Source organism: Haliotis rubra, unplaced genomic scaffold (assembly GCF_003918875.1).
Source record: "Haliotis rubra isolate DU_JTF1 unplaced genomic scaffold, ASM391887v1 Scf643, whole genome shotgun sequence".
Classification (NCBI taxonomy): domain Eukaryota; kingdom Metazoa; phylum Mollusca; class Gastropoda; order Lepetellida; family Haliotidae; genus Haliotis; species Haliotis rubra.
The window spans coordinates 506,996-579,084 of record NW_025767350.1 but is presented as its reverse complement, the minus strand read 5'-3'; the positions used below and the strand labels follow the sequence as shown (position 1 = coordinate 579,084).

The 72,089-nt window shown below is 41.7% G+C and overlaps 3 protein-coding genes and 1 long non-coding RNA gene across 6 annotated transcripts; 2 read left to right on the top strand and 2 right to left on the bottom strand.

Annotated features, from left to right (window-relative positions):
* Nucleotides 1–7,273: 7,273 nt before the first annotated feature.
* On the top strand, nt 7,274–11,265 carry LOC124256910 (toll-like receptor 4). Its single transcript, XM_046690883.1, has 2 exons — nt 7,274–7,528; nt 9,364–11,265. The coding sequence occupies exon 2, from the start codon at nt 9,364–9,366 to the stop codon at nt 11,110–11,112; it is 1,749 nt and encodes a 582-aa protein (XP_046546839.1). The 5' UTR covers nt 7,274–7,528; the 3' UTR covers nt 11,113–11,265.
* An 8,092-nt stretch (nt 11,266–19,357) lies between these two features.
* Nucleotides 19,358–34,223, bottom strand: LOC124256909 (solute carrier family 23 member 2-like). Of its 3 annotated transcripts, XM_046690882.1 has the most exons (12): nt 34,091–34,223; nt 33,797–34,024; nt 33,102–33,259; nt 30,486–30,565; nt 30,111–30,172; nt 28,740–28,921; nt 27,617–27,737; nt 27,102–27,258; nt 26,226–26,479; nt 22,958–23,231; nt 20,170–20,265; nt 19,358–19,828 (listed from the first exon to the last, which is right to left on the bottom strand). In XM_046690882.1, exons 2-12 carry the CDS (start codon nt 33,995–33,997, stop codon nt 19,551–19,553), a joined length of 1,863 nt encoding a protein of 620 aa, XP_046546838.1. In that variant the 5' UTR covers nt 33,998–34,024; nt 34,091–34,223; the 3' UTR covers nt 19,358–19,550. The 3 variants fall into 3 exon arrangements, with proteins under 3 accessions (XP_046546838.1, XP_046546836.1, XP_046546837.1); XM_046690880.1 differs by having other exon boundaries at nt 33,797–34,223; XM_046690881.1 differs by having other exon boundaries at nt 33,102–33,256; nt 33,797–34,223.
* Nucleotides 34,224–34,308: 85 nt separating this feature from the next.
* On the bottom strand, nt 34,309–49,460 carry LOC124256912. The gene is made up of 3 exons (XR_006893126.1): nt 49,186–49,460; nt 43,138–43,221; nt 34,309–34,390 (listed from the first exon to the last, which is right to left on the bottom strand). It is a non-coding gene; the product is annotated as an uncharacterized LOC124256912 (long non-coding RNA).
* LOC124256911 lies at nt 46,562–48,424 on the top strand. Its single transcript, XM_046690884.1, has 2 exons — nt 46,562–46,916; nt 47,157–48,424. The coding sequence occupies exon 2, from the start codon at nt 47,294–47,296 to the stop codon at nt 47,966–47,968; it is 675 nt and encodes a 224-aa protein (XP_046546840.1). The 5' UTR covers nt 46,562–46,916; nt 47,157–47,293; the 3' UTR covers nt 47,969–48,424.
* Nucleotides 49,461–72,089: the final 22,629 nt, after the last annotated feature.

The window sequence follows — 72,089 nt, the reverse complement described above, 5'->3', positions numbered from 1 at the left end:
CGTAGTGAAAAGGGCAAATCTGAAGTCAACACCAAGGGTAGACATTCATAATGCAGAAGCTAAAACAGGCACAGGTCTTCGTGGTCAGAGAGTCGCTGCAAGGCGCGATCTTCATAATGGTTGACCCGTCACAAATATTGATATTCATAATCATCTGTTCTGTCATAAACTCGAGAGTAGGGCAATGAACGTTCACGCCAAAAATTAAACATGTGGGTGAAAGGTTCCAACTACAATAATATCTCCCAGTCTAACTGAAACATGAATATTCTCATTTTACTTGGGGTTTTGTATAAAAGATAAATATGTATTTACCCTTACGGAATATTGGAGAAGGTCCATGACAAGAAGTGACCATTCCAAAACCAGTTCTGAGGAGATGTTTTTGAAACAAACGTAGCCGTCGTTAAAGTTTAAACTTCAACATACGTTTTATTATAATACGTTTCTTCAAACACTTGCATCGAAATGTTTTCCCGACATTTAAAGTTTCTTTATAAATTATTATTATTACACCGAGAAATTGATTTTAAATTGATGCTGCACATTGGGCTTTTGTTGAGTGGTTAGTCCTTACAGTATAGTATATCTCCTGTAGGTGGCCAGCCGAGCTGTGTTCGTGACGGCTGCCTTCCTCGCCATCCTGATGGGCGTTATTGGCAAGTTCGGAGCGGTCTTTTCTCTTATTCCCGACCCTGTGATTGGTGGATTTGGTTTGGTGACAATGAGCATGGTAATTGCTGTGGGCGTGTCCATGTTCCGATTGGTGAATCTCTCATCCTCCCGGAATCTGATGATCATAGGCTTCTCCTTGGCTCTGGGCCTGCTGCTGCCGGACTGGGTGACCAAGAACGACAACTCCATCAATACAGGTACACGCCAGAAAACTTCCAGTTGAGTGAGTGAGTTTAGTTTTACTCCGCACTCCGCAATATTCTAGCTATATTGTGGCGGTCTGTAAATAATAGAGTCTGGACCAGACAATCCAGTGATCAACAACATGAGCATCGATCTGCGCAATTGGGAACCGATGACATGTGTCAACCAAGCCAGCGAGCCTGATCACCCGATCCCGTTAGTCGCCTCTTACGACAAGCATGGGTTACTGGAGATCAATATTCTAACCCGGACCTTCACGGGTATCGAAGCAAAGCGACTCGATCTACATGATAAATGGATTTAAAGAACATTACCAAGTGATCTTAAGTCACTTTTATTTATATTTTTCGGAAATAAATTCGCCATCCTGCTCTCTTGCTGGCCGAGGTTAAGGAGATTAGAAACACATAAAAATACGTTCTATACTGGTTTGTTTCACTAAAGTTGTAAAGGTCAAATACTCACATCACGTTGGTCTTCTATCCAGCTGCAAATGACACACTCTCGTAGTACGAAAACTTGTTCAAAGCGGAAAACCTGACTCACTCATCCACACATTTGTCACTATGATGAAAGTCTACACTTTCCGCTCCAGGAAGTAAGGAATTTGACCAAGTCATCGTCATTCTGCTGTCCACCCCTATGTTTGTGTCCAGTTTTGTTGGCTGCGCCCTTGATAATCTAGCTCCAGGTAAGACCCTGTTTTACTATCTTGCGGTTGTTTCTATTTTATTTTGAAAGGAAACTTGCAGGCCCGGTAGCTTGTGTCATCGTAACCTGACGGCGTGGGTTCTTGCTCATAACATCAATCGCTGGATATAGCTGGAATAATTCTGAGAGTGGGGAAATCGGAGTTAGCGGAGGAAAAGCCATTTACCTTTATTTCTGACAAAATGCCTTTGTACCACAACCTTAAGATATATGAGAATGCTGGTCCAATGCTGAATAATGTGAAAGTGTAATGAGAAGTCATTATACAAACTTTCATAAATGTTTTTAAAAAAATATTTTTTGTGACTTAGTTTTTTGTGACAAAGAACCCCCCCAAAAAACAAAAAACAAAACAACAACAACAAACAAAACGAAACCCCCGACCCCCCCAAAACAACACCCCAACAAAACAACAACAACAAAGAAAACAAACAAACAAACAAAGAACAACAAAGCACCCCAACAGTTCGTTGTAACCGTCAGTTCGTTATGAACGCAGTTTACTGTAAGTATTAATACATGTGTTCCGCCCATTGTATCAAACCACACTAGCTTCAGGACCATCAGAGCTGCAGGGCATATGCTGAAATATGTAAAAAATACCGCAATGATCTTCTCAAAAGGACATTGTCAACTATTTTCGGTTCTTTATAAACATACATCGTTATACGCATGTCGATTGAAATATACACAGCAAATGTCCGGGGACAAAAATACAGTTCGATATTAGCGAGTTCGTCACATACGTAGTTACTCTACCTTATTGTATTTCAGGTACACCAGAAGAACGAGGCCTCTCAAGAAAGCAAGACAAGTCATCAAGTCAAGATGTATGTACAGATGACCCCTACAAGCTGCCATACATTTCATCGCTCCTCAGCAGAGTCCGCTGTTGTGTTTTCCTCCCGATATCGCCCGCATATGACCCTGACATCTCGTGTAGACAATGTCAGAGGAGGAAACGGAATCCCTCCCAGTTTGCAGCTGACAACCCCGTGGTGTTGACTGGCTTGGATACGGGTACCGAGGACCGAGTGTTATAGGAGGAACAGAGTACACGACTTACGAGTCTATAACGAACTCAAATAAAGGGACCACTAATTTTTGTTCGTTATATTAATTTTCAATGTGATATTCTGCAAGTGGCTTGAAAAAATAACAAAAGTACGTTATATCTATCAGTTCGTCATAACCGTATTCGTTATAAAAATGGTTTTCTGTTGGAACATCAGTTGGATATATTATACTATAAACACAATGCACGACGGTTGTGGACATTATGATTCCGTGGTACTTACATTTCCGTGGTATTTTCTAATGACATAATTTCTCACGAGCCACTAGCCAAATCGCGCTACTTATCGATTGTTTACGTTCATCAGTTGATAGGCACAGGTCTGAATAAAAATTTCAGATTTTCATCGATTTGCCTACATACAGTCATCTACTATTAAAAGAACTAATGCAATTTTATATCTAGCACGTAATGCATTTTTTGCGCGATCTTTGCAAACATTTTCTATAAACTTACTCAGCTTCAAAGTTTTCCAAACATCGCTCGTCTGCTAGCTGATGTCATCAATAAAAATAATCACGTGACCTAACTATAGAAGCCCGATAGGGTCATCTCTTTAGTTGTTTTTTCACTTTCATTTCACGTATCCCGTATCAACTCTACATATTTTATGAACTGGAAATGTATGCTGAAGAAATGTGACTATTGTGTAATTTCTACAAAATCGTTTACTGTATTACAATTTATCAACTTCGATATTACTGTAAACCTACATTGACACTCCCGGATTGGCTGTTGACAACGTGTGAGATTGTGACATGTGCTGTGCGCCCATAATTTGATCTGAAGGAAATACCACGGAAACATATGACGTCACCAGAGTTTGTGCACAATGGCCACCTGTCGTCCGATACGGACAACAATGAACTTCAGAATGACAAAAGTGTTTTATTGACATTAAATGATACAAAGGTATGTCGTCTAACTCTATATTATGTTCATATGACTTGGCAATATGAGCGATCATATTCATAGTCGTAAATTTCTTAATACCACGGAAACCCATGACGCGAGGGTATATGTGTAACACACATGATGGCTATTCTTCATAAGAATTGAATGATGTGGTTGTACAATATAATTATGTTAGCACAATGCACGTTGGTTGGACAGCAGTATGTTGAGGTAAGCGTTTTACCTTGTGTAAACAGATATTATATCTTTGAATGATATGCTGAAGCAATATGGAAACTGTTTGTAAACAGCCTGGTCTGTGTAATCAGCATTTGCGATGTGGAACCGGAGTGCAGTGAGAATCGGTTTGTCTGGACCTGTACTGTCGCAGTACCCGTCTGGCGTGGATCATTGTACATGCTTTCATTCACTGACATGGTCCACATTCTATTATTGTTAAAAATATGGTACTTGTTGTTCCCTGCCTGGCGCTCGGCATTAATGGGTACAACAAGGACTGGTCGGCTCGGAGTCAGTATAATGTGTCTGAGTGGGGTATTCATGCTTTATTGCAGCATGGTATCTCAGTAAACAAGCATTATAAACCCAGCTTAAGTCTGGGCTAGTACAAGCAGTCACACATACACACGCATGCACGTCGTCATATGAGCGAAATATACTTAAGTACTACGTTAAACCCTATTTCACCTCACCTCCATTATTGTTCCCTGTCTGGCGCTCGGCATTAATGGGTACAACAAGGACTGGTCGGCTCGGAGTCAGTATACTGTGTCTGAGTGGGGTATTCATGCTTCACTGCGGCATGATATCTCAGTGAGCTAGCACTATAAAACCAGCTTAAGTCTGGGCTAGTACAAGCAGCCGCACATACACATACACACGCATGCACGTCGTCATATGAGCGAAATATTCTCAAGCACGACGTTAAACCCAATTTCACCTCACCTCACCTCCATTATTGTCGCCATGGGGTAACGGATACAAGGTACCCTGGCTGTGTGTGTGCATGTCTCTATCTAATACTGATCACGGTTGTACACCACATGTCACCTCGCCATGGGGTAACGGATACAAGGTACCCTGGCTGCCTTTGTGTATGTCTCTATCTAATACTGATCCCGATTGTCACATGGGGTACATGATCACCTCGCCATGTCTCTATCTAATATGGGGTAACGGATACAAGGTACCCTGGCTGCCTTTGTGTATGTCTCTATCTAATACTGATCCCGATTGTACATGACATGTCACCTCGCCATGGGGTAACGGATACAAGGTACCCTGGCTGCCTTTGTGTATGTCTCTATCTAATACTGATCCCGATTGTACATCACATGTCACCTCGCCATGGGGTAACGGATACAAGGTACCCTGGCTGCCTGTGTGCATGTCTCTATCTAATACTGATCACGGTTGTACACCACATGTCACCTCGCCATGGGGTAACAGATACAAGGTACCCTGGCTGCCTTTGTGTATGTCTCTATCTAATACTGATCCCGATTGTACATGACATGTCACCTCGCCATGGGGTAACGGATACAAGGTACCCTGGCTGCCGGTGTGCATGTCTCTACATAATACTGATGCCGATTTACATCACATGTCACCTCGCCATGGGATAACGGATACAAGGTACCCTGGCTGCCTGTGTGCATGTCTCTACATAATACTGATGCCGATCGTACATCACATGGTACCTCGCCATGGGGTAACGGATACAAGGTACCCTGGCTGCGTGTGTGCATGTCTCTACATAATACTGATCCCGATTGTATACCACATGGTACCTCGCCAGGACGTAACGGATACAAGGTACCCTGGCTAAGTGTATGCATGTCTCTATCTAATACTGATCCCGATTGTACATCACATGTCACCTCGCCATTGGGTAACGGATACAAGGTACCCTGAGTTTTACAGTGAATCTAGTGGCTATTGTTTTTCAATTTTAGGAGGGAGATTGTGAGGGCAGATCCTTATTAAGTTAGATATAGGAGACGCTTCTTAGATTCACCTCAGAAGTTGCAGCGGAGGGCAGAAATGCGAGCAACTGCGGCTCCACATTATCAATACATTTACATACTTTCTATATGTATATAATTTATTTTATAATGTATATATATAGCGCCGAGTTCCTGATTGGCTGATCACAGGTGTTTTGTTTTTCCCTCGATCATTGGATGTCAATCTCAACGGCACATCGTATTTTCAATCTCAAATCCCTGGGGACCATACAATTCGTGCAGTCACTAGGCGCACCAACTTTATGTGACTTTCCCATCCTTCTGAGGAACCCATTCACAGCTGGGTGGACTGGGACACACAGTCACAGTACTTTGTCCAAGTTTACTGCACGTTGATGTACCCGCAACTAGGTGTTTGCACGTATTCATGTGGCCACCATCTGTTCATTTACCAAGGGATTCGTGGGTTCTTTTAAGTGCACAGGGTTGTGTACTGTACACTAGGGGTTCTGACAACACTGAAACAGTCTGCACACAAAGTTGACTCCAAGGTTTTTACGCCCGGTCACAGGTGGGCTTGATACCGACACCTCAAGCTCATAATCTGGTGCATATCCAGATTGAAACAATATGAATGTTACTTTGAGTAGATTCTTACTATAGTGAGCTGGGTGTGTCACAGCCGTGTATACAAAACCACATTCCCTGTACATGCGAAACGGAAATATCAAAATGGAATAATGCAGAAACCATGGTAATTAACTTTAGAAATGACATTTTTTCTATATCTGTAAGTAAACAACCCATTGCCTCCACAACAAACACATAACCAACATAAAATATATCCGCTATTCATAGAGTCTCATACACCAGCCAAAAGAGGATGCCATAATTCTAGCCTAGTTTGGCAAGGGTTGAAACTGGACTTTTATATCCAGTTATCTCCCTTACCCTGGGAGGATTCGAATTGCTTAGACGACTGATCTGCCCGTGCCAGTAAATCCTCAGAAGGGTTATCGCCGGATCATGTAGCACAGATACAATCAACCGATGTGATAAACTTTGCGATAACTGCGATATATTGTGATGACTGATTGATTTTCATCGCACGTAGATGACGTCATAATAGTTTCATGTTTCATGTATGCTGCATTGCTTTGCTCTCTCAACTAGGCTAGTCACAAGTGTGTCGGGTCTTTGGTCTGACGAGCGAACGCTTTCACCACTAGTCTACCCCACTGCCCCTGAAAATGCTAATTGATACCATTCTCCAACCTGGAACAAGCTGTGAAGAACAACTCTGGCGTTCCCCGACGTAAAGTTGCTTGAGTATTGGAAAAAAATGGCTTAAAACCATTTCCTATAGGCGATCAGATCACTTCGCCACATTAGTGAGTGGGTTTAGTTTTGCACCGATTTTAGCAATATTCCAGCAATATTACGGCGGGGAATGGGCTTCACACATTGTACCCAAGTGGGGAATCGAACCCGTGTGACGAGTAAACGCTTTTTACCACTAGGCTACCCCACCGCCCCTCGCCACACTAATATTACAGAAGCACAACAGCAGTCACCATATAATTGATTGACATGAACCTCGATAAAGACATTTTTGATATGGCGGCAAGCAGTTCAACCCCACCACACCCTCAACTCTCCCTACTCAGCCCACGCCCATTTTGTTATCTTTTAACTACATGCAATGGTTTGTGGGGAAATCCATTCTTGATTTTATCTTCATAGTCTACTGCACGGCGACTATGAGGTCCATCTTTGAGTATTATTCACGACAAATGGACTCACATAGCTTTGTAGTCAGGAAACACATTCAATCTACAACACAGGTCTTCGACACAAAGTAGAACAATAGTACTGGGCGGAAAGTGACATCACAAGGAAATACTGTTGGGATTTTAAACAGAGCTGTTGTCACAAAGTTAGCGACTGGCCTGCTTGTCTACACCGTCTCTGAAGCTGCAAGGTTGGTATTGTATATTTTCATGGTACAGTGTTCATTAACACATGTTCGTCTTGCTGTTGGTTGATGATTAGTGAACTCCCAGCCTCTTGCATGTTGTACACATTAACGATTTAAACAGAGATGAGTGCATCTTGGCAGTGTTACTCGTAGATTGACGTACATGCAATACCTTTTGTGCAAGATCTAGAGATAGTAGAGAGTGAGTTTGATTTTCCGCCGCTTTTAGCAATATTCCAGCAACATCACGGCGGTCACTGAACAGTCTTGTCCAGGCTTGAATGTATACATGCCGCCATTATACAGATAAAATGTTGCAAGGGGTTGGCGTTAGAAAGCAAACATACAAACCTTCAGATGAATGAGGTCAATAAACGGTTGAAGGGTACTTTAGTGAAGACGTCATTGGTCACACGGTCTTCGTGGAGGGAAACGTACTAAAACGTTCTCCGTGTGGAAAGTATGATCGAGACTAGATACCATGCTCCGACACAAGGCATGTCATCTACCTGTACAGACGGCGGGGGACACCAGAAATGGGCTTCACACATTTAACCCATGTGGGGAATTGAACCCGGGAATTGAACCCCATGTAAATTAGTCACTAACCTCTAAATACTTGGAATAACAAGATTTTTTAAAACCATTTCAATCATTTTGATAAAACTAAAGTGTATGTGTGAAAGGTTCGAACAGAGGAGCAAATTTTATATAAAATATTAAAAGTAATGAATTGTTTGGGCATTTGGGGGAATTTTTTTAAATTTATAGGAAATATTCAGAAATTTGGAATTTTTATACTAGAGCTTATCCAAAATGTCTAATACACTTTGCTCCCTTGGGGATATCAAGCAGGAAGCAGATGTAACGTAATACGAACCCCAGCGATGTGGCTTAGCTTCAGGTGCCAGTGGCTTATCGGCTTAAGGTCCGTGGTTTCAGCTGAAGTTAGGTTGTAATGTTAGAGTGTGTTTGACAAATTGTAACAAATTACAACTTGGAATCAGTGACTCATTTATGTGTCAATTGTAAGTCATTTATAACGCAGTGTGTGCAGGCTAGTCCGCACCCTACACCCCCCCCCCCCCTTTCCCTCCCATCATCTAACCCACTATCTCGCTGACCCAATATTTTCCAATATGAGACCTCGCATGTAATGAAACTGACAGGACTCCAAAAGCTTTTCTAACAGTCAAACCAACTTACGTTGGATTCGGAAACATGGCAACAAAACGTAGTCACACATCTCAAGTCTGTGGTGGGTGGTGGGGTGGCCTAGTGGTTGAAGCGTTCGCTCGTCACGCCGAAGACCCGGGTTCGATTCCCCAAATGGGTACAATGTGTGAAGCCCATTTCTGATGTCCCCCGCCGTGATATTGCTGGTACATTGCTTAAAGCGGAGTAAAACTAAACTCACTCACTCACTCACTCACTAAAGTCTGTGATTAACGTTTAGGGGCACAGATAAAGATGGCATCGGGTGCGAATGCTACCTACTCAAAGGACAATTTTCAGCACCAGGTCCCAACCCGGAAATAGATGGGGGTATAATGGAGCCAATGTATATACAGTCAAACACTGTTGTATCGAATTTACAATTGTCTCGAGCAAAAAGCTCTATCCCAGTATTTTCAACTAGTCATCATTTTGCGGTTGTGTCGAACCTCGGAAAACTCGAAGTATTTACGTACGCCCCTTCAGCTTCGACACAACGGTATTTGACTGTATATTTGCACATTTGCATGTGCGTAAAAGCGTTGCTTCCGGTTCTGCAAGTACTCGCAAACTCTTATTTTAGTATTTCAAGCGTTGTGTTCACAAATATACTCTCGTTTCAGATGGGTTCCCTTGCATGCATAGGTGCATTCGTGTACATACACATGGCGTGTATGCTCGTCACTGATGGAATGAAGACCTCTCATGCTGTATGTCCCCCGTGCACGTGTGGCAGAGACATACGTTACGAAGGGGTAATGGTCAATTGTACTGGACTACGCCTGAAGAGCATTCCTGTTCAGTTGCCAGTCAATGCCACGACACTACTTCTCAGCAACAACTCGCTGATGAACCTGACAGATCATGTGTTTCAACACTTTCCTCATCTTCGACTTCTCGACCTCTCTAATAATTCGATCTTTGTTATTCATGAAAATGCCTTTCATGGAATATCCCAGCTGAAGACGCTAGACCTAGCGTTCAATCATTTGGTACTGGACTCTAAAACCTACCACCCTAACATGTTCAGGGATCTCACGGAATTAGAAGAGTTAAGAATCGTAGATAACGATAACGACACATCTCGTCCTCTCGCCACATATCCAGACCAGAGTCTGAAACTCTTGACATCCTTGAAAGTTCTGCATCTTGATGGACTTCCGGCTGATTTTGGACCTGGATTTGGTCGAATGAAGGATCTGACGAATCTTACATTATCGGGAAAAAGGGGATACTGTCATTTGCCGGTGTTGCAAAACTCCACATTTACCAATGTACCAACAGTTCAAAACCTCCGGATCAGCAGCTGCAACATCTATGACTCAGACCTTCTCACGTTTCAACCAATGAAGCATATCAAGTCCATAGACATGTCCGACAACAGACATTTTGGCTTCACAAATTTCACCAGCTCCACCTACGGATTACAAAATTCTTCTTTGGAAAAACTTAACATTAACCGTATAAATCTTGAATACGATGTATGCATACACTTGGAAACCAAACACATTCAACACCTTACGAACACGCCTCTGAAGGAACTACATTTGGACGGAAATGGAATCATTGGGGTTGAAAATGAAGCCATTACCATCATGCCGAGACATCTTGAGATACTATCAGCCCAGGATAACAAATTTCAGTTTGGACGTTACATTTTCCATGGGTTTGCACTTACGGCTTTGAAGTTTCTTGATGTTTCTGGAATTAACAAAATGCCACCAATGCCATTTTTTAAGCGAAGTGCAGACACACGCCCATTCCCTCTCTCGTCATATATACCCGTTCCTCCTAACCTTGAAGTTCTTATTGCATCAGAGTGTTATTTTACTGGTAAGATCACTCCCGGGGGCCTTATGACGAATAACATCAAACGAATAATTGTCCATGACAACTTCTTGACTGCCTTGAACGGGCCTATTGCAGGCCTTAACAAAGTTGAGCAGTATGACTTATCAAACAACATCCTTGAAGAAATAGGAAAGGAATACTTTTCTGAAAACAATTCAGTTTCCAATCTGAGCCTTGCAAACAACATCCTTGGGGGAGCTTTAGCTAAAGACACAAAAGGATATATGTTTCACAACCTAACCAAAGCCCGTCTCATTGACCTATCATTGAACAGAATTGCATCCCTCCCGAGACACATATTCACAGGACTGAAGAGCGTGGAGGTGATCATCCTGAAAGATAACTATTTGCAGTCGTTTGAAGTCAACCTACCCACCACTTTGAAAAGACTTGTCCTATCAGGAAACAAAATAGAAACGTTATCTCGAGATGTTTTAAGTCAATTTGACGACTTACCCAAGTTACAGTTATACCTACGGTACAATCCAATATCATGCACATGTCATGGGTTAGCCTTTTGAAATGGTTGAGTAAAAACATGCATCGTGTCCATGGCCTAGAAGACATGCATTGTGAACTTGAACCTGGCCATGTGACTTCTCTGACGAATTTCGAGGTTATATTTCGAACTCTCAACAAAAGGTGTAACCTTGGAAACGTGATTGCTTTGGCAACCTCCTTATCGCTGTTCATATTTGTGGTTGGAGTCATTGGCTTGACCACTGGTTACCGCCACAGATGGAAGCTAAGATACATATACTATGTGAGCAGGAGCAAGTATCGAGTCCAGCACCATGAAGACCATGATGGCAGGGAATTCCAATATGATGTTTTTGTTTCGTATGCGTCCTCAAATAGACGCTTTGTCATTGACTCATTGCTCCCAGAGCTTGAAACGAATCGGGAACTGCGAGTCTGGATCCACGACAGAGACTCTATTCCAGGTCATGCAATAGCTGACACCATTGTTGACGTTGTCAGAAAAAGCCGGAAGACGCTGATTCTTTTATCGCCTTCTTTCCTTGTGAGCCACTGGGGAGAGTTTGTCTTCAATATGGCGCGCATAGAAGGAAATGATCGCCGTCATAGCGCACTGCTTGTTGTTATGTATAAATATGCGCCAATCAGTGATTTATGGAAGGATATGTCAGTGATGGTTCGAACCAACAATTATCTTGAGTATACAGAGGACCCGCATGGAACAGTGGTATTTTGGGAGGATGTATTTGAAGCAATCAAATCTTGACTGGTTATTGTCAAATCGCTTCAAGACGTTGTTTATCATTTTAGATTGTGTTGCTTTCAAATGATACAGCATATATTTCTGTTGATATGTTCTTTTTAGCATGTTCTAATATATATCGCAGTTTTGCTTGTTTTTTCGCCATTTAGTGATTTATATAATCTATTTTTCATGGTAAAATAATAGGCACATAAACAATAGCAATTAATGGCTTTTGATACTGTTATGTGCTTCGTATTTTAAATGAATAAAACTTGTGCAGGACCATCTTTATGTTTCTAAACCTTTTGATCCATCATTGTAAAGCGTATATAATAATACATCTGTAACTTGATGGTCTAACTGAATTAAGTTGAATGAGAATGTCCCTTGTGTTCTTATTACCACACATGATTCTGTGATACAGTTAATGAAAGCGTCTAGAGTACAATATAACAACTGTTGGCACATGGTCTTTTCTGCATATCTTTATAAGGGAGTTAGATAATGACTTGGTTAAATGTCCATTGTCACACATTTTCGACAATATTTTGACCCATATTATATATATTGGGGCATATGCTCTCAGTTCAGCTTCCTATTGACGCAATTAAAAAATATTATCCTTTACGACTTGCATGAAATCGATAATTGAAACTTTCAAACAGAGAACACTTGCCATATATGGAATGTAAAGAATTGCTCCGTACATCGAAACCTGTCGCACGCGGTGTTGTCGGTGTTTGCCGAACTGGTTTCAATCACAAGTTGTGCGTAGGATATTCGTACAGAGCACTCCAAGGGACTCTATGGGGTTCGCTTGAAATAATGTTCGGCCGACAGAGGGAGCGAGAGTCGATTTAATGCAACGTTGCATTACTTCATTCGAACTTTTAAATTTAATATTGTAATCGAAATACGTATTTTTTAAAATTAATGATGTGGTAACTTCCCTGAGGGCTGATAGTTAGTATTATTGAGAGAAATGCATTATTTATTTTTAGAGAAGTGTGGTGCGATGTAGTGCCTTTAACTAAAAAAAATGGAAAGTTGTATTTGTGTTGCCATGGTTGCACCGGGTTACTGTCATCATAAGTAAAATTCACTGACGTTTATCACTTGGTGTATCAACCTGACAAAGATGACGATGCAAATATATAATTTGGTCGTAATTTCCATGATCAGCGCCTTCGGACACGACCAAGGGAAACAATCCACTTTCCTTACCAGCTGAACAAAAAGATAACTGAAGTGGTCCTGGACTTAGATTGCACCCCCTTAGATTTATAACTATAAAATGTAAACATTTTTTCCAATTACTCTGTCTTGGGAGTACAGATAAACACTGTTGTTTTGAAGTTGAAGGGACGTTGGAGGTATCCGATTTCGACACAAACGCAAAATGATCACTCAAAAAGGAGAACGCAGGGACCAAGCGTATATTTCGAGACAACTGTACGTTCGACACATCAAAGTGTCAATGGGGTTTGACTCTACACGAAGTTGTGTCGACGTTGAAGGGACTTTCGAGGTATCCGATTTTCTATGCAAACGAAACACAATTACTCAAAAAGGGAACAAGCGTATATTTCGAGTCAACCGTAAGTTCGACACAACGAGGTTTGACTGTACACGATGTATGCTGAAAAGGGACGTACGTGAAAATACCTTCTTTGCCTAACAGATGAGTGGTAGGTCCGGACACTTCTTATCTACATACTCGGATATCCAAGCGTCTGGTAACTTCCTTGTAGTATAATGTCACTTTGACACGGATGGCACCTGATTCATGCAACCCGTGAAGGTCCGGGGTAGAATGAGCCTTCAGTAACCCATGCTTGTCGTAAGAGGCGACTATCGGGATCGGGTGGTCAGGCTCGCTGACTTGGTTGACACATGTCATCGGTTCCTAATTGCGCAGATCGATGTTCATGCTGTTGATCACTGGATTGTCTGGTCAAGACTCGATTATTTACAGACCGCCGCCATATAGCTGGAATATTACTGAGTGCGGCGTAAAACTAAACTCACTCACTCACTCCTGATCTAAAAACTCAACTTTGTGTAGATTTTAAATCTACCCTGTTCTAGATGACAATCTATCTCGATGTAAACGCTTGATATTTCAGCAATGCCTGTGACAAGCTTCACCTTGAGCACAATGAAAGTTAATGAATTATTTGGTTTAAATAAATTATGTTTTTCCACAGAACATGATGGATATTATGAAAGGAATTCAAACAGGATATTTTTGTCCTCTCGTAGAGAACGCTGCGTTTCTAATCTATTCATCAAAAAGCATTGTAATTTTTGATAATGCACAGTCTTGCCCTTGAAAAGAAACTGGGGTGAAAGAGGTATGGGACCGATTTCCAGCATGGGAGTATTAAGTGTTGTTTAAGGCCTTTGCGGAGATACTGTGAGTCTAAATATGATCTATGATAAGTTACGGAGAGATGTTATGTTGGGATATGTGTTTGTTGTGGAGGGAAGGGGTTGTTAACGATAAATGTAGAAACAATGTTATTTCGGAAGTCATTTACCATGGTTTCCGCATTATCCCATGGTATTATTTGGCATGTACAGGGAATGGGGTTTTGTACACATTGCTGTGGCACACGCAGCTCACTATAGTAAAACTGTATTCAAGGTAAGATTCAGATTGTTTCTATCTGGATATGACAAACAGATTATGTAAAGGTATGTATTGATAATGTGGAGTCATAATTGCCTGCGTTTGTACCTCCTCTGCAACTTTTTCAGGGCCCCGTTTCACAAAGCTCTCGTAGCGCTACGATTATATCGGGAGCAGGACAAAAGCCACCCGGACAAATGCCACCCGGACAAAAGCCACCTGGACAAATGCCACCTAGGACAAATACCACCTAAGACAAAAGCCACCCAGTTATTTTACCATTACAGAGAGGACAATTACCACCCTTATTGACTTTAATGAAATTTTATATGTACAGTTTACAAAGTATTTAAATTGAAAAGAATTTGTTTTTTGTTAAATAAGGTTTACTTTGATAAAAATGTTGATTTTGTTGTAAAATTATGTAGACTTTGATGAATAATTTGGTTTCTTTTAAAAGATTGTTCACTTTGATATTCATAGTAATGTTGACTTTATAGCATGTTAACGTAAGTGGCTGTAAAATTTGATTAAAGAAATAGTTTGACTTAAATTTTGACTTTGAATTTGGTTTAAACATATTTTTATTTTGCCAAAGCAAAAAACCTGGATAGGCGAACAAGCCTAGTGGCTTTTGTCCTAGGTGGCTTTTGTTCGGGTGGCTTTTGTCCTAGACCCGATTATATCGTAAGTCAATGTTACAGTATAGGAGGTAGGAGTGCCACGAGGAAAGTTACGAGGTCTTAGGCTTACGAGAGCTTTGTGAAACGGGCCGCAGGTGAATCTAAGAAGCGTCTCCTATATCTATCTGAATAACGATCTGCCCTCACAGTCTCCCTCCTAAAATTGAGTAACAATAGCCAATGGATGTAAATTCAACTAGCAACCTCAAGAGTTGTCCAAACACTCCAAATATCAAGCACATCGCGTGACCTCAGTCGGCCTTTCAATCCGACAATGCCTTCTTCATATCACGTTAGAGGCGAGGTGACGTGTGAAGTATGTACAATTGGTATCAGTATTAGATAGAGACATGCACACACGGAGCCAGGGTACCTTGTATCCGTTACCTCATGGCGAGGTGGCGTGTGATGTACAATCGGTATCAGTATTAGATAGAGACATGCACACACGGAGCCAGGGTACCTTGTATCCGTTACCCAATGGCGAGGTGGCGTGTGATGTACAATCGGTATCAGTATTAGATAGAGACATACACACACGCAGCCAGGGTACCTTGTATCTGTTACCTTATGGCGAGGTGACATGTGATGTACAATCGGGATCAGTATTAGATAGAGACATACACACACGCAGCCAGGGTACCTTGTATCCGTTACCTCATGGCGAGGTGACATGTGATGTACAATCGGCATCAGTATTAGATAGAGACATGCACACACGGAGCCAGGGTACCTTGTATCTGTTACCTCATGGCGAGGTGACATGTGATGTACAATCGGGATCAGTATTAGATAGAGACATACACACACGCAGCCAGGGTACCTTGTATCCGTTACCCCATGGCGAGGTGACAAGTGATGTACAATCGGCATCAGTATTAGATAGAGAGACATACACACGCAGCCAGGGTATACACACTTTGTATCCGTTACCCTCATGGCGAATTGACAAGTGATATACAATCGGGATCAGTATTAGATAGAGACATACACACACGCAGCCAGGGTACCTTATATCCGTTACCCCATGGCGAGGTGACATGTGATATACAATCGGCATCAGTATTAGATAGAGACATACACACACGCAGCCAGGGTACCTTGTATCCGTTACCTCATGGCCAGGTGACAAGTGAGGTACAATTGTTATCAGTATTAGATAGAGACATGCACACACAGAGCCAGGGTACCTTGTATACGTTACCCTATGGCGAGGTGACATGTGATGTAAATCGGCATCAGTATTAGATAGAGACATGCACACACGGAGCTAGGGTAGCTTGTATCCGTTACCCCATGACGAGGTGACATGTGATGTACAATCGTTATCAGTATTAGATAGAGACATTGACACACACAGCCAGGGTACCTTGTATCCGTTACCCCATGGCGAGGTGACATGTGATGTACAATCGGCATCAGTATTAGATAGAGACATGCACACACATAGCCAGGGTACCTTGTATCCGTTACCCAATGGCGAGGTGACAAGTGATGTACAATCGGGATCAGTATCAGATAGAGACATGCACACACGCAGCCAGGGTACCTTGTATCCGTTACCCAATGGCGAGGTGACAAGTGATGTACAATCGGGATCAGTATCAGATAGAGACATGCACACACGCAGCCAGGGTACCTTGTATCCGTTACCCCATGGCGAGGTGACATGTGATGTACAATCGGGATCAGTATTAGATAGAGACATACACACACGCAGCCAGGGTACCTTGTATCCGTTACCCAATGGCGAGGTGACAAGTGATGTACAATCGGGATCAGTATCAGATAGAGACATGCACACACGCAGCCAGGGTACCTTGTATCCGTTACCCCATGGCGAGGTGACATGTGATGTACAATCGGCATCAGTATTAGATAGAGACATACACACACGCAGCCAGGGTACCTTGTATCCGTTACCCAATGGCGAGGTGACAAGTGATGTACAATCGGGATCAGTATCAGATAGAGACATGCACACACGCAGCCAGGGTAGCTTGTATCCGTTACCCCATGGCGAGGTGACATGTGATGTACAATCGGGATCAGTATTAGATAGAGACATACACACACGCAGCCAGGGTACCTTGTATCCGTTACCCCATGGCGAGCTGACAAGTGATGTACAATCGGGATCAGTATTAGATAGAGACATGCACACACGCAGCCAGGGTAGCTTGTATCCGTTACCCCATAGCGAGGGGACATGTGATGTACAATCGGCATCAGTATTATGTAGAGATATACACACAGCCAGGGTACCTTGTATCCGTTACCCCATTGCGAGGTACCATGTGATGTACGATCGGCATCAGTATGATATAGAGACATGCATACACGCAGCCACGGTGCCTTGTATCCGTTACCCCGCGAAGACCTGAGATAGGAATGTGTCAGCGGGTGTGCAAGCTTTATTCAGCAAAATTCAACCTTACTGATTTATTATTTGACTTAACAATAATGGAATGTGGACCACATCAGTGAATGCAAGCATGTTCAATGATCCATGTGAATGCAAGCATGTGCAATGATCCATGTGAATGCAAGCATGTTCAATGATCCATGTGAATGTAAGCATGTTCAATTATCCATGCGAATGCAAGCATGTGCAATGATCCATGTGAATGCAAGCATGTTCAATGATCCATGTGAATGCAAGCATGTTCAATTATCCATGCGAATACAAGCATGTTCAATGATCCATGTGAATGCAAGCATGTTCAATGATCCATGTGAATGCAATCATGTTCAATTGCAGTCCCATGATGCACTCGAGATCTGTCCTGACCGGGAGGCCCTGCAGAGGTTATACGAACCCAATGCTGATTACACAGACCAGGCTGTTTACAAACAGTTTCCATATAGCTTCAACATATCAGTCACACATATCCATATACACAAGGTAAAACGCTCACCTCAACATACTACTGTCCAACCAACGTGAATTGTGCAAACATAATTATATTGAACAACCACATCATTCAGTTATCATGAAGAACTGTCACGTAACTTATGTATCTTGAAACACATATCATGTGCACAACTCTTTGTGTTTACAGTATAATATATCCAACTGATGTACCAACAGAAAACTGCGTTTATAACAAATACGCTTGTAACGAACTGATAGACATAACGAACTTTTGCTGTTTTCATCCAAGCCACTTGCAAAATATCTCATTGAAAATGAATGTAACGAACTACGGTTATAACGAACAAAATTTTGTGGTCCCTTTGAGTTCCTTATAACCGTAGTTGATACACATTGGCAAGTCATGTACTCTGTTCCTCCTATAACACTCGGTCCTCGGTACCCGCATCCAAGCCAGTCAACACCACGGGGTTGTCAGCTGCAGACTGGGAGGGATTCCGTTCCCTCCTCTGACAAGGTCTGCCAAGGTCTGCCTCCTCTGACAAGCCACTTGCAAAATATCTCATTGAAAATGAATCTAACGAACTACGGTTATAACGAACAAAATTTTGTGGTCCCTTTGAGTTCCTTATAACCGTAGTTGATACACACTGGCAAGTCATGTACTCTGTTCCCCTATAGTGGTCCCTTTGAGTTCCTTATAACCGTAGTTGATACACACTTGCAAGTCATGTACTCTGTTCCCCTATAGTGGTCCCTTTGAGTTCGGTATAACCGTAGTTGTCCCTTTGAGTTCCTTATAACCGTAGTTGATACACACTGGCAAGTCATGTACTCTGTTCGCCTATAGTGGTCCCTTTGAGTTCGTTATAATCGTAGTTGATACACACTTGCAAGTCATGTACTCTGTTCCCCTATAGTGATCCCTTTGAATTCGTTATAACCGTAGTTGATACCCACTGGCAAGTCATGTACTCTGTTCCCCTTTAGTGGTCCCTTTCAGTTCGTTATAACCGTAGTTGATATACACTGGGAGTCAGGTTCTCTGTTCCCCTATAGTTGTCCCTTTGAGTTCGTTATAAACGTAGTTGATATACACTGGCAAGTCATATACTCTGTTCACCTATAGTAGTCCCTGTGAGTTCGTTATAACCATAGTTGATACACACTGGCAAGTCATATACTCTGTTCCCCTATAGTGGTCCCTTTGAGTTCGTCATAACCATAGTTGATACACACTTGCAAGTCATGTACTCTGTTCCCCTATAGTGGTCCCTTTGAGTTCGGTATAACCGTAGTTGATACACATTGGCAAGTCATGTACTCTGTTCCCCTATAGTTGTCCCTTTTAGTTCCTTATAACCGTAGTTGATACACACTGGCAAGTCAGGTACTCTGTTCCCCTATAGTGATCCCTGTGAGTTCCTTATAACCGTAGTTGATACACACTGGCAAGTCATGTACTCTGTTCCCCTATAGTGGTCCCTTTGAATTCGTTATAACCGTAGTTGATACACACTGGCAAGTCAGGTAGTCTGTTCCTCCTATAACACTCGGTCCTCGGTACCCGCATCCAAGCCAGTCAACACCACGGGGTTGTCAGCTGCAGACTGGGAGGGATTCCGTTCCCTCCTCTGACAAGGTCTGCAAGAGATGTCAGGGTCATATGAGGGAGATATGGGGAGGAAAACACAACAGCGTAGCCTGCTGAGGAGCGAGGAGATGTATGGCAGCTTGTAGGGGTCATCTGTACACACATCTTCACGTACTATTCCTGATGACCTGTCTTGCCTTCTGGAGAGGCCTCGTATTTCTGGCGTACCTGGGATATAATAAGGCATTAGTTTATAAGGAACACGCTTATGACGAACTGATGGATATAACTGTGTTTCTTGCACTTGCTGTATGTTTTAGTCGAAAGTTACCGAGCCTGAAGGTTTCCTTCCAAACGAAAATAGAAACACTCGCGAGACAGCAAAACAGGGTCTTAGTGAGTGAGTGAGTGAGTGAGCGAGTTCAGTTTTACGTCGCTTTTAGCAATATTCTAATATCACGGCAGGAGACATACATTGTACCCATGTGGGGAATCGAACTCGTGCCTTCGGCGTAACGAGCAACCGCTATAACCACTGGGCCAACCCACCGCCACAAACAGGGTCTTACCTGGAGCTAGATTATCAAGGGTGCAGCCAACAAAACTGGACACAAACATAGGGGTGGACAGCAGAGTGACGATGACCTGGTCAAATTCTTTTTTTCCTGGAGTGGAAAGCGCAAACCTTCACCATCGTGATATATATGTTTATGAGTGAGTTAGGTTTTACATAGACTAACAACTAGTCTCTGAAATGAACATATTTTACAGACAAAAGGATCAAAGTGAAAAAAATCAAAATATAATAAAAAGGAGCCCTGAGACTTTCTCCATCCTGAAGCTGTGGAAATCTCGACTTGCCACATTTTCTAGACTTGCGTGGGACTCCTTGGATATATTTGCTTCAGGGTCTGTATGACAGACTAGGTTTTACACCACTAGGAACACTGTTACAGTCGTCTTCATATGGATGGAAGTTCGAAGTGATGTAAGTCTTTGACGTTTACAACCTTAGTGAAACCCACCAGCATAGAATATCCATCTGTCTTTTTGTGTGTTTTCTAAACCAACAGGATGCCGAATATTGTCTTTAAAAATATGAAATAAAATAAGTAACTTCAGATCGCTTGGCAATAGTATTTCAATCAATTCATCGTGTAGATCGAGTCGCTTTGCTTCGGAAACATTTAATCAATGTAGACGAAGAATGGTCAATCTGAAGAGTATAGTTTAATCCCATAATGGCATAAATTCCCACAGCTAAAGCTAAGGCAAGGCAACGTCTATTTTTTTTACGCCAGAATTTAAAAAAAAATATTGCTCGGGTATGATGGGTACTGACAAAGCTTGAACCATAATGAGACCGAATTAGAAATTCGAATTGCAATGTATATTATATGTCATGAATAAGTGATAATTGTGTTTTAATTATGTTTGATTTTTGGTTGCATGTGACCTTTAATTCATTCCCGCATTGCCGGTACGAGTATACAGTATTAGGGCCCGATAGTAACAAGTCCTTATAAGCGTGTTCCAGTAGAGTTCTTAATTCATTCACGCATTGCCGGTACGAGTATACAGTATTAGGGCCCGATACTAACAGTCCGCGGACCCAGTCGAGCTTAATTCAACGAAGGTATTCCATTCAAGGCCTATACTGACAATAACGCTCACACGCGGTCAATATTCAATCGTGATAACAGTGACATGCTATGTAACGGCTACGATTTGTACGCGTGTGAGGGGTGTCGTGGCAAATTGACGAAATGAAAACATTTCAACCTTACATAAAAAAACAGTTTATTGACAGATATTAAAGGTCACATGCAACGTAAAACACAACTTTGCAGATTCTGATACCTTTCAGTATGGACTGAAAAACCCCCCGCGAAATCTGAGTTCAAACGATTCACTAAATTCACCCCAGCTTGGGGTGAAAAGTGGTTTCAACAGCTGGGCTGGGCTCATAGCGCATGCGCAGTGAATAGGTTCTCGCAGCTTGGAAGCGGGATGTCCGAATTATAAGGTCGTCAGAAGGAGTAGTCTAATCAAAACAAATAGTAAATAATCTACTCGTTACATACAAGAACCTTGTTAGGATCTAGATCTACTCAGCTATGTGTCAGCCGGTGAGGCGTTCGACATTTCAAGACCGAAAACCTTCGCTGGCGGTGAGTACTCGGTGAAGGCTTTGATGTGAGCTATTTTTCTAATGTTTTGTTGATATTTAAGAGGCGCGAGCTTTTTTATATGTTATGACAGTAGATTACCGATTTAACTGTTTATATAATTTCATTTGTCTATTTCACCATACGGTCTTCTTACCGAGTCACTTTCTCAGTTTGATACTTAAAAGCAATGTCATTATTTAGCGTTGACAGAATTTCTAACTGTGATATAGATATGTCTTTGTCACAGACAGAACTCAATGTCTGTTTCGTTGACACCTATGTGTCTGCCTGCCTGTCTGCTAATGACAATATGCAACTTCGATCACTGACCACATGCAATTTGAACTTAACACCTACCAGGCTATACACCATAAACAAAACGCATTGATTTATGGCTCGTGCACCCGAGTTCGGTCTCTGTCACATTATGTAATTACACAGACAGGCAGGTGTGATACTTGTACACATGACATGTTATGATGTCTGTTGATTGCAAAATGTTATACACAAAAAATGAGCATGTATTTACAAAACCCAACATCTCTATATACACACACACAATGAGCCGTGAAGGTATCAGCAAATGAACCAGCCAATGCAAGTATTCGTTACATATGGGTGCACACCCACCCGCTCTGACTGGGTTCGGTATCAAGGGTGCTTCGTTTCGAGGGAAGTAAACCCAAGCACAAAATATTGCACTTTTGATTTGCGATTGTACGCTTATAATGTTGTTTATATGTTTTCTTCATAATCAGCGAAGTAGATTATATGTCATGAATAAGTGATAATTGTGTTTTAATTATGTTTGACTTTTTGGTTGCATGTGACCTTTAAGTCATTAAGCCCGAGAGCCACTTCACTGCTCAACACCTGGCTCCTCGCTCGCTGTGGCGAGACTAATTAGTGCTACGACGTACGATGTTTCCTAGTGTGGGGATGCTACGAACTTTTATAACGAGCAAACGTTCTATCGTTCTGCTTTGTCGAAATTATGATCGGAAACCAACCGCGGCTCGTGATTGAATCGATTCTTTCGAACGTCTAAGGACGCTATCAGAGACAAAGAACAAGACGTCACGTGGTCGAATGCCTCTGATTGGGTGGAATTTTAATCGGAAACCAATCAATACGACGCTTCCTAAGCCACACCTTTTCTGACCAAAGAGAGAGGTATACAACATACCTGTATTGATGGAGTTGACGTTCTTGGCCACCCAGTCCGGCAGCAGCAGGCCCAGAGCCATGGAGAATCCCATGATCATCAGATTCCGGGAGGATGAGAGATTCACCAATCGGAACATGGACACGCCTACGGCAATTACCATGCTCATTGTCACCAAGCCAAATCCACCAATCACAGGGTCGGGAATTAGAGAAAAGAGCGCTCCGAACTTGCCAATGATGCCCATTAGGATGGTGAGGAAGGCAGCCGTCACGAACACAGCTCGGCTGGCCACCTACAGGAATAACCATTCCACAAAAGTGAATGTGACACGTGGGCAGCATAAATTTATTTTCGAAATTTCTCAGTAAAACAGGGGAGGTAACGACAGTTTAGGCTTGTCAACTCCATATTTTCTAGCGTGAAACTGCATTGCCTTATTTCAGAGTTTATTACACAACAGATAATTATGAATACTAAACCTTGCGACGAGTAAGCTATCATGAAGGTCTCAGCTTGAAATGACTTGCTTACAAAAGATGCTTGCAATTGCTTGCTTGTTTTACCTTCCGGATTATGAATACATGGTTATGAGACATTGTCCTTATGTGAGCACATGTCCACAAAAGGTTCGTCCTTGTGATAGCACCCCGATCATGAAGAATTACCAACATAAAGTTTAGCATTTTCTAATGTATAACCAATTATCAGCATTTATCCTTGTGACGGCTAGTACGCAACATTGTGAATGACCAGTCCAGGAGTTATATCTTAATGATGGATCCGAAATTACGAATACCGAACTATTTCTATTGATCACAGACCCATCAATAGGGCCCTTAAAGATCACATATACTCTAGGGGGTACAAATATATAAATCAGTAATTGGCATCACTATAAATGAAATCCCGTCATTAAAACTACTCATTTCGATCTTTGATTAACTTAAATCGACCTTTTTGACAACAAGGCACAATTCTCACCCGCGAACGAAATTTCAACCAATCAGATATTGAGGTTTGTATAAACCTGAAATCGTGACAATTGTGAAAAATGAAAGCTATATGTTCTCATAATCTACTGTCATTTAATTTTGTTACCTGCTTTGCCTAGCTTCCGAGTTACAACTTGTTTGTCAAAATCGCTTGGTTTCGCTAGGCCTTATTTGTTCGGGCCAGACGCGAGTGATAGCGTAAACGACGATCAGTCTCGCTCATCACGGTTACGGTTAATTTCTTCAACCTAAACAGTGCGACATTAGGAAGGGTGGATGCCCATATCAGATACAGTTATTTGAAAATATCCCCGGTAGTTCTTGTCTGATTGTAATAAAGTATCAAAGCAGTGTGGGCTTTTTCAGGTTTTCTAATGCCTGGATGGTATAATGACTGATCCAAATTGATCCCATTTCTGTGTGTTTTTTTCACCTCGATACTTAATCATGTCATGTAAAAATATGAGGTCTATTACGTATGATATTAAAAACGGACATTTGATTTATTTGAATCCGTAAACTAAACAACCCCACTTTGCCATTGCCAGAAGAATCTGAAAATCTACTTAGGTAAATAGGTACATACAGTTTTAGCACACAGCAAATGCTTCTATGTATTTCTTATGCCACAATGAAGTTCTGTCTGTATTTTCAAAACAGTGTCGGCCCACAAGTTTTTACATGCAATTAAAATTGCATGCACTACAACAATTAATACTCCCTTGTTGTAACTCGTGTTAGGTGGTATAAACCTACACATGGTATAAGTAGTAATAACACCACTTAGATTACCCGACAAAGGTTCCCATGACCACTTAGATTACCCGACAAAGGTTCCCATGACCACTTAGATTACCCGACAAAGGTTCCCATGACCACTTAGATTACCCGACAAAGGTTCCCATTTGTCATTTCTTGTGTCTGGAGTAAATACTCAACATTATTAATAAAGGTCTGATGTGGAAAATGTATTACAGGTTATGTATTATGCGCATGGAAGTGCAGCGAGAAGAATTAGCAGCCGAGTTACAAGAACAAACATCGATCAAAGTATTAACCGATAACACGCTGGTTGATTCAATACTTTTGTCTTGCACATTGGATTTGTCAAAAGGTGGGATTTATGTATGTAGATTTACTAATCTAAACTGAATACACTCTGTCGTAAAATGTCTGGGTAAAAACAACGTCCTTCTTTCAAGGTGGGTGTCAATATAATACTCCTTACAATAGTATTGTTACTTCGACCACAACCTCGCTTCAGAGGAAGAAATCGTTATGTTACTAGTTGTGTCATGGAAAATCTTATTGGTCATCAATCATATACATATTTTACTACAACTAGTAAGTAGTTCTAATTCTTTAACTTCCGAGAAGCGATCTGAACACAAATAAGATATATCATTCCAGGCTTCCACAATGCTCGCTTCGCACTCACAAACATAACCCATTTAGCAAGAACTACTGGTCCGGTGGAAATCAGTGCATGGTGACAACATCACCCGACCCCTAGGAGCAATTGTCGGAAACGCAACGATTCGGCATGTCTTTGCTGACGTCAAGGAATCAGCAAAATGACGAGCTTGTTACACACTTTATATACAACTAACTGAAAATCCTTCCTCACATAACGTCACTTCCGGTTCACTGCAGCGCTCTGGCGGCAGAGTTAAGTAACCTCTCTGTGGTTTAGTTGGCGGGCTAGAGTGAACCAGGCGACTATTTGGCAACTTATAATCGCTCTGTATTAATTAACCACAGGTGTTTAAAGAACGAATTTGGCGTTCCGCTTAAGACTAACCACAAATCTTTCATATGTAATGGTTAAAAGAGTACAAACAAAAAGTTTGTTCTTTAAGTAGGTCACGGCACTTCGCGAGACCTTAGTACTTCCAGTGACAAACGACGTTTCATACCATGGTCTCATGGTTGTCAGTTGACAGGAATGAATCGATATTCCTTGAAGATATAACAAATATCCGATCTAACCATCCCGAAATTAGCCAACTATTACGACTGTCAATTGCTGTGACAACCAAGCATGGTTGAACACTTGGTCCGGTCTAGTAAAGTTATATTAGGCTGTCGCGCAATTTCGAACCAGAACTGGTTCTTGTATATATATATTTGTCACCGGAAATCTAAGAACGGAAGTAAACTGGGCCCCGTCTAGGATATCGCAAGTTGGCGCGCGCAAGAGGAGCCGGGAACCAGTTTAGTACTGGAAGTAGCGCCTCGCGAGACTTACAGGCCCTATATCACCATGTGACTGATCACTGTTACCTGTTTCTTACCTTTGTGACAGCGATAACGCCAAGGCTCTCTACGAACACAACACTTGCACACACTCCCCCTAGCATTCCGCTGACAGCACCAGACAACCCGTCCACTGCCAAACCTCTGTTGATGGCGTGAGAGGGTGGGGGAGGAACTTCTGTTCCAAGAGCAACTGTTTGATAGATGCCAGGAAGTTGAATCACAACTATCATGGTGATAGTTAGCATGGACACATAGCCCGAGCCGCTGATAGTTGGTGGCCCATATTTAACTGCAAATGCAACACACATCATACAAATGAGTCATATTTCAGCAAACTCTTAGAGCCAGAAAATATTCCTCACATGACAGCTTTCTACCCAAGTCCCTGATTTAGGCGTAACTTTGATTTAATTTAAGTATACGGTAGTTTGAATGGTTTGAAACACAAAAATATAATAGTACTTTGGTTTTAGCAGGGCTCCTTTTCATTATATTATTTTTCTTTTTACTATGAACTTTTTTCAGTACAATATGTTCATTTTAGAGACTAGTTGTTAGTCTAGCTTTCAGGGGGTCTGTCATACAGACCGTGAAGCAAATATATCCAAGAAAGCCCACGCAAGTCTAGGAAATGTGGCAAGTCTAGATTTCCTCAGCTTCAGGAAAGGAAGAAAGTCTCAGGGCTTCTTTTCATTATATATATTTTTTTTTTACTATGAACATTTTTCAGTAAAATATGTTCATTTCAGAGACTAGTTGTTAGTCTAGCTTTCAGGATGTAGTGGTACAAAGCGATCTTCGTGCTAAGGTGATCGTAACTCCCATACATTAACACAGACTTCCGACAATCGCAAGGTTATTAATTACAAAGGCTGACTAGTACTTTGACTGTTCATATTAGTTCTACCTACATGGTAAAGGAATGTAAAACCATCCTGCGTCTTGGAGGGCGCTCATTCGGACATCTGTTCTAGCCATGTGACCATGAATGGTTGAGTTTCTAGGCAACATGTCTGTCACAGTCAGCACGTGACATACGATGAAGGATGCAGCCATTGCTAAAAGCATCTGTTGACGAAACATTTGTAAAACCCGTTGGAAATATTAACTGTTTTTATTTCGATGACAATCAATGAATGTGACGATAAAGCATTTTTAAAGGCAATGGGTTTGCAAAGAGAAATCAGTTTCAAGGTATTTGTATTGTGATTATAAGAGAAAGGATAATGTAGGTAAGAACTCATTAACTTAAAGCATGTTATTCTAACATAACAGTGTAAACGAATCATTGGGAAGGTATAAAATCCATATTTGCCTGAACTTTCTTCTACATTTTCGACGTGAATGAAATCCAGAGAAGCTACAGTAGTAGCGTTAGACTGCTAGTAATGTATTTATTGTTACATACTAGTTGCCAAATACTTACCGCATTGAGCTGAAACAACGGGTACCGAATAACGTGGCACTTCTTCTCTCCATTACACGCTGGAAACGGAAGTTTCACTTTGACGAGAAACAGCGAAAACAGCAGGATGAGAAGTATTGACCTGTTGAATGATAAAAACGCCGTGCAATGATAAAATGCAAAACTGATATATGTGTATAATGCAGTACAGCAATTGTGGACACCTGATTTGATTTCAGTCCTTTTAAGCATCGTGTACCCTAGTTTTTGTTGGAAAACAACCCTGAGGTCTCATTAACGACACCATGGCTAGATTCAGAGAGATCATTTCTTTATATATTTATAAGGACACAAATGGTCCAATGCCTCGACTGACTGTATCTTGTATCAGATATGTACTCTTGTTGGACACCCGCCCTCAGAACTGGTTAATGACACCATGGACATACATATAAAGGGCACATATGGCCACCAATGGTCAAATTATGCGAACTCGCCACCTTTTGCTGGGCAGAGATTCAGTCATTACGATTGATAGGGTTCAGTTATAGAGGTTTCAAATCAAAGGTACCCATGACCGATTCTTGAATGGTCTGCACCATAACTATGATCAGTGCTTTCACCAAATAGGATAACGCCTGTGGTCTGCCTCATATTCGTCTTTACGAATGGAGCGGTGGGGTAGCCCAGTGGTTAAAGCGTTCGCTCGTCACGTAGAAGACCCGTGTTTGATTCCTCACATGGGTACAATGTGTGAAGCCCATTTCTGGTGTCCCCCGTCCTAATATTGCTGGAATATTGCTAAAAGTGGCGTTAAACTAAACTCACTCACGCACTCACTCTTTGCGAATGGTGGCATGACATCATAAATACCAAAACCTGTCTGAAATGGTTTTTAATTTAATGAACAAAGCTTTATAAATATAGATAAAACATTTACGTTTGGGCTTAATGTTCAGACAGCTGGACAATTACCAACGTCTGGTGACACGTAGTACAAGCTACAAGATACCAGGCTACAAGCTTCCTTAGTTATGTCCGCACACTGGAACCGTGTACACGTACAGAGGATCACCCCTATTACTCTATACCACGTGTATGGCTTGTGGGACAAAGGGTCACCCATTGTACACCCTGTACTTACATGCTGGCGATGCCCCAGTGTTGTTCGCACAGTGGTATCATGTACCCACAGAGCGTCACCCCAATGGTTGTCACACATGGCGCTACTGTCAGCGGCCCGATGAACTTCATTATGAATCCAAGGATTCCCGAGATGCCAAGAAGAAACTGAGTTCCAGATGCCAACATCAGGTTACCCTGGATCTGAATACGACGATGTGTTCAACGAGTGTTGTAATTTTATACGCTTCTCCTTTCTCACACTGTGCAGTTCTCCTTCTTCCTATTCCTGAGGAGAGACATTCTACCGGATATAAAGACCGTATATAAAGTCACATCGATACTTCTTCCCACTTAGACATATTCGTTGACCACTGTAGTGTTTGATGGTCTTGCAAAGCGAAAATAAAAGATGCCCAACTACCTCTCCTTGTGCCTTTCAGTGTATTGTAGCAAGGGCAGCCTGAAGTCCTCCGCAAGTGAGACTTTGAGTCTGATCATCTTGTTTAACAGTTATGCCATCATTGCAGTCGTGTTTTATGAGGATAAAGCAATAACAGAAATGCCCAACTCTCCTCTTACGTTCCAGTCTGGGAGAGTTCATACAATCTCGGGAGGGTTATAAGCTGTGATTAAAGTTACCCCGTTCCTTCTTCACGCTGTCGTTTTTTGGGAAGCGCAATCACTTTTGCTCACTAAAATGAACCGACCTCAAACATACGTAGCTGGGACAGAAAGGATCCAAGGATATACTTTGAATTCCAGTCTTACTCCTTACCTAGTTCCCTGGATCTTCCCTTGCCTAGATCCAACTTCCTTGTGGTTTGTCATGATTGTCTAACCAGACTTCTGCACCCCTCTTTCCTAGCCTGGGAGAAATCCAGTGTGATATTTTACAATACGTAGTGTGTTTCGAACAGTTTTCCTATCTCCAATCCTTCCCTAAACTATCCGCATTCAAGCCTGGTTGCGATTTGCACGAATATGAGTGATTCAGGAAGAGCAGGATGACAACAGGCCATATGACTCGGGAGCTCGAACAGCTGAGCTGGCTGAACAGGATGTACAACAAATGTCCCATTGGCCACAGCAGGGAGTCGTTCAGGTGAGGTGGGTTATTTAGGCCGGAAACAGGTCAGATAATCTCTCCACTCAGAGATCGAGGAAGAACGATAAATCCACAGTGTGAGGTAGGATAAGTATTCATAAATGTAATACTTTATTGTAAACTTGTCAATAATCAATGGAGTCTGGAACAGAGATTTACTTGTTTACTCACATGGTTTATTTATTTTCTGCATTTTCATTCAAAAGTTCGACATAATCTATAACATAGTAAATTGTAGTGAACTTATTTCGTTGCATGTTGCAGTATCAAAGACATTTTTATAACCTCTCTCAGCCGAATCTTCCAAGGAGATGTCCCGTTTCCTTCCACATGTTCCTGCAGTGACTCTTTGGAAATAAAACACCTCCATGCAACATTCTGCATAAGGTTATAGTTTCACAATATCATATTATTTCGTTTTTATCTGAAGTTTTCTTCAGTTTCTTTGGGAAGAACTGCACACTTTAACGTTAAAGCATCTTGTTTCCGATTTGAAAGTAAAATAGGTAATTTGTGTTACACTTTTTGTAAGTAAACCAATCACAATAGAATATAAAGACAGCAACAATGCAAATTCTATGCTCAATATCTACCTCCTCCCGAACTGAATTGGTGTTTGCCCCTTGATGCAAGACGATAAGATACTGTATGAACATTTACCATCTGACCATTTCGGGTCACTCAGGGTGGCAGTGATAGCTATGATGAAGCCACTGTTGGATCCCTGGACAAGTGGGAGTCTGAAGCAGCGAGAATACCAATGCGAACATCATCAAAGGATAATGAAGACACAAACTTGAACATGCCCCATCGCCTTCAAAATCCTAACATCCTCAAATACTTCCACTGGAATTTGGGTAATTTGGCTAGAAATGTATAGTCGTGGATTCTGATGCCATTTTTTTTAGATTTGGTCTTTCTTTCACGAAGCCTCGCTACACCTGAAACACTGTTCTAAGCAGCATAAACCCAAAACACTGAATCTTATTCACTCTTCATTGCAAGTGGGTTGGTGAAGGCACATTCCTTCTTTGAAGGGCATGACGTTTTCTACCCACGATAGTGTAGGATAGATTCTACCTGCCTTTTTATCAGTTAATGAAATAGAGTACAGACCTCTCGTCTTCTTGATGTCGATAATACAACGTGGAAAGTCCCAAGAGTGTTCAAGAACACGTGTATAAGGGTCGGCCACTTATCAACGTGCTGGGTGCTAGTGATGTAGATTTTGGGATAGATATTTCTTATTTGTGTGTACTACAAGATTTAATTGTATTCACTGAAACAAGAAGCAGAACCCTTTACCTTTTAACAATAGGGTTTCTTCAAATCATTCAACACGTCCTCTTAACAATTCATCGTTGTTAAATTCGACATGACATAAGTTTTGTCAGTACTTTCTAGCACAGCTTTCATTGTTTTAAACGAAACCACGCCCCCCTTCCAAAATAGTAAATGGTCAATCATGTGGCTTTTTTATCTTAGGTAATAATGATAAATAATGATTGAATTTATAAAGCACTAAAATACTCCAGGCACCAAGTGTCTGCTCTAAGCGCTATGATGAGTATATAGGAAGGAGTAGGGACACGGAAATCTAGCAGTGATAGTATTTTCTGGAATGTCTTTAATGAGATTTAAAGTTGTCTAGGGTTGGTGATATCACGGGGAAGAGAGTTCCAGAGAGAAGGAGCAGCCTAGCTGAATGACCGATAGCCAAATGACTTCAGATAGGGCTTTGGTATCTCCAGAAGATCAAGATTTGCTGATCTAAATGTTCTCACAGGATTGTGCTTGGAGAATAGGTCACTTAAGTAACTTGGCGCAGTTGTGTGAAAGCACTGATAAGCAAGTGTGAAAGTCTTTGATAAGCAAGTGTGAGAGTCTTAAATTCTACTCTTGCTCGCACTGGCAGCCAGTGCAAGGACTTCATGACAGGCGTGATGTGATAGCGCTTCTTTGTTCTGCTGATGATCCTTGCACCAGTGTTCTGCACCTTCTGGACTGACTGACTGACTGAGTTTTGGTTTTACGCCGCTTTTAGCAATATTCCAGCAACATCACGGCGGGGGACACCAGAAATGGGCTTCACACATTGTACCCATGTGGGGATTCAAACCCGGGTCTTCGGCGTGACGAGCCAACGCTTTAACCAATAGGCTACCCCACCGCCCCTGCACCTTCTGGAGCTTTGTGAGGACTCTCTCTGGCAAGCCGTAATACAGACTGTTGCAATAGTCTAATCGTGATTGAACTAAAGAGCGTACAAGGACACATGTGGCTTCCCTGGGGAGGTTAGGTGTGGTGGTTAGGTGTTAACCGCAGGATGTGTTTTGTTCTAATTAAATGTGTCTATGGAAGTAAAGCTGCAAAGTCTAACCTAGCTCTGAGAAACATTGTACGTTGTCCAATAACGTTCGCAGTATGTATTTGGCTGTATATATTTTCTGTTTACCATTTCCCACAGGACCTGAATTATCATTCCGACGTGAAATCGAAAACGTTTTTTTCGTTTTCAGTTGCGGTGTGGAAATTCATGCTCACGTGTGACACAAGAACATTCTCATCCCTGCACACTCCTGAACAGAACGGCGAGCTTCATCTACATTTATTCAAAAAATGTTTCCGAAGCAAGGTAACTAGAGTGAGTGAGTGAGTTTGGTTTAACATCGCATTCAGCAATATTCCAGCTATATGGCGCCGGTCTGTATATAAGCGAATATGGACCAGACATTCCAGTGATCAACAGCATGAACATCGATCTGCGCAATTTGGAACCGATGGCATGTGTCAACCAAGTCAGCGACCCTGACCACCCGACCCCGTTAGTCGCCTCTTACGACAAGCATGGGTTACTGAAGATCAATATTCTAATCCGGACCTTCACGGGTCAGGTAACTCGATCTACAACACATATGTATTTAAAAACTCTTAACAAGTGACTTAAATTTTTCAATTCCATAAAGTACGTTACACAATGAGTGAAAAACGTTGTCTCGACTACCCGCTCTCTTGATTGGCGAAGAAAGGGATGCGAAACAGGTACAAATACGGGTGGCATTGTTGATGTTCATGTAATCTTATGGCCTCCCCAGTCAGTTGAACGACATGGTGTTGAACTTCACGGCTGCGATAGGGACCTTGAACCCATTTGGAGAACTGAAGTTTGGCGGTGGGTGAGAATTGGTCTTTGGTGTGACGAGTGTAGGCTGTAACCACTAGGCTACCCCACTACCCCTTCTTTAGTTACAGCCTGGTTAGAACAGATACACCTACCTACATCCAAAACATATCTGCAACAGGCTGGCCAACCCGGATGTGAACAAGCACAGACTCAGCATCTCTGACCTCACTTCCGGTAGCTCATCAGCTCCAATTCGATTGGTTATCAACACAGCAGCAGCTAAAGCCCCGACTATGACAAGCAGCGCCTGCTGATTTGTGAAACAAAGTTTCATATAAATAGCAACTACTTGCCCAACAGAACTACTTTAAAATGTTTTAAATGTTTCAAGAAATATGCAAACTGGGAAAATGATGGTCAGATTCACAGATATCTTTGTGATAAGTCCGGACCAATCAGAACGGTTACAGATGCTCTGGATGTGTTAAATTGTTTTGTTTGTTTGTTTTTTGTTTAACGCCACACTCGGCAATATTCCAAATGTATGATCTGTAAACAGTCAGGTAAGTAACCCACAGATTGACATCATGAGCATCGATTTACCCAGTTGGGATACGATGAAATGCACATGCTGAAGTTCAATTCTTACCCGTACCTTCACCAATATATTATTATGTATGTCATTGTAACCACAACGTCGTAATATACGATAGTTCTATAAATCACAATTTTGCATTGAATAGATTCAGGTATGTACAGGCCGGAACAATATAGCTGGAATAGTGCTGACCGCCGCGTAAAACGTTGGCTTCAGATGGACCTGATCACAAATGGTTTGTTTATTTACCTGAATTCCATAGATGGGCCATAACACAGGTGAAGGAGGCTTGTCTACGGTGTAGAGGAGCCTGTTGTGGCTGATATCCATTTCCACGATCTGGTCTTCAGAGGCGGGCTCTTGGTGGTTCGGACAACCATCCATAGTTTGTTCTCCATGCACGATCTGGTCCTCGGTTGCGGGCTTTTGGTGGTTCGGACAACCATCCATTATTTGTTCTCCATGCACGATCTGGTCCTCGGTTGCGGGCTCTTGGTGGTTCGGACAACCATCCATAATCTGTTCTACATGCACGAACTGGTCTTCGGAGGCGGGGGTCTTTGTTGAAAATGCGCAGTCTTCCGTAATAGGCTCTTATTCATCCAGACAGTCAGCCCCAGTGTTTAGTTGTTCTGTATCTGTATTTCAAGAATAGTGTTAATCACCGATGAACACACATGCATATTCATAAACTAGAATGTAAACATTAAAAAGAAGATATTTCACCGTGTGTATCGGTGACGAGGTGTTTAACTTCTCGAACAAGTGCAGTTGCAATTTGATATTTATAATCCAAACCCTGAATCAAAGAAGGTCGTTAAACTTTACCTCTCCTTTCAAAACCTGCAAAAAATTCGGGATAGCTTCAAGTTGCGTTCTCAGCCTGTGGGTTTAGGTAACTACATCTGGTGTTGGAGTGTCCCAAGAGGGAACTTATAGTGTTTCAGTTTAACGATCCCACTAAATAACGAAAGGTAGTTGAAATCATACCATTGTTTGCCACAATATCCCCGCCACTAAAGAAGAATGAACTATAACATATTTACTAGTTTTTATCTATATTTACTAGTTTTTATCTATATTTACTAGTTTTTATCTATATTTACTAGTTTTTATCTTTTGGTCACACAGAAGATTACTTTTTGTGTGGTGTTGTTTTCAGTCAAGGTCACTTCTCAGAATATTCTCCTAACTCTGAAGATATTTCAGGAATATAGTAAATGTGAATGTATAGATGCAGATGCACATATCCACTGTCAGTATCAGTGTGTATTAGGGCTGGGACGGGTCCAAATGTTCTATCCGGGTACTCCACCCCCTATTACACCACCCTTCCCTGATACCCGTAATGTTAATTCCTGACATCAAATTTGTAAGAAATGTCAATATATTCTTCAGCTCAGAGGCTAAACTTTCTGAATATCTTTACCATGTATTATATTGAAAGCAGGTGTCTGTAAATTATGTCTAAATCTTCAAAGGCAATACAACCTTTTACTCATGAAACATAATAATGGGTCCGGGTATTGCGACGGGTGAGATTTTTAAAAGTGTCATATGACCTTGAAAATAAGGTGTGTCTGCGTAATTTCCCAATGACAGCTGTCAACATACTTGAAGACATTGGGTGCAACGTAGTATGAGACATCGCGTTTACGTAAGTTTGAAAAGTAGTCAAAGAGTCATGGTGACCTTGAAGATAGGTTCAAGGCCACCCAAATCGAATGGTGTCTGCGCAATCCCCTAATATAGGCTGTCACCATATTTGAAGATATTGGGCATAACAATGCATGAGATATCGCGTTAACAAGAGTTTGAAATGTGGTCAAAGTGTCGTGGTGACCTTGAAAATAAGGTCAAGGTCACCCAGGTCGACTGATGTCTGTGTAATCCGCCAGTGTAGGTTGTCACCAAATTTGAAGACAGTGGGTACAACAGTTCATGAGATATCGCGCTAACAAGAAACGGAACGTAGGTACATACGGACGCTGCTGAATACAAAGTCCCCCGTTCCGCGTTGCGGCAGGGGACAATAAGTATCACCATACAGACTTTAAGCATGGAATAATGCATGACAGGCACATGTAGCTTTACTCTTTAGGGTTTCGAAAGATGCTACTACTTGCGGGCTAAAACAATTCTCTTAAAAGAAAAAACTCAGTAACATGTATTTTACACAAGTTAACCTTTTCTGTCATGAATCATCAACCGGTAAATATTCCATGTGACTGAAGTATCCACTGTTTCTTTAAACCAGTGAGAGGACGTCTGGGTCCTTCTTAGAAATTGGATAACACAGTCAGATGGCCAACACCCACTGGATGGCACAGTCAAATGGCCTACACCCATTGGATAAAAGAGTCACATGGCCAACCTCCATTGGATGCCTGCTGATTTTAAGCAACCTGAACATAGCCACAGACATCGATATATATCGGGTCCATGAAGCACAATTAAACTAAACCTCTGATAAAAAGGAACCCAATACTGCTGTACCCGTAAGCAAGTATTACGGGGTGGAGATATCACCCTTCAAATAATGTACACCTGTATTACCCACGGTGTACTAGCATGAGTGACGGATGGGACGGGTCGATCAACTGTGGCGCCCGTAGCAGAATAACACGAGGCATTTACCAACGTCTCATCTTGGAATACAGGCTCGCATCCTTCTTCACGTTTCCTCTTGATAGTTTGAAGATAATGATTGGGAGACGAACAAATATCAGTTCGTTCACATGACACATCATCACTTATCTTTTTTGTATCTGTATCCAAATGTTAGCAAAAGTTGCCATAGCTTGTATTTTGTAACAATTAAATCATGTTCTGTATTTAAGTATTTCTCAAAGAGTTTTAGTGGCATGTATATACTCTCTGAATGCAGTTTAACGATCGCATGTCTGACTTGAATTTGTCAAACCTACATGGTTTTTATATGTTCACCATTTTGTATGATCTGACTGCACAAGATCCGTCGACGGAGAATATTTTTCAGCATGTTAGCTGGTTTTAAGTATTCATTTATGGCATAAAATAGTGTTCTTCTTTCTGCTCCTCATTGAAAAAAAATCTGAAAACCTAAAAATTCAACTGCTTCACATTTAGTGCTTCTTGTCGGTCAACAAAGATGCATGCTATGTTAAGCACTTGTAGTGGGTGTATTTACAACACAAGGGTAATGGGAAATCAGCTCGCTTGGCAAGAGGTACCACTAATCTCCCACACAACACAAGACTGGAGTGAATAAACGTCGAGCTTATTGGACAGTCACTGAAAGATTACATAAATAGAGAATACTAGACGAAGTATTATTACATACAAATTATACGAAACGTGTGTCCTTCCTATGGTATCTGACCGGGTGAAAGTGAGGTCAGATACCATAGGAAGGACACTCGTTTCGTATAATTCGTATGTAATGAGACCAAGTGTGGTATTTTATTTATTACCCTCGTCTTACCTTAAAATTGACAAAAATAACGTACTTTTGCTATTTTTATGGTTTCAAACCGAAACCGGTCTCATAAAGAGGTTGCGGAAGAATTTTGTTGAGGAAAAACCTTTGCACTTCTTTTGACATTCGACCCGTGAAGATCCGGGGTAGAATAGGTCTTCAGCAACCCATGTGCTTGCCATAACAAGGCGACTATCTTGTCGTAAGAGGCGACTAACGGGATCGGGTGGTCAGTTTCGCTGACTTGGTTGACAAATGTCATCGGTTCCCAATTGCTCAGATCGATGCTCATGCTGTTGATCACTGGATTGTCTGGTCCAGACTCGATTATTTACAGACCGCCGCCATATAGCTGGAATATTGCTGAGTGCGGCGTAAAACTAAACTCACTCACTCACTCACTTTTGACATTCCTGAATATAGTTCTTATGTGATTACTTAATAAGGAAGACAGAACATGTTGAAACGTTTAGAATTTTAATAGCAGCTTCAAACACAAGCTTCAAAAAAAACAAATATTTCTCATTATAGAATAATAACGAACTATGAACTCATGTCACATCACTTTGCACGACATACCGTCAACCATCACTTGACGTGTTAGCCTAGGTTAGCACTTGAGTCGGCTCGGTCACTGGACGTGAAGTGGAATTCTCGAGTTTTTCCTCTACCTGACAGTGGTTGTTACCAAAGTTAATGTTAATTGTCCCCCCATAGAATGGGACAGAGAATATTGAGTTGACAAACTCAGAACGAGAAGGAGTCGGTGCGAGTGGTGGCCTAGTAGATCTACTAGCAGTGACTGTATTGGATTGAGACGTCATGGTTTGCTGAAGGGCAAGGTAAGGTATTCTCAATGTACTTGCCTTATTTCGCCATCCAAAGTTTTGATATTGAAAACACTGAATGTTCCGAGAGGTTTAACGATGGAAGTGACTCCGTTCCATCGATTTTGACGGAGTGATCAACACGAATGGGAGTCGCCCTGTTTTGTTAGATGGCTACTTAAGACCAATACTATCCCGGATCTTCACGGGTCAAACTTCAAGGTAGTGCCAAGGGTCCTTACATATAGTTAAGATTAAACTTAAGACATAATAGCAGAAAGATTTTAACAAAGTAGAAGAAAGTAAAGTTTCTTACCTGAGTGAATGAACCTGTGTTTATTAGACAGCCAGAGCGCGATGTGTGTCTGTCGTCCGTATTATATACCCATTCCAGCTACCACAGATACAATGTAATTACATTTACTGATTAAACTAACGATAAAATTGTTATTGTGAGCTTGGGACTATGACATTTAGTTTGACCGAAGCATCGATGATAAATGTGTATAATGGATGACCAGTTGCAAGTATGCCACGAATGTATGTTCGGCACGCGCGTAATTTGACCAACGTGGAAAATAAACATTGCACCTTGGTTCTACTAGCTTAAAGGTCACATGCAACTAAAAAAACAAACATAATTAAAACAAAATAATCTCTTATTCATGACATGTAATAAACATTGCTGATTATGAAAAAACAAAAAACAAAATTATAAGCGTACAATCGCAAATCAAAAGTGCAATATTTGGTACTTGGGTTTTCTTCCCTCGAAACGAAGGACCCGGGAGACCGAACCCAGTCAGAGCGGGTGGGTGTGCACTCAAGTGTAACGAAGACGATGTCGTCCCACGAGGCCTAAAATTATTCAGTTAGGTAGGTACAGTTCATTAGGCTATGTGGGACTTCATGCCTCACTGGTTTTATGGGATTACGGTGGATTATTGCTGGACTGGTCCATTATTGGCCACAGAAGAACAACAAAAATCAAATATGATTGTGAAATATTTATTTTAACAGTGATTTATCTTTGATTTTACTTCTACAAATAACAACATGGTGGTTCCTGGTACGCCGTTCCCCCTGCCGGCGTGACCTCTTCGTTATAATGTCAACTTCTACAAATAATAACATTGTGGTTTCTAAAATAACTTTTTCCACTGATGTTGGAAAAAATAACAAACAGTCGATTTTGTTGGGCAGAGGGTATCCATTGCCGTCAATTGAAATGTAATAGACTAGTCCCGATTTTGAGTAAGTTTACAGTTTCTCATTTTCATTTGTCACAAATGGCTTGCAGAGCAGGTGAAGAGAACACACATCAAACTGCTGCTGCACATTGTTTTAATTATAGCGATTTTACAGAAGCCTTTTAGGGCCATTCGTTTCTTTTAAGCTGTTTCTTGAAATTTCAAGATACTAAGTACATTAAAAATCGAATAGCCCTAAAAGCTTACGTACGATTTCCTTGTACAAGTACACTGGACAAAAAAAGAAACGCAACGCCCAAGTGTGATATTTAAAAAAAACTAGACAACGCTTTTATGAATCCGATATTAATGTTATAGATAAGTTTACCTGTTGTCTCTACAATAATTTCTAACACCAAAACACAACAGATGCGTATTTTTCGCCAAAACACAGCAACTGGAAAATATAACGTCATGATATGTGGGGAGAAAAATCTGAAAGCATAGTGCGCGTGAAAGTGTGGTTGCTTGTGGTTGATATGTGTGGCTATAAAACGTGGCAGTCCCGTGCTGAGATATACACATTTATTCGGAATACGCCAACAACAAGATGCCAAGATTGAGTGAAGATGCTCGGAACAGAGCAGTTGGACGTTTAGAGGCCGGGGAAACACAGTCATCAGTAGCGCGACTCCTGAATGTCCATAAAAGTACAATTTCAAGACTTTGGCAGCGTTACAGACGCTTTAATTCGACAAGAGACCGACTGAGAAGTGGCAGACCAAGAGTGACAACTCCTGCTCAGGACCGCTTCATCAGAATATCCCATCTGCGGAATCGAACTGTCACTGCAGCGTACACCGCTCACAACATTCCTGGACGCTGTAGAGTGTCGACACAGGCCGTCAGGAATCGTCTAAGACTCCATGGTATCAGACCGATGAGGCCATTTACAGGACCTATTCTACGGCACCACTATCGTCGTGCACGACTGCGATGGAGTCGAAACGTTCGAGCATGGACCTTCGTACACTGGAGCAGGATTTTGTTCAGTGACGAGTCACGTTTCAAGCTGTTTCGTCATGATGGAAAGATACGTGTTTACCGGAGGCGAAATGAACGTTACAGTCGTCCCTGCGTTCTTGGGAGTGACAGATTCGAGGGAGAAGGTGTCATGATGTGGGGAGACATATCCGCTAATGGGAGGACAAATCTCGTGAACATTCAAGGAAATTTAACTGCTGTTCGTTATCGTGACGAAATTCTCCAACGCCATCTTCCTTCAATCAACGTCCGACGTGAGCTATTCCAACAGGACAATGCACGGCCACACGTTGCAAGTGCTACAAAGAATCTTTTTGCTAACAACAACGTAAACGTGCTCCCATGGCCCTCAAAATCTCAACCCTATCGAACATTTATGGGACCAGCTCGATAGACGTGTACGACTACGACGAGCTCAACCTCAGACACTTCAACAGTTACGCCAAGCATTCGATGAAAAATGGAGAAGGATTCCACAGAGATGTGATTGCTGCTGGTGGGGGGCATACGAGAAACTGACTTTGACACGATGTTGTAGCGGACGCCAACGTTCATGAAGCTTGAAATTACTCAGCATGGCTCGGGATACATGTGGTTATATTCCTGTGAAATTACATATGTGTGCATTCAATATGTATTGAATAAATCGATTTTGAATTGAACATAAACATACCTTGATTTTACCCTGTTGCGTTTCTTTTTTTGCCCAGTGTAAAAGATATTGAAACATTTTTATAAATACATCAGACAACCGGTTGGACATTAGCTGTTGTGGACTGACAATTTATCGAGGTAGTATCAGAACCTCCAAAACCCCCTCCTTAGGTTCAAATGAATCCAATTTCAATGTAGCTCTTGTAGGGTATGGCTATCGATATAGATCGCAGAGATCAATCATCGGTAAGTGAATATCGATCAATTATCAATAAATATTGGAGAAAGAACTTTTAGCACAAATGATTAAAAAATGTGAAAGAAATCAACATATCTCACATCAGTGGATTTCCAGCAAAATACCGTCCTGAACATTCCGTAGGAGCAGCCCATGAATAAAGACCTAACTTTGTGTAATGTCTGAGTTAATTTAAAAACATTTCATCACACTAGCTCATTTACAATGTTATCGATTACACAATTTTCATATCGATAATCATAAAATAATTATTCACTTTCGACGATACTTCCGATTATCGAACTTTTAAGCCTTCCCTAAGCTCTTTAGCGTCCTTTTAAAAACGAGATTTTTATAATTATCATAGGCTATTTATATAGCGAACATATCCACGCAACTTGAACATGCTCAAGGCGCTGGTATTTTTTCCCCCGATCATTGGATGTCAGTCGCAACAGCACATCAATCTCAGCTCCCTGGGGATCATACAACTGTTGCAGCCACTACGCTGCCTGAGTTATTGCGGCTTGCCATCCTAACGAGGTACCCATTCACAGCTGGGTGGACTAAGACACATTGTCACAGTACTTTGCCCTAGTTTACTGCACGATGCTGTACCCACAACTAGGTGTTTGCACGTATTCATGTGGCCACCATCTAGTCATATACCAACGGATTCGTGGGTTATTTTAAGTGCACAGGTTTGTGTACTGTACACTAGGGGTCGTGACAACACTGAAAGAGTCTGCACACAAAGTTGACTCCAAGGTTTTTACACCCAGTCACAGGTGGGCTCGATACCGACACCTCAAGCTCGCTGGATCACCAGCTTGGCGCCTTAGACAACTCGCCTACCATGCCCCATGATTTTCATCTTTTAACGTCAAAGATGGACAATGAAAGCCATCATTAAAGTTCATCTCAAAGTTAGGAGCAATACCAAAAGTACATTGGGCATTTCTTTCCTCCGCATTCAAATATCTTTGTTGAACATGACACCCTGTCTTGAAAAATCATCTGGACGCACATTGTTTGAGTGTTCCCTTGATCTAAAAAATCCTGGTCTTGACGACGGTAACTTAGAAGGCTTTTTAGTATCTGATGCGTGTGTTCTTGCTCCAATACTTAGAGGTAGAGCAGATAAATTACCATTATGTCCATATCAGTTTCGGTTTCACGTGCAGAAACAGAAAAGTACCTTTGTATTCCGCTCGAGGGTGTTAAAGCAAGCCAGGGACTTTTTACAATCTCCTCCTTTCGCGTGTTATTTCAATGGTGACTTCACTATTTTCCTGGGAATTTTTTTTTGTTTTGTTTTGCTGTTGTTTTGTTTTGTTTTGTTTTTGTTTTTGTTGTTGTTTTGGGGGATATGTGTGGGCGGGGGAGGGGGAGGGGCACATTATACATGAAGTATATATCTGACATTATTTTCCTCCTTTGCCCACGAATGATTCTTCTCACATTATGCATTATATATAGCTTTATCCACTATTTTGACAGCTGCCGCCATTGATTGTTACTAGGTAAGACATGCGTGTCAATCCGGCAAGTACCCGAGGTGATTCGATTGGCTGGACGAAAAGAAAAAGAGTTTCTGTGGATGGCACGCATGAGTAGGAAGAGTCAAAACGCGAATGACTATCAGTCGAGCAGGCCGTGGTGTTTTTTCCCTTGGACATATGAACACAGCAAGTGCTTTCAAAAAATGAAATACTTTTTTAAACTAACTTGACTTTGGGCTTTTTGTATGTTAATTATAAACTAACGGGCAAAAAGAAACGATACCAAGTTGAAATCACTGATATTACAAAGCGACAAACCACCATTGTGAAAAAGGAAAGTGAATTTTAATAACAGGTGTATGGGCAACATGCATGGGCGTGTGCATGTGCATGTTGCCCATACACTGGTTATTAAAATTCACTTTCCCATTGCTTAATGGTGGTTTGTCGTTTTGTAATATAAGTGATTTCGACTTGGTATCGTTTCTTCTGCCCGTTAGTGCATTTTTTCCAAGCTAAGTTCGCATTTAAGCCCTTTATAAGACAAAAACGTCTATGTAACATATAAACGATTTAGCCGAATAATGAAACGGTTTAGGTTTAATGCATTGGACTTAAATTAAAATTAAAAACAGATTTACATGAAATGAAAGTACTGAACGAAATCAAACTAAATACCTGAACTCCAGATCGTCAAACTGAAATCAGTGAAGGCTTCTTGTGAGGTTCGATCAGCTGGCCACGTAGTCTGTCATACAGATCCTGAAACAAATATACCCAATGCAGCCAATGCAAGTCTAGATTATCACAGTTTCAACTGTTTCATTCTTACTTTGGTAAGGAGAGAGGGTCGTTGCTGTATTGATATTGGTTAGATCTGTCTTCACCAATCCATGCTTGTCGTAAGAGGCGACTAACTGGATCGGGTGGTCAGGCTCGCTGACTTGGTTGACAAATGTCATCGCATCCCAGTTGCGTTGATCGATGCTCATGTTGCTGATCACTGGATTGTCTGGTCCACACTCGGTTTATTCACAGACTGCCGTAGCCAGATCTTACGTATGTACCTTACATGTCCGTCAGTCACCGACCCTGCATCCTATGGCGTAATTTCTTTACCTGAAACCACCTGACGTAATACCCAAACATTTACATGATCGTTTGTTGAACAATTATTCCCCTTTTCATGTCAATGTCTGAAATTATAGTGACGATTTGGTATAGACAAATGACAAACTTTCATGCCATTTAAGACGGTTTGTTAATTTCAAATGCATATTATTTGCCATTTCATCGGTACGATTTGGCAGCAAACGGACTATTTTTTAACAAGAAGTACTCACGGAAATAGAAATAAAATGGGCTCTTTTGGCGTTTATTTGTTTATTACTTCATTAAAACAGGTAGTTTAACAAATATAAGAAATAACTATGTTTTTCCCAACGAGGTCTTTTAATTGGGTCCTCTAATCATCATCCAAAATACCATTTTCCGGTACAAATTAACAAACAGTTGCATATTATCAACAAATTTAGAAACATGTTATAACTTACGTCACAATCAACAGTGGGTGGTAGCAACTACCTGCAGCACTCTTTGGACGGGAAGATGCTTTGCATGTGGTCTGCCATAGGGACAATCTAAGCTGTGAATAAACTCTTGCAAACAAACTTTCAACAAGAGTACAGGCATGAAAAATGTGCTGAGATAATCCCTACATCAATTATTTTGTATATCAATTATGATAAAAGAAACAAAGGATAAAAGGTCTATGATGTTTTTTATAAAAAATAATACATTCTGCGCGCGAACCTTTGGAGAGTACATCTCATTTGCATACTATAGCTTGCATCACAAACGTACATTTTGACTGATGTAATTTCAAGGGGTAAAAATGACACGATTTGCTCTCCTGTAAACTCTTCTATTTCGGATGATTTATGCAAAAAGTGTTAAAAACGAAAGTTGGGAAAAACGATAGTCAAAGAATATTTAACATTCAAACTTTAGTTGTATACAAAACTACGAAATAAACGCCCAAACTATTTTTTTTTCTGTTTCCGTGAGTACTTTAGCCAGAGAGCTTGATCCCGTTCGTCGCCTCTTAGTTTGTGTTGCTCAAGACCAATTCCAACCCGGATGTCTCGGAATATTCATGCATATGATTTAGATGGAGATGTGACAATGCGGCAGCACATGTCAGTACGAACAGCCACACAGCAGAGGCCCAGATAAGCTGCGTATCCGGGTAAAATACGCATAGAATTACGCATTGAAAAAATAATTGTTGCGTACCAATTACGCATTTAAAATGTTAGATACGCAGAAAGTTTAAAACAAATGTGCACGGAATATATTTATAAAAATCGCTTGCGTAATGAAAAAGAAATCGATTGCTATCAAGTTGTACTGTTAGTATAGGACAAGTGTTGTACTGTCAGTATAGGATGAGTGATTTTTTATGAAACCATTTCCATTATATTTAAGTTGGTTTTGATTAGGTATGACATAAGGCAGAACATACCTGCTTAGTAAACTTACTCAATGGCATATACTTAGGTGAGTAAAATGACTGAAATACGCACATATTTGAAAGCAGTGGGTAACGGAAAATGAAATACCCACTCAACATTCATAATACCCACTCAAAAAAAAAAATACAGTGGGTATAGTACCCACATGAGCTAAATCTTATCTGGAGCTCTGGCCACACACACAGATGCTTGTCGCTAAACTAATCCTAAACGAGACGTTAAACCCCATTCCATTCTACGTCCATCTGGCAAGGCTTTGAATCCTTGTCATCCTTGAGTCCAGCGATGATAGGATCCCTTCTATGATTTTGGTTGGTTGAGTTGTTGTTACGCCGCACTCAGCAATATTCCAGATATATGGTGCCGGTCTGTATATAATCGAGTCTGGACCAGACAATCCAGTGATCAACATCATGAGCATCGATCTAAGCAATTGGGATACGATGACATGTGTCAGCCAAGTTAGCAAGTCTGACCACCCGATTCCGTTAGTTGCCTCTTACGACAAGCTTGGTTTACTGAAGACCAATTCTATGGCCGCTACTTAATGTATATTTGGCAACAAATTCTTAACTTGTTCTCGTCTCGATATGGCTAAAATATTGCCGACGTTACGTTACATTTTGTAACTCACTCATTAGCTATGCAGCATGGAGCGAATCTGGCATTCGAAACCACGAGTGTCATAAGTAGTCGACTACATAACTGTTTTAAAAAATAACTATTAAAACGTGTCTTAAAACTCACTTACTCGGTCATCGTGCTTGGATGTCTCGAAAGAAAGCCGGGCGGTGGGGTAGCCTAGTGGTTAAAGCGTTCGCTCGTCACGCCGAAGACGCGAGTTAGATTCCCCACATGGGTACAATGTGTGAAGCCAATTTCTGGTGATATTGCTGTACTATTGCTAAAAGCTAAACTCACTCACTCGACAGAAAGCCGAACTTATTCTCTGGGAGGGTCTGAAGCCACGTCATGCCAAAAAACGGTACTTGATATTACCTTGCCTGGTGCTCGTCATACAGGTAAAACAAGGACATGCCTATTATGAGTCATTATAGTGAGTGAGTGAGTGGGTGGGTAATGGTTTTACGCCGCTTTTAGCAATATTCCAGCAATATCACGGCGGGGACACCAGAAATGGGCTGCACACATTGTACCCATGTGGGGAATCGAACCCGGATCTTCGGCGTGACGAGCCAACGCTTTAACCACGAGGATACCCCACTGCCCCATGAGACATTATACTGTGTCAGAGATGGGTCTTTATGTCAAACTGCGTCATTGTATCTCAGTTAGCCTTGACTAGCACACACATGTACGCACGCATGCACGCACATGTGTATGTACTTTGCTACATACACGCAATAATCTTGAAGTCGACACTGGACATCACTTCAGCTGGTCAGATATCCGAAGCTATCTCGACCCGTTTCCTGTTAATCTTAAGCTACTTTGGCTCTGCAGTAAACACCGAGTGCGCGAAGGTGTAACTTACAAGTTAGGCAAGTGAAACACGAGCTTCCCCTGCGCGTGGCGCCGTCTCCTAACGCCGTATCACTCAGTAATTAATGGAATCTCAAGCCCAAGAGATAACTCCTACAACGTCTTTTCCAACAGCGCTGTACAATCTGGTATTATGAAATCTGGTATCAAGTAAAGATGCCGTCATCATGTATACCAGCATGTCGAAAGATACTGTTTCTGTATTTAGAATCTTAACCGGACGGTGAAATTCAAGATGACAGATGTACAGTGATTTGACTTAAAAGGCCATAGCTAAATCAAAGGAACACTTTATGACCCAGCGTACCTTTGAATAGGACCTATTTTGCTACAACTCCCCATTACTGACTCAGAAACAAGGCCGCACCTGGAGATAAGTGTGTCGTCTGCTCCTCAAACATCAGACGACATTTTAAACAAGTGAGTAAACCGGTTGTGCATCTGACGTAACGTAGAAAAAGGGTTTATTTACACATTTCTGTGCTGCACGTTTGCGATAACAGTGACTAATGAATAAAACGTCTGCCATAAAGCTCTCCTTGTTTAGTCCGTGCATGGTTTTGTTGTGATATATCTCTCCAACGCACGAAGCGATTCTTCAAGCCATATCCTGGACTGTTTAAATAACACTGTGTAAAGACGTGTGTTTTTGTGTGTAAGGTGCTACCCCGGGCCAAAGCTTTCGGTGATCTAGATCGGCGTTCGGCCTTCACAGCCAGACTAGACATTCTCACGTGCACATGTGCTGGGTGTGTATTTCACATTAAATATCAACCAGCAAAGCTAACGGCAGCAACATGGCGATGCAGGAGGATATTGAGCTGCCCTATCTGACTGAAGGATACCTTGGCAAGCAAAATAAGTTTGATAGTTATGGATTAATCACAGCTTCCCATCCGGATCCCTTCATCAAAATGGAATCGGATCGTGTCGAGATTATCATCGGAACGTCAGAAAAGATTCGGATGACGACGAAAATGATTTCCATGGCGACGAAGAAGGAGTGTAATGAATATAGCCTGGTCAGAATTCAAGGTCCCAACTTCTGCTTTCTTCTTAGACCACCAGTTCAAGGATTCTATAAATTCCAAATCTACGCCCTCCCGTCAGGCGAAGCTGGACCGCAGATGCAAGGGGTCATCAATTATGTGGTGTATTGTCCAGGGTTAGCCGCCGATGTCCAGCCTTTCCCTAAACAGTACCCTCAGTGGAAGGATGGCTGCTATCTTTACGAGCCCTACACGATACCAAAAGGTAGCCGAGAGCCAGTTGGGTTCAAGGTTTACGTCCCCAAGGCCAAAGACGTGCAGGTAAAGGTGGGGAATGATTGGAACCCCCTTGAACAGACCGAGCCAGGAACCTTCGAAGGAACTGTGGACCTTAGCACGAATTATCCCCCAAATACCTTGGCGAAACTCAATGTTAAATATATGGGGAATAATTACAATACTTTGCTGGAATACAAACTTTGAAGTTTCAACATTCAGTTATCCTTGTTGGGCTTCGCCCTTTTTGCGAACGTTCATGAATTATTTTTGGAGTGTTTTACGTTTTTTCTCACATTCTGCTTGCGTTACACAAATGGCCGGACGTCATCATTGAATCATATGCAATGGATGCATGGGCACAAAGACATTCTGAGATTTTCCATTTGATGCTGTAACTTTCCCTGAACAGTAAACTTGTCGCGAAGTGGCACCCCACCACGACAAATATGTCTGAACATGATTGAATATCTAGTGAAGGATTTGATTCTGTAACGAGGTACGGGTTATTGCTTGTCTAAATTGTATAATTTAATAAGATTCTTTAAGCTGACGTATAATGATTTATCTACGAAGTTTACACAATATCTTTGCATAATATTTCTCTTTGATTATTCAGTTACATACTTATTTGTTCCGAAAGGAATAAAATTTTGCACAAAATGCTGTCTTTTAACTTATGTTTGCACATGCTGTTTTTACACTGAGTTGTGAGTGACAGTTACGTACTTAATGGGCCGAGTAAATACGCCAGTTTACTTGGTTGGCCGCGTTCGGTTGGAGTCTGTTTCAGATGATGTGGGATAGCCTTGTGGTTATAGCGTTCGCTCGTCACGCCGAAGACCCGGGTTCGATTCCCTGTATGGGTGCAATGTGTGAAGCCAATTTCAGGTGTTCCCCTCCGTGATATTGCTAAAAGCGGCGTAAAACTAAACTCATTCACTCAATGTTTCAGAAGACGACTTTTCATAACTAAAATGTTCATTCCGTTTGATTCGGGCGTTGAATGCGGAGGGCTCAAGCGGAAATTATTCAGTAATATTATGCGTCATGCATGTATAGTTTGCCATTGTGCAAAATTTGTTTGTGTGGCTGCAACATGCCACCGCCTGCTGCACGCCGCTATATGACTAAAATACTGTTTTGATTGGGGTTACGCCCAATTCACTCAGGAAGAGACTCAGAATTTTTTTTTATGGGTCTCGTTTCACAATCTCCCGTGACTCTTTTGTCGCTATTATGGCTTTGTGAGAAGGTCACAATAACCGATCCCTGTAGTTACTCATGCAGTCAGTGTGCCTGGAGAGCGAAGATTATTGGTTCGACTCCTGGTGCCAAAGGGTATTACTTGCTGTTACCATGCCTGACACTCGGCATTGTAGAGGTGTACGATATCCCTTGGTACAGTTCTAAGGAAGACTTACCTCATAGAATCCACGAAATCACACGTTCCAGCTAGATTTAGTAAATAGTTCCGAGAGGTCAGTCATAAGCAAGTCTGTTTTCTACAGTGCATTCTCGCAAGTCTCGTGAGATCTCTCCGTTTTGAAACATGGTGACGTCACACAACCTCCATAGCATTAAGAGAATAAAGCATGGATCAGGACTGATCGGTTCGAAGATAGAGTATGCTGTGTCTGAGTTGGGGATTCCATGGTAAACTGCGGTATGACATCTCGGCATGTTAAAATAACCAAACATACGCGACATGAATTTATCTCACCTCCCCTCATGCAGTCAACTGCTTTGCCAAGGCCAGACAATATTCACACGCAGTCGTACAGCAGCTGGGATGTTACTGCTGCGGCGTAAAATAACACTCATATAGATGCAATGTGTGAAGTCCATTTCTGGTGTCCCCCGTCTTAACATTGCTGGAATATTGCTAAAAGCGTCGTCAAACTAAACTCACTCACTCATAACAACAATGGTAAACGTCTGAGACTTATATCACTTCGGTCTTGCCTCGCACATTAAACTGTAGACTAATGCTTAATGAATATATATAATTTTGATAGTAGCAAACAAGCCCAATGAAATTGAAAAGGAGCCCCAGGGAGACCAGAGATTCAGAACCTGAGGAAATCTAGACTTGCTTTATTTAGGGCTTTAGCACTGCAGAGAGGGCTTGGCCGTAGGGAAAATAATGTGGTTCAGGGACTGAGAGACAGACTAAGTAAACTGCTACATCGTGATATTGCTAAAAGCAGCGTGAAACTAAACTCACTCACTCACTACAACAATGGTAAACGACTTATATCACTTCGGTCTTGCCTCACACATTAAACTGCTACATCACTCACTCACTCACTCACTCACTCACTCACTCACTCACTCCACTCCACTCCACTCCACTCCACTCCACTCCACGCTCCACTCCGCTCCACTCCGCTACTCCACTCTACTCCACTCACTCACACATCAGAACAGATCCATGTTTCATGAATCTACACCTGCTCAGCTCCAATTCATAATATTCACTACACCTAAAAAAAGATGCATTGCTCAACATCCCCAGTCAAATACGCTTTAATCCTCTCTGTGGATGTTGAATCAACACTGAGCTGGAAAAAAACCGGGTGGCTTTGTACAGACTTAAGGCAAGGAATATATGGGCTTTGTGTGCTTATCTGTTCATCAATGGTTTGTGACGTTGTTAAAGCAAGAGCCACTTGGATGCTCGGGAGGAGGTACTGAGATGGCAGCCGTGACCTTTAAAACTTTCATATAAGTATTTGTATATCCCGGACTGACCAAAAGGTCATCGGTACGCGCATCACGTACTTGTCTGACGCGCGTTGTTTGCCGTGTGCTGACTGAGATGCAGAGAAACACATGCGAGGTCTTGTCAGTGCGGATTGCTTGTACTGCAGAGTCGACGTAAGTTGGGACTACGTTTAACTTGAGGTACAGATATTCGCGGAGAAATGTAGTTGTTTCAATCCAGAGGGGTTGTAACAAGGTTATCATATATTTATATTGCTATGTGTATCGTTGCTGGCACGAGAAGTCACGCCGCCGAAATTCTGGGTTCATGGTTACCTCCTTTAGTCGTACAAGGATCCGGGATTCGGATGGAAGATTCGTTACAGGCTATCGCCTAGCATAGGCGTCACTTCCGGGATTTTACAAACGTAATGAGAGGCCGTTATATATAATAAACCATTCTTAATCCCACAACCACACGTTTAGCGCGCTCGCTGATCAGGTTGATGCAAGTCACCGTGTCCCAACTGCTTAGATCAATGCTCATAATATCAGTCACTGGGTTATCTGGGCCAGACTTGATTATTTATAAACCAACTTCATACAGCATGGATATTTCCGAGTGCTAAACAATAAAACATCAAAGAAACAAAATCATATTAAAACACTATCACACACACTTTGGTGAGGTAGCCCAGTGGTCAAAGTGGGTTAAATGCCCTGGGCCTAGATTTTCGAAGCTCTCTTAGCGCTAAGATAGTCGTAAGTGCCATACTTTAACATTAACTTACGACTATCTTAGCGCTAAGAGAGCTTCGAAAATCTAGTTCCCAACTGGATTCTATGTACACACATATTTCTAGTGATATTACTGAGGAACATTGCTGAACAACACTCAGCCGTCCATCACATGTTATGTGAGTATACATACTTGCTCAGGCCTCTCGAATTCGATACAGTGAGTGAGTGAGTTTAGTTTTACGCCGCACTCAGCAATATTCCAGCTATTTGGCGGCAGTCTGTAAATAATCGAGTCTGGACCAGACAATCCAATGATCAACAGCATGAGCATCGATCTACGCAAGTGGGTACCGATGACATGTGTCAACCAAGTCAGCGAGCCTGACCACTCGATCCCGTTAGTCGCCTCTTACGACAAGCATGGGTAACTGAAGATAGATATTCTAACCCGGACCTTCACGGGTATGAATTCGATACAGATAAAAGTACATGTATATTTAGGTTTACGGGACAATATGTTCAAAATAAGTAAAATAAAACCCTAAATAGATCGGTATTTACGTACGTATAAAATCTGTTGACCAAAAACCCGTAAGACATTCCTCTTATCCTTAAAGCAACATTCTGTATGAAAGTGGGATTTACAAATGAGTAAATACATTAGTTACAGAATGTTCTGTCAAATGTGTCGGCTAAACATTACATTCCAGGAGAAAGCGTATTTCGGATTCTGTGGAACTGCAAAAAAGACAACGCCCTTTTCCCAGGGATGTTGGAGCTGTGAGTGAGTGAGTGAGTTTAGTTTTAGACGACTTTTAGCAATGTTTCAGCAATATCACGACGGGGGACACCTGAAATGGGCTTCACACATTTTACCCATGTGGGGAATCGAACACGGGTCTTCGGCATGACGAGCTAACGCTTTAACTACTAGGCTACCTAGCTACCGCCCCTATGTTGGAGTTGCGGTATGTAGAGGTAGGTGCCCACGTTTCAGTTCTGGCAGAGACTCTTCGTCTATAAGTTTTGTTCTGATGATAGGTCTCTCTTAAACAATCTTGGGAGGTGGGGTGGCCTTGTGGTTAAAGCGTTGGCTCGTCACACTGAAGACCCGGGTTCGATTCCTCACATGGATACTATGTGTGAAGCCCATTTCTGGTGTCCCCCGCCGTGATGTAACCAAACTTACTCACTCACTCTTAAACAATCTGTAGGTTAGGAGCTGATATGCATCCGGAATCTTTTGGTCTTTCTCCAGTTCTGTAAACCATGCTTCTTCGACCAGTCTACACACCAACATTATGTCGTTGCCAGTGCCAGGCATGTGGGCTACATCATGAACCCTCATTTAGTTTCCTATTTTAGTAACTGTATAAAACGGACTGTTTTCGTGTTTTACCCATGTCATAGAGTCTTTTCACACCCGCTGACCTTGACGAGCCGTCTATTGCTTGTTTTGCTTGGCGCGATGTTGATCCCATCTCAACACGTAATGTACAGATGGTTGTATTTCTCTGGACAACGAGAAAGTCTGCATGCTCACTTCTGCACGTTGTTGATCTCTCTGTGGCACATAAACCCATATTGGCATACAAGGGAATAAGTTTCACGGTGGTTACATGAGTGAGTGAGTTTTGGTTTATCCCGCTTTTAGCAATATTCCAGCAATATCACGGCGGGGGATACCAGAAATGGGCTACACACATTGAACCCATGTGGGGAATCGAACCCGGGTCTTCGGCGTGACGAGCGAACGCTTTAGTCACTAGGCTACCCCACCGCCCCCTATCACAATAATAATTGCAATGTTAAGTTACACAAACATTGCTGTATGTGATAAATGTGTGTGAATATCAATATCTTCATATGTACACTTAAACACCGTTGTGTCGAATATGAAGGAACTACTTCGAGGTATCCGAGGTTCGTCAGTATCATGCAAGGACCAAGCTATATTTTGAGACAACTGTACGTTGGACACATATCCAAGTTCCACACATCTCCAAGTTCGGCGGATCTCCAAATTCGACACATCGGTTTTTGACTGTACTTCCTGTACCCAAAATAATTTATTTCATTATGCGTCGAAGGTGCACGAAATGTCTCCAGATTGAAATAATCATCAGACATGTAGCATTCTAAGTAACACCACCCGGCAGGATTCCTATCCTCAGTGCTACCTATATATAACAGTCACTTTACACGCCAACGTGTCGCCGTAACGAACGTATACCGGTATATATGTAGTATATACGTTGGTCGATGACCTTGAACTCCGTTATGTAGTACATCCAGCGGATACCTTGACCGACAAGGTCAGGAAGACATTGGATCAAGTCATCAACCATATAAGGGTAACGCTATTTTCAGGACGGCAGTTGAAAAGACCGAGGGCTTCTGCAAATGATAATGCCCTGAAAACAGCGTTACCGTTATTATAGCTAAAATGGATAAAAACAACGGCATAGGTTTTGAAGCATTTATTGCTAACAACAGAACGACGGAGGTCACTGACATACTTTATACAAATATGGAAACGTCATAGAACAAAACAGGTGACGTCACTGTTGAGAGTGACGACATTCGACCTTGACCTTTGCCCATACTTCCAGCCGCCATTGTTTTCAGTGCTCAACAACGTTGATGTTTTCATTGCTGTATGTTGTAATTTATGGTACAATTGTTATGGTTGACACCGGCAAGAAAGTGCATAAAGGCACAGGTACTTGTGACGAATATGAGTCAGAAATTTCGTCAATAATGAACCCAAGTTCAAACAAGCCGTAGGTGATTGAACATTAAGCTGGGCCCCGTCTCGCATATCGCAATATACCTAGCTTTGGCGAACGTTAGCGCGAGCAAACGGAGCCGGGAACCAGCTTAATTGAACATCAACAGCTGAGCTACTTATGACGTCACCTAACAACGGGCTTGATAATGACCCGTCGTCAAGCATTTTGTGGGCATTATCAAGTTGTATAGGTAAAATACATGGAATTGACATGAAACGGCCCTCCCATTATCAGAAATTTGCGGGCCGCTGCAAATGATATTGGACCGCTCAACCTTAACGTCAAGTGACGTCATAGTGGGTGCGTGGGCTAACGGTTCATTCGACATTAATTGGCTTTCGACTGGCAGATATTCTGGGTCAAACAAGTCAAAGCAACCCGAATTCCCGGTTTAAATAGCGGTAATATTGGCTTTCTTGTTGGTGCTAACCTTAACAATTGCACTATTAAGGCTGTTGATGGACCAAAACCGAACACTGACATAGTTTGACATGTTATGGTCTTGTCAAAGGCCAAGGTCGAATATCGTCACTTTCTGTTGTGACGTCACTTGAATTGTTCGATGACGTAATTGCATTCGGGCAGTCAACCCTGTCAGAAGTTGATTTTGGTAAACTTACAGTCAAATTCCTTCATTGTTTCCTTTTTCTTTTCAACACAAATTCCATGTATTTTAGCAATAATAACGGTAATGCTATTTTTGAGGGCATTATCATTTGCAGAAGCCCTCGGTCTTTTTCAACTGCCCTCCTTCGTCGGGCAGTTAATGGAAGACCTCGGGCTTCTGCAAATGATAATGCCCTCAAAAATAGCATTACCCTTATAACAGTGACCCGCTCATTTCTGATAACGTGCGGGCGTTTAAATGATTATGCTATCCATTTTAGCTATAATCCTCGATAATCTCCAGGGAATACGTTACGATCACTCTCAACTATACCCTGGATGCATCCACGGCTTGGCTCGATGATTTTATTACCTCCCTTGGCTGGCTTTTTATCCAATCAGGTGTCTGCGCTGGGAAGTTGAGCGAACCAATCACAACTCAATTCGCTTCTTAAATTATCTAACCGTTTAAACTTGGCAACACAATTGATGCAGAGGTAGAAGGAGTTCTTTTATATATTTTGTGAAAGTTTCGGATCTGTTAATTTGTCTTTATTATTTCCTCAAAAATCTGAGACGCACTGCAAACAAACCTTCGCGACTGCGACTGCGACGGCTATCCTTGTTGACACTGGCAAGCTCGGATGTAACGGCTGCTTCGCTGATTGGCTACTGTGAGAATGCGGAGCCAGCCAAGGGAGGTACTAAAATTATCGGGCCAAGCCGTGGATGCATCCAGGGTATAGTGGAGAGTGATCGTAACGTATACCCTAGAGATTATCGAGGATGACTTAGCACGGGTTAATATGGAAACAAGGTAAAAGCTTATAATAGTGGAGGAAGCGACGTATAATCATTGGTTAAAGCCTGCACGTTTTGCTTTATACTGAATCCACACAAAATGAGCGGTTCATTCGACATTAAACCAACAACTCCAACATTATTTGTGAAAATGTGAGCATGTTCGAAGATGTTCCAGAAAGAAAGGTTCAGGAAAGCACACACAACATAAACGAACCACCGTGTTTTGAACACTCTTGCTTGACAACGGTATAAGAAGTTATACCGAAACGTCGCATCATAACAAATAAAGAAGTTGTTATCCATAAAGTTTTATACTTTTCTGTTTTGAACAGACACGTTCTTTTTACATATCATCTGATTTTACTTATGAAGGAGATGAGTATTTTCTGTACAAACATCATGACGTTTGACCTTTGCTCTGAACTCCCTGAAAGTTGACGTGCTGAAATCACGGTTTGTGTTCATGTCATGTTACAATGTATTGAAACTAGGTTTTGTGTTGATGTGATGTTACGATGCGCTGAAGCCAGGTTTTGTGTTCATGTCATGTCACGTAACACGACCACGAAAACGCCAAAAGGTTGGACATGATTTCAGCAACCAAAATACTTTGATACAGTCTGAATTTTGTGTGATCCTGCAGTTTGCATGTGTTCATCATAAATCACACTTTTATTTAAGCTCCTGTATTTCACGAAAATACATTACAAGAAAATAATGTCCATTTGGTATCACATAGATTAAGTAAAATGTAAATTTGTTCGCTGGTAACGTTCTGTATTAGCTGTCTGTAATGTTGTTTTTAAGAATCGTAACCATATGGCAAACATGCTTGATAAAATACACATTCATACTATCGCGAATGATAAAAATAGGACCTTCTCGATTTCGAAAACTTAAACTGTATTTTTATTTTAAACTTTTTGAAACTAAAAGCATTTAAAACGCACATGTAAGCGTTCGTTTTACATTTTCTGACGAACTGTCAGCATTATCTTGTCTGACGTTCTGATGAACGTGCTACATGAGAAGCTTGAAGGAGATAAGGCTGTATCGAAACTCCAAGAAGTTCGTTTTTGGAACATGTTTTTACTTTTCATTTCTGCATCGGGAAGAGACGACAATCTCTAGATGGAGTCTAATTGCAGATTTCAGAAACGACCAGAACCCTGCCCATTTGCATCCAGCTTCTTATAGATGGTTAAATGTGCCCGTGAATTGAGGTTGGTAAAATAATTAATTCCGATTACAAGGCAAGGCGTACGGTATGCACGCCTCATGCTGTTTGGCCATTGCACAAAGCTATTCTACACAATCATCAAAGCAACGCAATGTCTGGTTCATTTGCATACATTGAGTCCATCATTGAGACACTTTTAATCACGTGACAGTTAATTATCTCAGTTGAACAGTGCGAGACCGCGAGATTTCATATAAATGAACTTCTATTTTAGGAATTGGCTTTGAACTATTAGTGATTGAACTATTAGTGATTGAATGGCTAGCACGATTACGGTATTGTCCAATGGACCAACAAACAAATCAAAACAAGATTAAAGGTGTTTCGACTCCGAAGTCTGTAACACTTTACGGATAGCGGATCGATGCTCATGCTGTTGATCACTGGATTGTCTGGTTCAGAATCGACTATTTATAGATTGCCGTCATTGCTGGAATATTGTTGACTGTGGCGTTAAACAACATTTAAACCAACCAGCCAGGATAAAGCTGATTTTGATATTCAAACGTCTTTATCACATACCGCAATGTTAGTGTAACTTTATTACATTGTATGTATTGATAGGAATGAGTGAGAGAAACAAAATCATATTTTAACACTATCAGACAAATTATGGTGAGGTAGCCCAGTGGTCGAAGTGTCCGCTTGTCAATCCAAATGCCCTGGTTCCCAAATGGATTCTATGTACACGCATATTTCTGGTGATATTACTGAGGAACATTGCTGAACAACACTCAGCCGTCCATCACATGTTATGTGAGTATACATACTTGCTCAGGCCTCTCGAATTCGATACAGTGAGTGAGTGAGTTTAGTTTTACGCCGCACTCAGCAATATTCCAGCTATATGGCGGCGGTCTGTAAATAATCGAGTCTGGACCAGACAATCCAGTAATCAACAGCATGAGCATGGATCTGCGCAATTGGGAACCGATGACATGTGTCAACCAAATCAGCGAGCCTGACCACCCGATCCCGTTAGTCTGTACTGGTAGGACATACAATGTGCGAAATGTCGCCCCGTGGGGATTCTGATTAGCTTAAGTCTCCAGCAATCCATGTTGGTTGACAAAGGACATCAGGGGGATCAAACCACAAGGCGTTGTTGATAGCTTGTCATTGTACCCTGGTTGTTCACATCAGTCATTGGATTGTCTGGTCAATACTTGATCATTCACAGACCGTCGTTAATGAGAGTGAGAAAGGTTTTACGCCGCTTTTCGGACCTTTCAAGCAATACCAGGGCGGGGACACCAGAAATGGGCTTCACACATTGTATCTAAGTGGGGAATCGAACGCGGCCCTTCGTCGTGACAAGCGAATGCTTTAACCATTAGGCCACCTCGCCGCCCTCAGATGCATGCAATATTGATGAGTACTTCGGTAAACAAACAACGTTTCAATCGCGAAGGAAGGACACTAAAACACTGAGACAACACACTTCTGAAGACCAGGCATTTCCTAATAACCGTATAATTTTATCACCATGGTAATCGAGAAGGTTGATGTTCGTTCTCCCAAGCCGCAACTGTAGCCCATGTGAAAATGGATCATTTATACTTAACGCAACGAAACTTGACATGGTCCATCTAATGCTCAGCCAAGCTGAAAATGAATAATTTAACGACCAGAAGCAGTAGCAAATTCACTTTCGAACATGAGACTGTCAAGATGGTTACAGTCCGCGAGGCCTAAAATTCACACCTAATAAATCCCACAAGGCCTAATTACAGTTTGCCCAAATGACATAATTAATGAGGTACTTGGGGCGAGAAATAAGATTGGGAGAGGCCACTCATCAGTGGACGGGGGTCACTCTGTTAGGGTTAGTTTAGTAATGAGACTTGTCTACTGTGAAAACTTTAAGGTTGGATAGATGAAAGCACTTACTGTTAATCTTGATAAGATTAGATCTATTATTACTGGAGGAGTACTAACATGAAGTGGATATTATTCAGTTTCCTTCTCCAACTAACATGAGAAGGACGAAATTTGCTATAGATTAGACATATTTGACTTTGCAAGCTGTTTGAGAAGTCCAATTCAGACTTTTGGATTTTTAAAGCCATTTATCTGAGTAAGTTAATGACTTCCATCTTTGAGAGTTTCTCGTGTTAGGCTCTTCAAGATTCAGTCCCAATAGAGGATCCATAAAAAGCTGGGGTAGATGCCATCGCCTATAGATAGGCGGAGGAGAGGTGTGTTTCTTTGCTAAGTACCTGTGACACTGTCTTGGATGGAGGGTACGTCCTGGACACAAATAAGAATGGAACCAGTCAGACATGATACACACAGTCACCCACGTGAAGCAGCAAGGAGAACGCTATGGCATGAACAGCCTGTAGTCGTTATCCAAGTGTCACCCGAACATATTTGACTGCCAAGCCCTCTCTGATCAAGCCCGTAAAGCAAGTGCAGGACCGAAGTGAGACTGACTCCCAGCTCCAGAGAGGTAACCCACGTGAACCAGCAAAATTATATATATATTCAGAGACTAAGCCTTAGTCTACAGGGCTTGCTGCGAGCCAAGACCAGGCTACTCACCGGCACCATCACTGTCCTGGAGTACACAGACTCAGTATCCCACTTACTTGGTGTTTGGGAACAGTGAATAACAGTGAATAACAATAAACATAAACAATATCACTTTGTCACCTGTGATAATATGCTAAATGATACAGATTTTGTTGTGATAACATAATCCATGATAATATGTTGTTATGATTCCTGTGGTCAATCCACCCTTATCCAATAGAACCAGTGATACAGATGTGATAAATCACTGTTAAAATAAATATTTCACAATGATATTTGATTTTTGTTGTTTCTTATGATTCACCCCTTATTGGTCAAGAATGGACCAGTCCAGTAATAATCCACCGTAATCCCATAAAACCAATGAGGCATGAAGTCCCACATAGCCTAATGAACTGTACGGTCGCGTACCGATCCGTCGAATTTCTGATTTCAGAGTAGTAAAATGCATTCGACGGATCGTCACTGTGCTCTTAGCTATTAATTAGTTATCAAAACATTGGATCATACCAAATAAAAGACGCAAGGGGTGTTGGATGTTTTGACTCTCTTTATTTTTGTACTTTTATGATTTGACTCTCTTTATTTTCCGTCTCTTTGATGCATTAAATGCATTAAATAAAAGCATTAAATAAAATGCATTCATGCGGATAATTATATACAAGGATATTATACCTATATTTGCATTCAATAAAATGAAACATTTCATTGACACACTTTCAGCCAGTAGGAATGTTACACACGATCACCATACTCCGAGCAAGTGTCCAACACAATCAACGTAGCCCATTAATCCGATGTCGCCGCTCTGTAGTCGCTCCTTCTCCCTGCGGATGCGACCGCCTCCGTGGCGTAGTGGTTAGAGCGTCCGCCCGGAGAGCGGAAGGTCGCGGTTCGATCCCCGGCCGAGTCATACCAAAAGACGTTAAAATATGGTACTTGTTGCGCTCGGCATTAATGGGTACAACAAGGACTGGTCGGCTCGGAGTCAGTATAATGTGTCTGAGTGGGGTATTCATGCTTCACTGCGGCATGGGATCTCAGTGGGCTAGCACTATAAAACCAGCTTCAGTCTGGGCTAGTACAAGCAGCCGCACATACACATACACACGCATGCACGTCGTCATATGAGCGAAATATTCTCAAGCACGACGTTAAACCCAATTTCACCTCACCTCACCGGGCGGATGCGCTGGTCAGCTTCAACATAGCTTGGCTACGTTTCGGCTCTCGTGGATGGCCCTCAAGCTGTGCTATCTTCACTTCAGTGACTGACTGTTCTCTCTTGATCATGGTGATGAAGGTGAAGATATTCGGATGAGATGATGTTTGCTGGTTCAGCTTATGATGCCATCCTTCCAGGTTGTTGTTAGTCCTGTGGGTGTCGTTGGTGTAATGGTTCCAGGTCTGGATTCGCCATGCGCCTTCTTTCCTCTGTGTCGTGACACAGCCCATATACTTAGTAACACCAGGGCTCACAGCCATAATGTCCAGCCACGCATCTTCTACATCACCTACAGGGATAAGAGCTAGAGCCTTGCTTCTCTTCGCCAGCAACCTGAACTCGGCATCTTCTTTGTAGGTCGTAGCGAGTCTTAGTGCTTGGATCTTCTTCCACAGGGCCTGGGCAAAATGAAAGAAGCAGCCGCGGATCTGGACTGTAGGGAAAACTTCAATTTGGCAACGGCATGTTCAAAGTCGATCTGGATGAGACCCCCCTATCTGGACCTCAGGCTGTGATGTCGGAAGTCTGGGTAGATTCTTTCTTCTCTCTTGGTAGGGTGGTGTCCTGATGTTGGCGAAGGTGGGGATGTGGTGCAGGATATTGTCAGGCAAGGAGTCGGTACTTCTTCTGATGTTTCTGAGTTCGTCCTCGTAGATCTTGGTGATGGGTGTCGTTTCTCGGATGGCTCGATCCATGAGGCGCGTCCTGAACACGTCAACTTCATAGGCATAGGTAGTTGAAGCGTGGTTGTGGTCCGATGTTCTTATCAGCTTGTCGTTCATGGTCGTCATCTTTCCTTGGCAGCTTCTGTCCGTGCATTTCCAGTAGGTGGTGTCATTCTTTGCCTTGTTGGATGTCTACTTGAATCCTCTATGGTAAGCGTATCTGGAACCTTTTGAATTTGAAAGAAAAAGTACCTGAACAGTCGCGCTTGCCATATTGCCAACTGCTCCACACTTGACATTTATTTATATATGAAGAGATACTTACAATCAAACTGCAAATCAAAATGTACTGCAAACATCCGTTTCCTCATCTGAGAACCAATGAAGAGATACTTAAGATCAATTTCAAGTTGTACTAATACCTTTACTCACAGTTTTATAATTAATGAATAAAACAAACAGATGATAGTTCATTACAAACATCCGCTGCCTCATGTGAGAACCCTTTAACATGTAGTCTAATCCAATACAAGCCGACCCCTTAATTAATGAACTTAGACTCTCCCAGTGTGTTAACGAGGTCTGAAATTCGACCGATAAGCACAGAACCACTCAAGCATGATTCGACGGATCGGTACTGCTGACTGTTCAAAATTCGACGGATTAGGCCGTAACCGAACTGTACCTACCTAATTGAATAATTTAAGGCCTCCTGGGATGACACCGTCAAGATGGCCGACGCCAATACCTGTTCAGCATAATGTCGAAATTTCGTAACTGACTGACGAATTACATTGAAAAACAATCGAAACAAGATAGGAGATAATAGACTCTCTTTATACATATCACTTCGGTCTCCACGAAGAAAAGGGAGTGAGGTTTTACGCCGCTTGTAGTAATATTCTAGCAATATCACTGCGGGGGACACCAGAAATGGGCTTCACACAATGAATCCATGTGGGGAATCAAACCCGGGCCTTCAGCGTGGCGAGTGGACGCTTTAACCACTAGGCTAACCCACCGCCCTCATGGAGAAGAGGGTTGAGGGGTATAAGTTGGACGTGATAGGTAGATATCGATCGGTATTTGTTATCCACAATCAATCACTAAATCACGTCGAAATCACGTCGAAAAGAGCGACATACATGTATATCTTTCCCATGGGAATTTCAGGTTAAAACAAGTGTTCAGAATCTCATGCTGGGTTTTACAACCGTGTATTGTGTGGACCTGATGGTCAGTCTCTGCTCGTTGCATTTACATTCAACCCACGGTTTTCCTGGTCCAGACAAGACTGTTAATAATTAGATAATTACAGTAATAACTTTATAACGATACATATAACTGCAGTCTAAGATTCAAGGAATAAATATGACAAAATTAAAATCATTCTTCAATTATAATTGAATTGTGACCATCTCTCAGGTCAGATGTCTCTGGAAGGCTGGCTGTGATATAGTCTGTTTCCCATCTCCCGTACGCCTTAAGTTTTCATTCCGACATGAAATAATATAAAAAAACCCACCTTTTCAAATCTCAGTTTCTCGGCAGCTGTTGAAATTTATCTCCTGATGCGACAGAAAAATACTCTTCCTGTTCACACTCTTAGACTTCAGGCCAGCTTCATCTTTCTTCATCTCTATTTACACACAATTATCTCCAAAGCAAAGCGACTCCATCTACATCGTAAACTGTTTGAAAGACTATTACCAAGATATCTAAATCTTAAAATTTCACTTAATAAGTTAAAAAAGCAAACACAGATTTGTTTTTGGCCCACCCGCTCTCTTGTTGGTTGAGCTTGGAGACGAGGAAACACATAAAAATACGGTTGACTTATTCCGCAAATAGCAAATATCTGAATGATCTCTCGAAGATAGATTGATATGGTAAGGGCATAACGACCAACTCAGAAGGTGCAGCGCTTCTAGCAGACTGCAACACACCAGTGGGGACAGACTAACGCTTAGTCTCTGGATAAACATAATTTTGATAGAAACAAATAAACCCATTTAAATTGAAATGGAGCCCCAGTGAGATGGGAGATTCAGAACCTGCACTTGAGGAAATTTAGACTTGCTTCATTTAGGGTTGGTTGGTGGGTAGATAAGGCTATATCGAAACTCCAAGATGTTCGTTTCTGGAATATTTTTTACTTGTCTTTTCTACACCGGGAAAAGACGCCAATCTCTTGATGGAGTCTAATTGCAGATAACGGAAGCGACCAGAACCCTGCATCCAGCTTCTTACAGATGGTAAAATGTGTCCGTGAATTGAGTTTGATTCCCAACAGGGGTACAATGTGTGAAGCCTATTTGTGATGTCCCCCGCTGTGATATTGCTGGAATATTGCTGAGAGCGGCGAAAAGGAGCCCCAGTAAGGAAATTTAGCCTTGCTTAATTTAGGGTTGGTTGGTTGGTCGTTTAACGCCGCACTCAGCAGTATTCCAGCTATATGGCGGCGGTCTGCAAATAATGGAATCTGGACCAAACAATCCAGTGATCAACAGCTTCATTTAGGGCTTAAGCATTGTAGGGAGGGCTAGGCAGTAGGGAAAATAATGTGGTTCAGGGCCTGTGATACAGAGTACAGTCGGGACACTAAATCTACACTTACTACATGGCTTGATTGGGCGGCGGGGTAGCCTAGAGGTTAAAGCATTCGCTCTTCACGCCGAAGTCCCGCGTTCGATTCCCGACATTGGTACAATGTGTGAAGCCAATTTCAGGTGTCCCACATCGTGATATTGCTGGAATATTGCTAAAAGAGGCGTAAAACCTCACTCACTCACTCACATAGTCAAATGACCTGTGAAGATCCGGGTTAGAACTGATCTTCAGCAACCCATGCTTGTCGTAAGAGGCGACTAACGGGATCGGGTGGTCAGGCTCCCTGGCTTGGTTGACACATTTCATCGTATCCCAACTGCGTAGATCGATGCTCATGCTTTTGATCACTGGAGTGTCTGGTCCAGCCTCGATTATTTACAGACCGCCGCCATATAGCTGAAATACTGCTGAGTGCGGCGTAAAACTAAACTCACTCACTCACATAGCCAAATGACAATCGAACAGTTTCTTCTGCACGAATGCTTTAAAGGAGGTCTTCATTCAGATAATTGGAAGTCTTTTTTTTTTTTTATTTGTTCCCATGGTTACAAAGACAATAACAAGAGGGTATATGGCAGCAAAACAAGCACAGAAAAGGTGAAGATACATTGCTGTAGAGATATAATAATAATTAGTTGCTGAATATTGGGATGAGCGAATTCCATTTAAGACTGAATATCTCGATTTCATTGTTTCTCTTTGAAATAAATTTTTCTACAGAAAATATCTCTTTAATACCTTTTTATAATTACTGAATTTTGGAGATTGATTTTTTTATATTACATAAATTGATATGTTTTTGCCAGAGATAATGATTTGATTTAGTAATACACGTACACATGTACATCATTATGCAATGTACCATATCAAATCAAATATTTTGTGATGTTTATTTTTCGTGGTAAATAGTTATTAATCCAGAGTTCTAGATCATTCCAGAATTTCATGCTTTCACAGCATTCCCAATAAACATGACAAATGCTCTCAGAAACATCATTGCAAAAACTACACAAATCATTGTCAATCAGGTTCATTCTCGATAATTCTGTTTTAGTATAAAATATGTCTTTGCAAAATTCTGTATTGAAAATCAAGAAGTTTAACGTCTATCCATGTCTATAAAATTTTGTACCAATCAAACTCACAATCATGGAATATAATTTCCCCATTTAGTACAAATGTCAAGTTTATCATTTTAGAAATCAGCTTGTCATAAAATATTCTTGAACCTTTAGAGAGCTTTAACATATTTCTTTGGTAAACATTGATGAATAAATTGTAGGAAGGAATAATTCTTGTCCTTTTAATAACATTTTTCCAAATATCAGGTAAGATGTGAAGTAGATAGTCTAATAGTGTCCCTCTTATTTTGTATTTTATCTTTAACTTATCAAATGGCATAAATCCATGTTCATCACATAAATCCTTTACTGTCAATAAGCCCTTATCCGCCCAGTGAATAATAACATGGCAAGGGTTTTATAATTATGATTGAGCCATAATGGTTCTGCAAGAATGTAATCAATATTGTCAGAATCGAAGCATTGAGTCCCTGTAATGTTAATTTACATCTGTAAAATGAAAGTACCTGCTTGATCAACTGCTGAATGTCTGTATTGCCTGCAGCTACTGCAACATATTACTAAACTTATGTATGTACTGTTAAATGTAAGATATAGCTATATGCTATTTGTTATGTCATTCAGACCAAAATAGCAATGCGTAATCTGAATATTATTTATCTGAGATAATATCAGATTATTCAACTGAGATGAATAATATTCCACATAAACTGATTAAATCTAAATGAGCATACGCATTTACGTCTTTTCTCATATGCCGACCCATCAGATCGTATCGTAGTGTTAAAGGTGATATTATAGTTTACCGTCGTGCAGATAATACCGTGTATCATTACCAATTAAGTTGTTGATGATAACCTTATTATACAGAGATTATGTCTTACTATGGTATACCTGACAATGTCTAGCCCTACGATAAAGATGGGGATCACGGTCACCCTTTTCCCAATAGCCCTAAGGTGTCTTGAATACAATGTTAACCTTTATACAATGAAAGGCCATTAAGAGCCTCCGAAAGCTGAAATAAAACGAAGAAACTAATATATTCAATATCATGAACATGTTCGCTGACGATAGCTGAATTTATTTTAATAACAAACCACACAATGCCATGTTTGTAAGCAGAGTAGGAATCATTGCTATCATATCACACACATGGCGTATCCTTAAGCGACTGTTGATTATATTAATTGTTCCTGACTGGTTTTATGTGTAACAGTAATGCTAACGTGACTAGGTTCCGTCTTATACCGTCACGAATATAACGATAATGCAGGTCAAATGAAGGAAGCCCTGGAGATTAGACAAATAAAGTGCAGACCGAGAAACAAAGAATAACGCGTTTTAAAAAACACATATAAATTTATTAGTTGTTTGTGTATTTTGCACACGAAATTATTTACTAGGAGAAACATGAGTGGATTGTAATAGTACTGGTTTGAGTATAAGTGTTCTGAAAGTTGCAGGGGCGTTGGGGTAGCCTAATGGTTAAAGCGTTGGCTCGTCACGCCGAAGACCCGGGTTCGAATCCCCACATGGGTACAATGTGTGAAGCCCATTTCTGGTGTCCCCCGCCGTGATGTTGCTGGAATATTGCTAAAAGCGGCGTAAAACCAAACTCAGTCAGTCAGTCAGTCTGAAAGTTGCAAGTAATACGCAGCTCGATTGCATATGGTCGTTTTCGGGAAACATTGTCGACTCTACCCAACCCAGGGCATGACCCAGTGTGAAAAGTTTCAGATTCTTATGCGGGACGTTCGTCGACATCTACCTTGCACAGGAGCGGTGGGGAAGCCTAGTGGTTAAAGCGTTCGCTCGTCACGCCGGAGACCCGGGTTCGATTCCCCACATGTGTACAATGCGTGAAGCCCATTTCTTAGCCCTCACTTACTCCTTGTAAGGATGGATGGCAAACACCGTTGTCGTATGATATAATGAATTGCGGTTTGGATTTGAAATGTCTGTCAAAAACTTCAACATGTTATCAAATACCATGTCCTAAAATGGTCTCTGTTTCCACTGATACAGCTGGCTTGCTTCTCTTCAGCTGTCTTCGTCGAATCCGATATAAAGCGAAAAGGCGTGTGAATGATGCGGTCTAGCAAACACTGGATGAAGATGTGAATAAGTCTGATGTGGTGGCTGCTGACTTCTTCCATACATGTGTACATGCTTGAAATACAATCTTCCTGTATGCACAGCTGATGAAACCTGCCCCAAAGTACCTCTCTGTCGCTTGATAATGAGCTCCCATGGCCAACCCTTTGAACACATGGTGTAACTTTAGTGTCACTATAACTATTAAATCGTTTATAGCATCAGGGTCTCTACTGAGGGATTTGCAATTTGGATCAGATCTGGACCAACTATTGAACCCGATTGAGATGCATCTATCATAGGGTCGCAAATGATCAATTCCAGTGCCGTTGGTACTCCATTCCTCAAGGCGTCCATCATTTCAGCTTCACTTGCAAGAGGCAAGACCTTTGTGCTGTGTTTTTCATCTGGTTTGGAGCTTTGTGGCTTGGATCAGCGATGTCATAGCATTGTGATGTCATCAAGTACATGACGTCCATAGCATTGTCAGGGCATTGTACAAAATCTACTGTCAAAACGATATCACCTAGGAGATATCATTTGATCTCACACAAGCGATATCTCCTGTGGAACACAGTTTTGGATGATAAACTTGTTTGTCTGTGCTCATCACCTAAAATCATTAAGAGATAACTGAATCAAATAATCTAACAAATTACATAAGAAGAACATATTGAAAGAAAATCAATGTAGCATTTCCTTCGTGGATATTTAAAATATCATTCTAATTCAACTTAGTATGTAACACTAGTTCTGATTGGTCAATTCTATAAATTTCCGACCGTATAATCAGCATATACGGTCGCAATTTGAAAACCGATTCACCAGAAACCTTTGAATGTATCCCTACATTATTTGGGTAACGCTGTTTCGCAGGACATTTGTCATTTGCAGAAGCCATTGGTCAATTAACTCCCCTATCCAGCTAAACTGGGTGGAATTTGTGTTAAAAAGACAAAACATTATCATAAATTTAATTTTAAGTTCAAACAACTTACTCACCGCAACGGGCTGTTGACCCAACACTGTTAGATCATGAAACAAGGTTTATGACGTCATTATGGAGCGTGACGTCACCTGCTATGACGTCATTTGACAACAGAACTGATAATGGCCCGTAGTTGAGGAATCAGCGGAGCCGCTCATTTCTGTAACTAGAGAGCGGTTTCATCATAATACCGTCCATTTTATCTATAATACTATGATCTATTCATCATTGTCAAATTTAGTCTGTGTGCACATAATAAACGTGTGTAGTTTGAAAAGGGAACTACTTTCTCTGGCGATGGTGTAAGTTGAAGGAGTGATATGATTAGCCTTTGACCTAGAAGGAACTTTGACCTGGTTTTAATAATGAATTTCTTTCACGAAAAACAGCGTAAAACGAGTTGAATTACGCGTCGCCGATATAACTTAATTTACGGCTATATAACCACCGGTATACGTCCCCAATTCGTCAAACACAGTACAGTTATCCCCTAAAATTCATTCTGTACACTGACTCCAGCATTCACCTGATGAAGGAGAAAAGAATTAGCTCTGAAACTTCGTATCAAGAATAAAAAGAAGTTGTTATCCCTAAAACGAATATTTTATGGTCTCGGACTGACTGACTGACTGAGTTTAGTTTACGCCGCTTTAGCAATATTCCAGCAATATCACGGCGGGGACACCAGAAATAGGTTTAATATGGTCTCGGAGGAAGTGACGTTTGTAAGAATTGTTATAGTCGTCCCCTTGGCTTTAGTAATTTCAGAGTAAGGCTCAAAGCATGATCACTGCCAGACCCAAACTGGCGTTTTAAAAACATTAACGCTCTTAGGCTCACGTGAACTCGTATTTCACTGGAACTATCAACTTTATACAATTATGCGAATTTATATGAAATTAGAGACTAATAAGCGCCATTTCGTGAAACACCAGTCAGTGCTCATGAATATTTGCAAGAAAATCTAGCTTATTTTGAGATGATTTGAAGATACGTTTAGCGAACATCGGGGATATTAGCAGCTGTAATTTTAAAACTGCCTTACTTGCGACTTGGTTGGTTTGAATTTTGTAGTTTTCTGTTTTCTAGTGTAATAGTCGGATAGTTGTGTTCGGTGGTATACGTTTTGTATTTTGGAAATTTGTTTTATAAATATAAGCAATACAATTACAACTGTAACATAAAACATGATATATTTCCTGATCTGATACAAATAGAAAATAGATACAATACCTTTGATATCTGATCGGTTGTGTTTTTCCTTCATATGCCTTCTTTGACAGAAAAGTTTTCGGAGATTTAACAGGCGTCTTGGGAGCAGTAGCCGTTGAAACAAATATTTCAAGGCTAAAAAACGACACCCGGAGGATACACATGTCATGTGTTGTCCCTCTTTGGGACGCATGTGTTGTCCCTCTTTGGGACGCGTGGTGGACTGGTGGGCCAGTCTGGCGACCAGGCATGTTGGCAGGCTGTGCGACCGGCGTGAGCGTGGCGGGGGAGCCTGGGTGATATTGTCTCCCTATTGGCTGGGCTGGTCCTCTGAGGTCAGGAGCTTGGGTGGTATAATCTCCTTGGCGCCCTCGAGCAAACTGAAAGACTGGCTTGATTGATATAATTTCTTTTTAGATATACTGACATAGTTCACTTTCAAGAGGAAATTGGCTAGCGGTCTGTACATTGCAAGGTGCTCTGTAGGGAGCCAGCAGTCGCATGGCTGTCAATGTACCTAGCCCTGTTTCCTCTCTGAGTGTTTGCCTGGTTGTGTCAAACCGTTGGCAATCCAGCATAATGTGAGGGACTGTAGCTTTGGTGTGGCATGTTGGACAGTTTTATATGAGGGTTTTAGTGGTTACCTAGTCTTAGGCGGGTGATCATGGTGTCGACTCGCCTGTTTTGTCGAGGGAGTAGTTCGCGTCCCTTTCACACTGGGGCGGAGTCCATGATACCATCTGCCCTTTCTGAAGGTGTCCCATTGCCTCTGCCACTTGCTAGTGATCGAACCTTGGATCATACTTCGAATTTCGCTTTTTGAGTAAGGATGATCCAGTGACGTTCAATTCTAAGCGCCTGTTTAGCTAGTTTGTCAGCTCTCTCATTACCGGGAATGTCTATGTGAGGATGGTATCCAGCACAGTGTGATCTCTTTCTCATTTCCTTCTTAGTCTCTGAATGAGAACCAAAATGTCTCGGATGGTGTCAGGTCTACTGCTCCGAATGCTTAGTTGCCAGTGACTGTAGTGCACTGAGAGAGTCAGAGAAGATGACCACTCTTTTTACTCTCTAAGGTTTTTCGCTGTACCTTAGTGCATGGTGTATGGCTTCTAAGCTCCGCTGTGTAGACTGACTGTCCGTCAGGGAGGCGGACCGAGATTGTTTGGTTGTTAGAGGCTGTGTATATCTGGATACCATAGGCGGTTCTATTTCTCACAGGATCCTTGGATCCGTCAGTATATATGTGAGCCGAGTCTTCGTAAAGTGAGTCAATCCCACTAAGCGCAATGCTTCGTAGCAACATTGGAAGGTTCTCACTTTTAGGCACTTCTTTTGTGAGAGTGGTATCGACATTGGGTGATTTTAATTCCCATGGGGACATTGCACAGTCATTTGACATGTTGGAGGCTCTGCCCGGTCGCATCCGTGTTCTCGCCTGAGCTGAATGACTCTGAGCCCGCACTGGTGTTGTGTCAGGTCTCTTTTTTGGAGCCATGCTTTTATGCGTCCGGGGTAGAGTGTCTCTTCCCATAGTCTAGTGACAAAAGTGGATTGGAGCAGCGACTCCAATAGTTCAATGTCATCTTCTCACGTCTGAGTTTGAGTGGTAGCTCCCCAGTTTCCACTAGTAGGGCCTGGTGGGAGGTATGGGCCGCCGCGCCCGTGACAAGATTTTAGAGCACGATATTGAATCGTTTCAAGCCGGTTTAGAACCGTTTTGGAGGCGCTGTGGTATGCTTCTACACCCATAGTCAATTTTGCTCCTGATGAGGGTCTTATATAGGGTCAGGAGAGTATCGATGTTTGCTCCCCAAGAGCTGCCGGATGCAGCTCTTATTGCGTGAGTCTGACATCTATGGGCTATGCTCTCTATGTGTTTTGCCCATGTGAGATGTTGGTCGAAAGTAACCCGAGGAACTTAGCTGATTTCTCAAATTTGACCGTTTTGCCCTTGAGTTTGAGACTGGGTGTGTTGCATATTCTGCTACCTTTCCGCTTGAATACCACTCCGATTGTTTCTCAGGTGAGATGGTGAATCCCCATTTGTCGCACCATTTTTTCCGAACCATCGAGGGTTTTCTGGATCAGAGCCTGGATCTTGAAAACCTCTCGATGTCTGACAAACAGCCCCGTCGTCAGCGAACTTAGAGGTGTTGATGTTATCGTCCTTTCGGACATGTTCAAATAGGTCGTCAATCATGATGTTAAAGAGTGTGGGACTGATAATGCTTCCTTTGCGGCGTGCCATTATCTAACCTGTGTGGATCAGACAGGTGGTCTCCAACTAAGACTGATATTGACCTTTCTTGCAGAAAACTTTGGAACATAGTTTGCCAATTTCCTTGTACACCAACATTCTCTAGTTTTGGAGGAGTCCATCGTGCCATACCACCATGTCAAAGGCTTTGCTGAAGTCTAAAAGACAGCAGCTAGGTACTGTTTCTTGACCTGGGCTAACCTGATATCATTTTCCAGTCGGAAAATGTGGTCCAAGACATGAACGGTTTGTTCTGCTTAACCGCTCTGGTCATGAGATAAGAGTGCGTTTGTCTCAAGGTGGTGCTTTAAGCGAATGTTCACCATTGCCTCCATACTCTTGCACAGATTTGATGTGAGGGATATTGGGCGATATGGAGTTGGCCGATGCCGCCTCCTTCCCTGGTTTGAGCAGAGGTATTACTGCTGCATGTTTCCATGCGCACGGTACCTCCCTGATCCCAAATCAAATTGTACAATTGTACGACGACGCTGGCGATGCTGTCTGGCAACCTTTTGGGCATCACCATAGCTGACCATGTGTCCTCCCTGGACAAGTACCCTTTTATTTGCGTACAGCAGTTCTGAACTCCTCCACACTGAAACCATGGTTGTATGCGTGCTGATTGCACGAGGGGGCTGTTTGGGCCGTGGTGGCAATTTTCTTTCTTTTTTAAACTCTTCAGAAAAATTGTTGTTGCTACTGACAGAGGCAAAAGTGGGTGGCTAAGATACTTGCTTTATCCGTTACTTTGGTAGCCCCTGT

Coding starts and splice junctions, on each gene's coding strand:
- LOC124256909 (XM_046690880.1), bottom strand. CDS start 34,063: ATGGATGGTTGTCCGAACCACCAAGAGCCCGCAACCGAGGACCAGATC. Junction 30,566..33,101: donor CAGATATGTTTTGGATGTAG/GTAGGTGTATCT, acceptor TCGCTGCTTCAG/ACTCCCACTTGTCCAGGGAT. Junction 26,480..27,101: donor GTTTTACATTCCTTTACCAT/GTAGGTAGAACT, acceptor TTGCATTTGCAG/TTAAATATGGGCCACCAACT.
- LOC124256911 (XM_046690884.1), top strand. CDS start 47,294: ATGGCGATGCAGGAGGATATTGAGCTGCCCTATCTGACTGAAGGATAC.
- LOC124256910 (XM_046690883.1), top strand. CDS start 9,364: ATGGGTTCCCTTGCATGCATAGGTGCATTCGTGTACATACACATGGCG.